Raw genomic sequence first — 72,089 nt, 5'->3', positions numbered from 1 at the left:
AACCCTATGTCTTAAGGACACATACCAGAGAGGCCTGATTTCACAGATATACAAAAGCACGGAACCACAATCAGACCCCACGAAACACCGCTATATGCAAAAATGGTCGGACGAACTAGGTCTCCCAATAGACCTGGAAGAGTGGGAGGATATTTGGGAGCAAGCTCCTAAAACCTCAATTTGTACGACAATAAAAGAAAACTTCTATAAAATTATATTCCAATGATACCTGACCCCGGCTAGACTGAGCCAGGTCTACCCCGGCACACCGGACCAGTGCTGGAGGGGATGTGGTCAAAAGGGAGACATGGCCCACATTTGGTGGTCATGTCCGGAGATCCAGAGGTTCTGGACCAAGATCCAGACACTTATCTACAAGATCACTGGAATCCCTCTCCCCCTGGACCCTCTGACCATGGTGCTGAGCAAACCCATTGACGACCTCCCCCCACCAATGTCCCGGCTGATCAGGGCCATGCTGACAACGGCCAGATGCTCTATAGTGGCAGTCTGGAAACAGATTAAGGCCCCCTCGAGAACCACAGTAGTGAGAAGGGTTAATGAGGTCATGACTATGGAGAAGCTTACGGCCATGCTCCAAAAGAAAATGCCCCAGTTCTGGAACACATGGGACCCTTGGATCGAGAGATAAACCCCCCAAAAATTCAAAGCACCTAGGTCTACTAGCCCCCCCAAACAATCGGAGAGCAACACGGGGACACCTCTGGGCAAGCCCACATACCCCCCCTTCCCCTTTACCCCTCCCTCCCATGTTTGTCTCCTCCACGCCCCCCCCTCTCCCCTTTACTCTTTCTCCTACTGAAAATGGTCCCTCTCTGAAAGTAATGTGCCGAAATGTTGTGGGCCCACGACACTACTGTATGTAAACTTATCTATGACTGTGACCAATAAAAAAATTGTTACAAAAAATATAATCAAACTCACCCTTGTGTATACCAATTGCAAACATGCAAAATCAAACAGATGGTGTTGGTGATACGCAAGCCAATCCATGAAGCGCACCGCCATCTTGTAGCATCATCTGTACTGTTGCACACACGCAGGCACTGTGACTCATCTTTGCTTGCATCCGCGCCAACCTGCGGCACTATCACATGACGTCACACCTCGGTGTACTGCACAGTACAAACTACACAAATGCTGCACTGTGTCTGCCCATTATGACTGTAGGCAAAATATTTGCGTCTACAGACCTGTAAAATCATGACCCCATACATCACGGTCCATCAAAGAACCTGGGGAAATAAAGATTAAAAATAATGAGGCATGTGTACGAGATATATGCGTGTCACCAAACATCACCAACATGTAAACATCTAAGACCACCCACTGTAACGTGAAAATAGTGATGGGAGTATAACCAAGACAAAGCCATGGAGACAAAATGTATACAAATCAACTGTACGTCCAATTATAGTCAAAAAGACTAAATTAAGGTCAAAGATAGAAAAACTAGAAATATCCAAAAAGTTCATAAAAATCACAAAATATCAGAAAAAATATCACAAAAAGCATCCCTACAGCAAGAGGCGAGGCTGATTTTTGAGTTGAAAACTGTTGCCCCATACGGGCTGAACGAGGATCTCAAACTGGGATGCTTTTTGTGATATTTTTCCTATTTTTTGTGATATTTTGTGATTTTTATGAACTTTTTGGATATTTCTAGTTTTTCTATCTTTGACCTTAATTTAGTCTTTTTGACTATAATTGGACATACAGTTGATTTGTATACATTTTGTCTCCATAGCTTTGTCTTGTTATACTCCCATCACTACTACTTAGATTTTGCAAAGGCTTTTGATACGGTTTCACACAAGAGGTTGGTGTACAAAATAAAGAAAATTGGACTCAGTAATAATATATGCACCTGGATGGAAAGCTGGTTAAAGGACAGACAACAGAGGGTTGTCATAAATGGAACTTTTTCAGGTTGGGCTAAAGTCGTGAGCGGAGTACCTCAGGGATCGGTACTGGGACCCCTGCTTTTTAACTTGTTTATTAATGACCTTGAGGTTGGGATCGAGAGCAAATTCTCCATCTTTGCTGATGATACTAAATTGTGTAAGGTAACAGAATTAGAGCAGGATGTAATTTCTCTTCAGAAGGACTTGGAGACTGGAAACGTGGGCAGGTAAATGGCAGATGAGGTTTAATACAGATTAATGTAAGGTTATGCATTTGAAGAAAAGGCGACTTACAAATTAAATGGAGATATATTGGGGGAATCCTTGATGGAGAAGGATTTAGGAGTGCTTGTAGACAGCAGGCTTAGCAATAGTGCCCAATGTCATGCAGTAGCTGCAAAGGCAAACAAGATCTTATCTTGCATCAAACGGGCAATGGATGGAAGGGAAGTAAACATAATTATGCCCCTTTACAAAGCATTAGTAAGACCACACCTTGAATATGGAGTACAATTTTGGGCACCAATCCTAAGAAAATACATTATGGAACTAGAGAGAGTGCAGAGAAGAGCCACCAAATTAATAAAGGGGATGGACATTCTAACTTATGAGGAGAGGCTAGCTAAATTAGATTTATTTACATTAGAAAAGAGGCGTCTAAGAGGGGATATGATAACTATATACAAATATATTCAGGGACAATACAAGGAGCTTTCAAAAGAACTATTCATCCCATGGGCAGTACAAAGGACTCGGGGCAATCCCTTAAGGTTGGAGAAAAGGAAATTTCACCAGCAACAAAGGAAAGGGTTCTTTACAGTAAGGGCAGTTAAAATGTGGAATTAATTACCCATGGAGACTGTGATGGCAGATACAATAGATTTGTTCAAAAAAAGGTTGGACATCTTATTAGATGGGAAAGGTATACAGGGATATACCAAATAAGTATACATGGGAAGGATGTTGATCCAGGGATTAATCCGATTGCCAATTCTTGGGGTCAGGAAGGAATACATTTTCCCCTTAATGGGGTTTTTTTTTTGCCTTCCTCTGGATCAATAAGTAAGTATAGATATAGGATAAAGTATCTGTTGTCTAAATTTAGCATAGGTTGAACTTGATGGACCTACGTCTTTTTTCAACCTCATCTACTATGTAACTATTTTCACGTTACAGTGGGTGGTCTTAGATGTTTACATGTTGGTGATGTTTGGTGACACGCATATATCTCGTACACATGCCTCATTATTTTTAATCTTTATTTCCCCAGGTTCTTTGATGGACCCTGATGTATGGGGTCATGATTTTACAGGTCTGTAGAGGCAAATGTTTTGCCTACAGTCATAATGGGCAGACACAGTGCAGCATTTGTGTAGTTTGTACTTTGCAGTACACCCAGGTACCTGTGAGTGTCGCTGCCGCACATACACTACTATGTGTTTACATGTATAGGTTATATGAGTCCTCGGTTCACATTGCGCATGCGCGAACACAGCGCATAGTGTGACGTCATGTGATGGCGCCGCAGGTTGGCGCGGATGCAAGCAAAGATGAGTCACAGTGCCTGCGTGTGTGCAACAGTACAGATGATGCTGCAAGATGGCGGTGCGCTCCATGGATTGGCTTGCGTGTCACCAACATCACCTGTTTGAGTTTGCATGTTTGCAATTGGTATACACACGGGTGAGTTTGATTATGCTGATTGGTTTGGGTATATATGTTTGTTCACTGGCACTCTTTCAATGCACATCCCTGAGGAAGGTCACATGTAGCTGACCGAAATGTCGGATGTAGTGCCTTGGTTTTTGTTACCTCAATATATTGTCATTTCAACTTGGCTGTATGCTGTCTCTTCTTTCCGGATGAAGATCTGGTAATACCTGCTGTTTCAATATCGCATATGGGATAAGCATCAGTATTTCATTGTTTACAGAGTGCCTGCTGCCTTGTTTCATTTCTATTACACTTATGAGTGGTGCACCTGCCATATATTTTTGATCTAACTCATACCATAGCCTAGGTTTTGAGTTGTGTTGGTACAAACAGTGGCTATTTTTTATATTTTTGTTGTTTGCTGGTGTTTTGTATATATCCAGCCATGGAGGACTTTGCTGACACTTTGGGAATATTTTCATCTATTTCTGACTCTGCCAGTTTCAGTGAAGCAGAAATAGCAAAGATACGTTTCACAGAATCCTTTGAAGCTGCACTGGGGCCTGAAAGAGCTATCGATGTCTATAATGACCTGATTAAACTAAAGAAAAAGGAGGTTGATTATTACCTGCATGGGGTAACGTTGTCCCACTATCACAAGAAGTTGCTGCCTTGTGGGTTTAGGGTTAAAAATCAGCCAACCATTGGCAGGACAGATCCTGAGTTTGGCAAACGATGGATATCAATTCTTAACAAATGCTCGTTTGATTTGATCATTTTAGTCATAGATCAGTCCAGCAAAGAGATCATAAAGATAAAAAAGGAGATTGATGTTATTAATTCCAAGTATGAGGCGGTTTTGGAAGCGGACACATCCACTAATTGGACAGATAAGCTTCAGACGTCCATTGATTTATATCGCAGTAACCTGGTTAAATATAAGAGAGAAAAATTAAAAACTGTCCAAGCAGATTACAAAGAAAGAAAGGTGTATCGTTGGTTATTAGGTTTGAGTGACCCTGTGACAGGAATAGGTGGCAAGAGACGTGGTTCGTCACGTAGAAAACGGGGTGTCTATAACAAAAGAAGGGATTATAACACCAGTGACACAGATTTATCTGATGCCACCGACAGTATCGCAGCTGAATCTTTTTTAGGTCAAGGCAAGGACGGGCGAACCAAGCCACCCAAGGAGATACCGGAGAAAAAACAGGAGAGGAGGTCTCCAGACAGCGCTATCCAGAGCGTGAAATTGGCAAGCCGAGAGGACCAAAGGAGCCACCAAGGAGACGGTAATTTTTAATCTCTCCAAACATACCCTCACAGCTGCAGAGACCAGTGTTTTGCTTAAGGGCCTAAGCTTTGTCCCCACCTATGCTCAGGATGCTTTTAAGTGGGAGGTTGATCTCTATAAGTTACATCGGCACCTCAAGCTTAAGGACTTTTTCTTTAAACCTGGTTCACCCCCCATCACCAATACGGAAGAAACCAAATTTAGAGGCAAAAGTTATTTTGATCCGCAGGTCTCCAACCACAACATCGCGACCTTCATGAATCTCCTAGGGAGGGAAACTAGAAGTAATATTCGGAATAACAGAACTAGTTTCCGGAACCTCAGTGATGATGAAAGGCGGGCACTGAAGGCCCTACGCAATAATAAGGACATCATCGTGAGAGCTGCGGACAAAGGTGGAGGCATTGTAGTCTTGGACTACAAGGACTACAAATTGGAAGTGGAGCGACAACTGGCAGATGAAAAGAACTACAAGCGCCTATCTAGTGATCCCACATCTACGTACAAAATAGAAGTTGATGCCATCAGACGTTTGGGGGTTTCCAATATGTGGATTTCGGAGGATATTAGTAAGTTCCTCATGCAAGATAACCCACGGACGCCCGTCCTCTACACCATACCAAAGATACACAAGTCTGCTACGCATCCCCCGGGTAGACCCATTATTTCAGCCAGAGCCTCGCTATAACCCACTTTCACAGTATGTGGACTTTTTCTTGCAGCCATTGGTTGCTCACGTCATCATATGTAAAAGATACCAAAGATTTTATAACACACATTAGCTGTTTGAATTTTGTCCCCACGGAATGTTTGCTTGTCAAACTTGATGTGGCAAGTCTCTATACCAATATCCCACATCAAGATGGCCTTGAGGCTGTTCAGAGCAAGCTTCAGCAAGCAGAGGCCTTTATAGGTCCCCCGGTGGAATTCATCTTACTTTTGATGGAAGTGATCCTCAATAAAAACTGCTTCAAATTCGAAAATAACTTTTACCTTCAACTCAGCGGTACGGCCATGGGTTCGAACATGGCGCCATCGTACGCCAACCTGTACATGGACATTTATGAACAGACGCACCTGCTAAATGATACCCCATATGCGCAGTACATTAGGAAATACCTACGCTATATTGATGACATCTTCATCATTTGGAGCGGCAGTGACATTGAACTATTGAACTTTGTTGAATACTTGAACAACATTCCCTCAACTATAAGGTTCACTCTATGTTACAGCAAGGAGGAGATTTCATTTTTGGACACAAGGGTGTACAAAGATCAAGTCACTCTAGCTTCTTGTTTGTACCATAAACCTACCAACAAGAACACTCTTCTGCATGCGTCAAGTCACCATCCAGCACCCCTGAAGAGGGGTTTGCCATACTCGCAATTATTAAGAGTTAAACGCATTATCAGTGACCCTGAGAAATTGGATGATGCTTTAGTCTCCATGGCAGCTCGTTTTTTGGAAAGAGGGTACTGTCCAAAAGACGTTAAAAATGCATTAGAGCGTGTTAAGCTTATGGATCGAGACATTCTTTTTACTCCTCGCTTAATTGATGAACAATCCAACAGATTTAATGTTGTCAGTACATATAGCACAGCATCAAGGAGCATACAGTGCAGTGTGCGACAGAATTGGAGTATCTTGGCGAGCGATGAGAAGATCGGCCAGCTGTTCCAGGACCCTCCACTTTTCTGTTACAGACGTGGACCCAGCATAGGGGACATTATCACACAAACAGACCCTATTGACAAATATGCTCAGCCCAAGACATGGTTAACTAGCAAACCCGGATCATATAAATGCCGGAGCTGCACTAATTGTCAGTATATGCAGATTGGGCAAACATATTGTCATCCGCATAGTGGTGTGTGTATTAAAATTCAACTCACCTTAACTGTGAGTCAAAATGTATAGTTTATTTGACCAGATGCCCATGTGGCCTTACTATATTGGCAAAACAGTTAGGATGCTGAAGGAGCGAATCGCCATCCACAGGTCCACAATTAGGAAAGCGCTCATGGCCATGGATGATCAGGACTTCAAATGTCTGCCAGTCGCTAAACATTTTAGGGACATGGGACACACGCTGGCAACATTCCACTGTATGCCAATTCTTCAAGTACAGGCATCAACACGGGGGGGGGGGGTGACAGAAACAAGCTTTTGCTACAGCAAGAGACGAGGCTGATTTTTGAGTTGAAAACCGTTGCCCCATACGGGCTGAACGAGGATCTCAAACTGGGATGCTTTTTGTGGTATTTTTTCTGATGTTTTGTGATTTTTAGGAACTTTTTGGATATTTCTAGTTTTTCTATCTTTGACCTTAATTTAGTCTTTTTGACTATAATTGGGTGTACAGTTGATTTGTATACATTTTGTCTCCATGGCTTTGTCTTGGTTATACTCCCATCACTATTTTCATGTTACAGTGGGTGGTCTTAGATGTTTATATGTTGGTGATGTTTGGTGACACGCATATATCTCGTACACATGCCTCATTATTTTTAATCTTTATTTCCCTAGGTTCTTTGATGGACCGTGATGTATGGGGTCATGATTTTACAGGTCTGTAGAGGCAAATGTTTTGCCTACAGTCATAATGGGCAGACACAGTGCAGCATTTGTGTACTGTAGTTTGTACTGTGCAGTACACCGAGGTACCTGTGAGTGTCGCTGCCGCGTATACACTACTATGTGTTTACATGTATAGGTTATATGAGTCCTCGGTCTGCATTGCGCATGCGCGAACACGGCGCATAGTGTGACGTCATGTGATGGTGCCGCAGGTTGGAGCGGATGCAAGCAAAGATGAGTCACAGTGCCTCCGTGTGTGCAACAGTACAGATGATGCTGCAAGATGGCGGTGCGCTCCATGGATTGGCTTGCATGTCACCAACACCACATGTTTGATTTTGCATGTTTGCAATTGGTATACACACGGGTGGGTTTGATTATGCTGATTGGTTTGGGTATATATGTTTGTTCACTGGCACTCTTTCAATGCACATCCCTGAGGAAGGTCACATGTAGCTGACCGAAACGTCGGATGTAGTGCCTTGGTTTTTGTTACCTCAATATATTGTCATTTCAACTTGGCTCTGTGCTGTCTCTTCTTTCCGGATGAAGATCTGGTAATACCTGCTGTTTCAATATCGCATATGGGATAAGCATCAGTATTTCATTGTTTACAGAGTGCCTGCTGCCTTGTTTCATTTATATATATATATATATATATATATATATATATATATATATATATATATATATATAAAGATAACAGCAGGCACTTCAAAGGCTCCAAAGAAATAGGAATAGGGGTATTCAGGCGGTCACTGCAAATCGCAGGGGCATAAAAAGTAGATGTCCTCACGCAATTATTAAAAGGTTGTTTATTGAGTGCATTTATACATATAAGCCTATAGGGAACCATGTATAAAATGGTTTTTGAAGCAAAAAGTGGCACTGTGTGCTCATTTGCATGTCATTTCCCAGAATCCCTTGCTGCAGTGGAGGTGCTGTGTGCTGGGTGATAATGGTGAAAGGCGGGGTTGCAGACCTGCCTAAGACATGCAAATGAGCATACAGTACTGTATATTTGCATTTGCTGTATATATATATATATACAGATATATATATACAGTTAGGTCCGGAAATAATTGAACACTGACACAAGTTTCATAAAAATGCAATCATAAAAAACATCTCAAATCCCAATCAACATTCAGTCCCCCCTAAGGGGTGGTGATAGGATCAAAATCATTCACCAAAGAGAAGCACACTGAATCTTTACTCTTAATACGTTACAGCCCAATGGACTGAATGGTGATTGGGATTTGAGATGTTTTTTATGATTGCATTTTTCAAGTTTATTCAGACACTGTATTTTTTATATTATGTAATTTACTATGTTATAATTACTTCTGCTCTCTTTGCCCTCTTTTCTTCCTTTCCCATCCCGTCCACTCCCCACCCCTTTTCCCAATGCCCCCCTCCCCCCTCCCTTTCTTCCCTCTTCCCTCCATTCCTCCCCTTCCTTCTTCCCTTCCCTCCCCATTCCCCTCCTCTTTCCCTTCCCCCTCCTTGTCCCAGTTCTCACTTTCTTTTTTGTTTGTTTTTTATACATTTAGATCTTAATCTACTAGTACAACATAATTATAAAGTACAAAACAGACAGATCATGTTTATATAGACCCAATCTCTTTTTGCAAAATCTATCAATGTTTTTATTTTATTTTTCTTATGTTTACAGCCAATGATTATCATTTAGAGACTGTGTAAAAGTGTTCTTTAACATACAATGAGCAAATGAGAACACTATATGTTTTGTTGCTATATATTACTATGCAACTAGCAAAACAGATATGTCTTTCATTGAATATTCACAGCTGTCACGATTGTAATTAATTCCCCGTTCGCGGGCTTTGTGCTTTAAATATGGGGCTTGCAGGCATCCTCCTTACTCCAAGACGAAGCGCCAGTGTGCGTGAAACACGTAGAGGAGGAGGCTGTGCTGCAGCCTGCTGTTCCCATTGTGTGTTGCCAATAAAGCTTTGATATTCAACTTCGGATTCTGATGTCATTGGGCTGTTCGTTGTCACTATGGATTCACCCCTCTCTCTGCACATATGATCTCCTTGCCGAATGCACGCTGTAGGATCCATTACTGAGGAATCGTTGGACCTAGGACGGATGAGCTGACAGGGGTAAGATTGCCGTTTTGCCCCTGAGCCCCAACCTCTATAGTGGTCTCCACATATCCTCTCAATCTCCTTCCAGCCCTGCACATTTAGTGCGTTCCATTACCCAGCGCAAGCCTCAAGAGCGCATGACAGCTACACATCCAATGACTGCTTGAAGTCTGGAACGCATAGACATCACCAAACGCTGGATTTTCTCCTTTGTGATGCTTTGCCAGGCCTTTACTGCAGCTGTCTTCAGTTGTTGTTTGTTCGTGGGTCTTTCTGTCTTAAGTTTTGTCTTCAGCAAGTGAAATGCATGCTCGATCGGGTTGAGATCAGGTGATTGACTCGGCCATTGCAGAATATTCCACTTCTTTACCTTAAAAAACTCCTGGGTTGCTTTCGCAGTATGTTTTGGGTCATTGTCCATCTGTAAAGTGAAGTGCCGTCCAATCAACTTCGTTGAATTTGGCTGAATCTGAGCAGACAATATATCCCTATACACTTCAGAATTCATCCGGCTGCTTCTGTCTTCTGTCACATAATCAATAAACACTAGTGACCCAGTGCCATTGTAAGCCATACATGCCCATGCCATCACACTGCCTCCACCGTGTTTTACAGATGATATGGTAGGCTTTGGATCATGAGCCGTTCCAAGCCTTCTCCATACTTTTTTCTTCCCATCATTCTGGTACAGGTTAATCTTAATCAGGGTGGGGGAGCCTTTGTTCAGTGGGCTTACTGTAGACACACTGTCGCCCCCTGGCCATTAGCATACCTTATGGTCCAGTAGTTTTCGCGGGCTTTGCTGTAGGCATAAAATAGATAGTAGATTTACAATATTTTATATACATCAAAATATTCAGATCGGTTGGGCCAATCGGGCTAAAACTTGCCAGACCCTCATGCCGGAGGGGACTCTCCATGGTGGCCAAGTTTCAACTTGCTGTGACCCACCGAACCAGAGATACAATACTAGATTTTAAAACGACATGTTTTACAAATTGCATTTCTCCGCCATTGGAGTCAATGGCAAAACCACAATTTAAACAGTTAACCATACTCCGTTCTGTTGATCAGAGAGGGCTGGAAATTGCAATGTAATCATGCCGGAGCTGTGACTGCATGCTGGCCAAATCCCAGCCCTCTAGTCCTTACCGAACCGGAGATAATGGTTCCAGATTTTTTCACTTTCGCACTTCGCGTTTTAAAACCTAGCGACTTTTCTCCGCCATTGTGGTCAATGGCGGCAACTATTGTGGCGGCCGCGACCCTTTCCCGGGGCCATAGCCCATTGGACCCGGTTGGGGTCAAGTAAGGGGGTCCCCCTGAGCTAGGGGCAAAAAGAATTAGACCGTTAGCTGTCCCAAAACCATAGTTATTATTTTAATATGTTTGAACTTGGCCGTGACCGAGTTCCCACGGTAATCGAATGATCAAAGCACTTTCTTTGAGGTAACTATTTTCGGATACTGCGGTTTGGCCGGCAGCCAAATCAGTTCCTGGAGAGCGGACTCGAGGAATCCCCATTGAAATGCATTACGCCTATTCATTTCAATGGGAAAAGCGCCGCTCCTCCTCTCGGGTGCCACCTTCTGGTCTTTCTCGATATCGGGCCCCAAACTTTGAAATCTCCATAGACTTCTATGGAGCTCCAATGGCGACCTATGGGACAGGCTGCAAATGGGGGTTAAAAAGGCGGGAAGGGGAAAAAAGGGCCATAAACATACACACACGGTTAACCCTTTCCCTCCCGACCTGATCCCAGTGTATGTGTTTGGTGCATACACTGTAAGGGTACAAAACACATGTAATCAGTGACATACATTTTGGTATTGATCAGGGGCATAAAAACACACTTGACCTTTATTATGGTTAACCCCTCGCCTCCCACACGAGGGTAGGGGTGGCCAGCTGGGGTGTAAACCCTTTATTAGCGGGCCAGCCACCTCCTCTCGTGACAGATACTCAGAGTGAAGGCAATGCAGTTCACTTGTGTAGTGCGTATAATAATATCCTCCTGTTTCGGAATGCAATGCAGCTATACTCTTTAAACACAATTGCTGTGATCCAGTGAGCAAGGTAATTAGCACGCTTTTAATAGAGGGTACATATGGTAAAGTAAAAACCTCGTTTGGCATCAATCTCCTACATCAGCACTGATCATAAAATATATCCCTGTCAATGTGTTAGGAGATGTGTATGCAATCGCTACTGATCTGGCAATAGTGTAATCAATTACCTCACGTAGAGTGAACACTCCCTATTAAGGCACATAGATCTTGGCACACAAACAGGTAGAGGGATACTCCGTATAGGACTCCAGGCAGAGCTTTCGCTAAAGCACAGCGACCAATAGCATCCTACTAGCCAGTAGCCATCACCCAAATTCACCGATAAAAGGGATACCGGTAGGGAAGTTCCTTAGGTTGAGAAGGAACTGCAGTGATGATCAGGACTTTGAACAACAGGCAATTGACATGAAGAACAGGTTTGTGGCAAGAGGGTACAGCTATAAAACGATAAAAAAAAGGCCTACAAACATGCAAAACACCAACTACGATCTGAATGAATCAACAATCAGCCAGTGAGATTAGACCAACAAGTAGTGAGGTTTGTACTTTTAATAAACAATGGAACATTGCCAAAGAGGTGTTACAGAAACATTGGCACATCTTGAGGGCCGACGATGATATAAAAGATTCAATACTCCCATATCCATCCATAGTGAGCAGACGTGCAAGAAATCTTAAGGACTGCAGCCATTATTCAGGTGGACGACCAATACCGTCGTCTGGAGGGTTCCTTCCACTGTCAAAAATGCAAGGCTTGTCAATACATCAAAGTGTCCAAAGAATTTAACAACTACAATGATTCCAAGCAATACCTAATACGCAAGTTCATTAATTGCAATACCACAGGAGTGATCTACCTGGGTATCTGTTCGTGTGGAAAGAAATATGTGGGTAAAACACGCCGCTAATTTAAAACACGCGTGTTAGAGCATATTGGTTCTATTCGCAACAAATTGGTCACCTCTGTGGTCAAACATGTCAATATGTGCCAATATGAGACCTGAAAGCCATAACATTTATGTGTATAGATCAGTTCTCTACAGGCATCAGACGTGGTGACTGGGACTCTGAACTCCTTAAAAAAGAATCGAGATGGATTTACACTCTAGGCATATTGACTCCATCTGGACTCAATGAAGGGGTCATCTTCAGTCCATTCATTTAATTAATGAACTCGGTTTCAAGTATATGTATGTGGCGGGAGAGGGTTAACCAGGCCAATAATAAAAGTATTATGCCCGGCTGGTTAACCCTAAACCCTGTTGGGAGTGAAGGGGTTAAAATGTATTATCCTCATAATCCCGTTTTCCCCTACACTACCGTTATTGTCCCTGTTTTGCAGCCTGTTGGGACTGAAGGGGTTAAAGTGTATTTTCCCCCTAATATCATGTTTGCCCCTACTTTATTATTTTGTCCCTGTTTTGCAGCTAAAAAGCTACCTGCAGGTAACTGAATGAAGACAAATGTGCTAACTGTATTTGAGACACAAGGGAGAGCTAGCAATCTAATTTTTGGATCCCAGTTAGCTGAAGAAATACTACACACATGCATATTGGTTTTATGTTGTTGACACATTCACAAACCATGTATAATCATAAAGCTGTGTTTCAGTAATGTTTTAAATGTAAGGACAGGAACCTTTTCCCGTCAGCCCAGTAATTAATCCTTTAACATCTAAATATGTAAAGGGTGGATGAGCTGAGGGATTTCTCATCTCCGTACTTCAAAGGGCACCCGGGGCAGTCGGTGCCTCAGTGTCTAGAGAAGTCTGGAGTTGAAAAGCCTCAGAGACCCTAGGTGTAAAGACGGCCAGGATATTGTTAAGTACCAGGAACCAGTCCAACATATGGGTTAGTCACACCTTGTGGCCAGATCCCAGACTTGCTGTCGCCAGTTTAGAGGTTGGGCCTGGTATGCTAAGCAGCCTAGGTGTCTAGGTGTCACCTTAGCACATGCTCATAGCAGACCAGGAAAAGTGTTCCCACAGAAGGGATTGGGTGTGTATGTTAGGTATAGGACCCTTAAGCCTATAAAGATGCCTGCAACCCTGTCCCAGAGAGTTCCATCTCAAGATTTCATCTGATTCATCCAACATTCCAAGTGAAGTCATCAGGTTCCAGCGTCAGCGGTTCCGGAGTATGAGGGGTTAATTTAATCGCAACCAAGGATCATTCCCCTCTTCTGGAATTTGTTTGAGCTAAGGGTTCCCGAACGAACCCTGCAAGGATTGAACAAACTTTTTCCTTTGGGCAGAGATATAGGTGTGGCAACTTGTGCCCCTAGCCAGGAACGGTTACACGGATCAATTTGCGGACCCACTTGCAGGGGTGCCCAGAGACTTTGTTTCGTTCCAAGGACATTTGATTTCATTCCCTTTACCCAGTAAGTGTTTTATTAAGTGTAATTCTGCAAGATTGTGTGTTTGTCTGAAAAGGAAATAAATTACAATTTATTTTCCCCTCCTTGTTGTGCTCAGTCGCAGTTCCCGATATTAATGTGTTAATAAGTTTTGGTCTCCCGTAACAATGTACCCTCACTATCACAGTTACCTGTCCGCCTGTCCACTACATACTGTCTTACAATCACTCCAGTATCCAGTTTGGAACAAGGCTTTCCTGAAGTCAATAGCTATCGGATATGCACTGTAGATAATGACATCATGTTTATCACACTTAATTTTTGATGATAACTACCATCAATCAGGGGAATAGTTAGGATCAACACTTTCTCCATCTCTATTGTCATCATAGTGACTAATCATCACAATAATACTAAAATGAATGACACATTAAAGCTGCAGTTCAGTCTTTTTTTTTTTTTACTTCAATAGTTTCATGTGGGCAATCTCTAATTACCTAAAGAACTGCATAGCTGCCGGTCAATTCGTTCTCCGTCTATTGATCGGCAAAGTTTGGCGACATCTTTAAATATGGGGAATGTAAATCGTTGCTATAGGAACAAGCATGCTTGTTAAAATAGAATACAAGAAAATTGGTCTTTCAAAGTTGTTGTTTTTTAAAACAGAAAATGCTAAAAGTATTTTTTCTTACTACAGAACTGATTTATTAAAAAAAACACACATGCAGGATATTGACTGAACTGCAGCTTTAATATGGTCTATTTCCCCCACACTTGAGACTTTGTACTTGAAATGCCTCATTTTTCAAATGATCACATCTTGCAGCCTTTGCTCTTAAGCAGAAATGCTTTTAAGTAGAAATCTTTAAAGTAGTATGGAAGTTTAAAAAAGGAAGTTGGGACCATTGATCTGCTTCTCATCTCATCTCTTGTCTTTTCTCAGGTAAAAACATCTCAAATTGTCTGTATGTCCTGCAATCATCCTACCCTGCTGTCTATTTAGTTCAATTTAGGTAAAAACATCTCAAATTGTCTGTTTGTCCTGCAATCATCCTACCCTGCTGTCTATTTAGTTCAATTTAGGTAAAAACATCTCAAATTGTCTGTTTGTCCTGCAATCATCCTACCCTGCTGTCTATTTAGTTCAATTTAGGTAAAAACATCTCAAATTGTCTGTTTGTCCTGCAATCATCCTACCCTGCTGTCTATTTAGTTCAATTTAGGTAAAAACATCTCAAATTGTCTGTTTGTCCTGCAATCATCCTACCCTGCTGTCTATTTAGTTCAATTTAGGTAAAAACATCTCAAATTGTCTGTATCTTTAAAGTAGTATGGACGTTTAAAAAAGGAAGTTCAAAAAGAAGTGGAAAAAGTGGACACAGTCTACTGCTTCTGATTCCGGCATTTGATCTACGCTGGAAAGGAGGATATCATTCCAGACTGCACATCTCAACACATTACTATTGGTGTGATGCCGCCTTTACTTTTTATATTTGCTGTAACCTCACTTATTTTCAAATTATGCACTTCCTTCCACCAGCCTCATCATGTCTCTAACTCTATTCATATTTCGCCATCTCTCCTTACTTCCCCACTTCTCAGTTAACATGAACTCCTTTCTTACCTGCACACTCTGTCACCACACAGCTATACCTCCTGCACTAAAACACACCCCTACAAATCATCCTCACACATTCTCTTTCTATCCATGCTTCTCCTCCTTGCTTCTGGGGATATCTCTCCCAATCCTGGTCCCTGCCTTATTTCTACTTGCTCTTGTCCTCGCCTTCCACATGCAACTTCTACTCCTTCTGGTGTCAACCCCTCGAACCTCATACCCATCCCCTGCCACCCTCCCTCCTCTCTCCCTTTCTCCTGTGCCCTCTGGAATGCTCGCTCCCTTTCTAACAAGTTCCTCTCTGTGCATGACTTCTTTCTCACTCCCTGCTCCTATTTGCCATAACTGAAACCTGGCTCACTCAGACTGACTCTGCTCTGGAAGCTGCCCTCTCCTATGGTGGCCTTTCCTTCTCCCACACTCCGCGCCCTGGTGGCAGGGGTGGAGGCGTGGGGCTCCTGCTCTCCTCTCTCTGCCGCTACCGAACAGTTTCTACTCCCCCCTCTCTTGCTTTTCCCTCCTTTGAGGTTCACACAGTCCAGATCTTCTCTCCTCTCCCGGTCCATGTGGCGGTCATCTATCGCCCACCTTCCTCTACTCATCCCCCTTCTGCCTTTCTCTCTCACTTTGAATCCTGGCTCTCTTTCTTTCTCTCCTCAGACTCCCCTGTTCTTCTCCTTGGGGACTTCAATTGCCACATTGATGACCCCTCTCTCCCTTGGGCTTCCCGCTTTCTTTCTCTAACCTCTTCTTTTGGCCTTCAACAGTGGACTGAAGCCAGCACCCACAAGGATGGACACTACCTAGACCTGGTTTTCACTAAAAACTTCTCTCTCTCCGACTTCTCCATCTCCCCTTTTCCTCTCTCTGACCATCACCTCATCTCATTTTCTCTCTCTCGCTTCTCTCCATCTCCATCTCGCCCTCATTTTTGCAGAAACCTGCGCTCTATTAACCTACCAGCTCTTGATTCCACTTTACGCTCCTCCCTCTCCTCTCTCAGTTCTGCTTCAGACCCTGACAACCTGGTCAGGAACTACAACTCTGCCTTATCTTCCTCTCTTGATCTTCATGTCCCGCTTTCTCTCTGCCGTCCTCGCCCTTCTAACCCCAGACCCTGGCTAAACTCCGACACACGCATGCTGCGTTCCTCCACTCGTTCCTCTGAACGCCTCTGGAGGAAATCTCATACGCTCGCAGACTTCATTCACTACAAATTTATGCTATCCTGTTTCAACTCTGCCCTCTCTCAGGCTAAACAAACCTACTTTTCATCACTAATCAACACACACAAGTCTAACCCATGCCGTCTCTTTTCTGTTTTTGACTCTCTACTCAGACCACCCTCAGCTGCCTCCTCTTCTTCCTCTATCTCACCTCAGGACTTTGCCGACTTTTTTAAGGAAAAGGTGGCGTCCATACGGCAGAACATCCCATCTGTTGCCTCCTCCCATCCCACAATGCTTCCCAACTCTCCCCCTGCCTTTCTTGACTATTTTTCCGCTATCTCGGAGGAAGATGTGTCACTGCTGATCTCCTCTTCTCCCTCTACCACTTGCCCTCTTGATCCCATTCCTTCCCATCTCCTAAAACCTCTTGCTCCTTCTATAATCCCTATGCTCACACAGATCTTTAACTCTTCCCTCTACTCTGGTACCTTTCCATCATCATTCAAGCATGCAACTGTCATACCATTAATCAAAAACAGCAAGCTTGACCCTACCTGTCCTTCTAACTATCGACCTGTCTCCCTCCTGCCTTTTGCCTCCAAACTCCTTGAACGTCTTGTATTCTCTCGATTGCTACACTTTCTCAACACCTATTCTGTCCTAGACCCTCTACAATCTGGCTTCCGCATTGCTCACTCTACTGAAACAGCCCTCACTAAATTAACTGACGACCTCCACGCTGCCAAAGACAGAGGTCATTACACTCTGCTCATATTACTCAACCTCTCTGCAGCATTCGACACCGTGGACCACCCTCTTCTCCTTCACATTCTCCATACTCTTGGTATTCGGAACAAAGCTCTATCCTGGATCTCCTCTTACCTCTCCCATCGTACCTTCAGTGTCTCTTTTGCTAACACCTCCTCCTCCTTTATTGATCTCTCTGTGGGGGTACCCCAGGGCTCTGTCCTGGGACCCCTTCTCTTTTCTCTCTACACACTCTCTCTAGGTGACCTAATCACATCATTTGGGTTTAAATATCACCTCTATGCTGACGACACACAAATTTACCTTTCAACCCCTGACCTTACACCTGCTATACAGACCAAAGTTTCTGAATGCCTCTCTGGAATATCATCCTGGATGGCCATCCGCCGACTGAAACTTAACATGGCAAAAACAGAGCTCCTTATACTTCCTCCCAAACCTGGCCCTACTACCTCCTTCCACATTGATATTGGAAATACGATCATTCACCCAGTAGCCCACGCACGCTGCCTAGGGGTTACACTTGATTCCTCACTCTCATTCTCCTCTCATATTCAAAACGTTTCTAAAACTTGTCGCTTTTTCCTCCGCAATATCACAAAGATACGCCCTTTCCTCTGTTACTCAACTGCTAAAACTCTGACTCAGGCCCTCATTCTCTCATGTCTCAATTACTGCAACCTCCTGCTGTCCGGACTTCCTACCTCTCACCTGTCTCCCCTACAATCTATCCTAAACGCTGCTGCCAGAATCACTCTACTCTTTCCTAAATCTGTCTCTGCATCTCCCCTCCTGAAATCCCTCTCCTGGCTTCCGATTAAATCACGTATCTCACACTCAATTCTCCTGCTCACTTTTAAAGCTTTATATTCTTCTGCCCCTCCTTACATCTCAGCCCTAATTTCTCGCTATGCACCATCCCGACTCTTGCGTTCTTCTCAAGGATGTCTTCTTTCTACCCCCTTTGTATCTAAAGCTCTCTCCCGCCTTAAACCTTTCTCACTTTCTGCCCCACACCTCTGGAATGCCCTTCCCCTCAATACCCGATTAGCCCCCTCGCTATCCACCTTTAAGACTCACCTTAAGACACATCTGCTTAAAGAAGCATTTGAGTAGCACTGGATAATCATGGACACATGACACATAAAGCTTGGCCCCCTGCAGACGCACTTACTAGTATTCCCTCCTACTGTCTCTGTACGTTCTCCCTACCTACCAATTAGATTGTAAGCTCCTCGGAGCAGGGACTCCTTCCTTAATGTTACTTTTACAGTATGTCTGAAGCACTTATTCCCATGATCTGTTATTTATATTATTTGTTATTTATATGATATGTATTACTACTGTGAAGCGCTATGTACATTTATGGCGCTATATAAATAAAGACATACAATACAATACAATACAATACATAGATACTCAAACTCCTATGTTCAGCAAGAAGGCATATAACCTTTTATATGAAATAGTAGCAGAGTCTGGTAATATAAACGTTCTGTATCTGACTATTTTTCTACACTCCATCAGTGAGACAATTCAGTCTGTTAAGATCCAGCATGCTGGAGGTTAACCATTACAGTGAGATTCCACAGTGACTATATAAACTACCACCAAGCCTATGGGACCTCCCCCTATGTGTTACGGGCCCTGAAGAAGCAGTGCTACGTGAAACGCATGCATTGGACACACACTGTATGCACACGCAGGAGGCTGACATTTTGACCGCAACACTTGCTATAACTGCTACTTTGTTGCGGAGTCCTGCACCTCCAATTACTGATATTAATCTCACATGCTCTATCACATTGTAGCATATTGTATTTACATGTATATAGATTATCATATAATGTTACATAGTTCAATACATATTTGCAATACCCATTTTTTTTATTTTTTCAAACTTATAACTGGTCTTGATCTAATATCTCGACGATTTAACTCAAAACCTTGTATCATACAGAAGCATGCTTGTGACTGCCATTCTTTCTTTTAGTTATCATATCTGTTTAGACTAGGCTCTTCGTTTTTACTCTGTTCTGTCATGTTGTTATGCTATGTTGTGATGCAGGACGTTCTCCTTATTTTCTATTTCCTTTATCCGGTTTTCCGTCCGGTTTAGTTTACCATCTTATATTGGGTGTCATCTGAATGTACTCTGTTCTAGCTGGGGAAAAGAGTTTATAATCATCTCCCATTTTCGATCAAATTTGTCATAATGGTTATCTCTTACTTGTTCGGTAGATATTCTTTCTATTGTGATCAGTTTGACCAAGTGGGATTTTATAAGTTCTATGCTAGGTGCTTGTGTATCCACCCACTTGATCATAATGGCTTTTCTGGCTACCAGGAGAATCATCTCTGTTGGGAGAATGGCCCCCCCTATTTTGGTTGATCTTGATTGTCCAAGATTCGGTATTAGCAAATATCATGGGGAGGGGGTGTCTTACCCAGTTAATTTTCGTAACTTCTTTAATATATTGTAGGACCTGTGTCCATAACTCGTTAATTTTTACGCATGTCCAGAGACAGCGTTTAAGGTTAGCTTTAGGGAGGTTGCATTTGGGCCATTTCGTTGTGTCTGCTTCTATATTGGTAATTTGTCTGGTGAAGGGTATATACACTACCGACACACTTTATTGCAGCACGGCTAGCACCGCAAGCCGGGGGATGCCCCGGCGTGCTAGCCGCACTCCCTCAGCGTGCCGCGCATCACCGATGCGCGGTCACGCGTCATCGGGTGCCTGCGCCCCCTGCACGCGCGTCCAGGGCTCCCCGAGGGAGCCCTGGTGTCCCACGATGTGGGGGACGGCGGCAGGGGGTTCCAGGGGACCCGGCGGACCCGGCAGCGGGAGGGAGAGCGCCCCGATCGGAGGGCGCTCCTCCGCTGCTTCGGCGCGTGCCCGGCACCCTCCGGCGCGCGCCAGGTTACTGCTGCGGCCGAGAACGGGCAAATGCTCGAATAAACTCGGCCGCAGCAGTATGCCCTATGTATTATCTTGAATTGCATTTCTCTCCAGTTTTCTGATGTAATTCTTTCACAAATCCTGACATACCCAATCGTTAGATCTTCCTTCATTTGAATTTCTTGAAAGTCTTGTTGCCATGCTTCTAGATTTTTTTTGTTATTTTTCTCCATGTCTTGGTCTCTAATTAATTTATATGGCAGCTAGTGTGTATCTGGTATCTGTGTCTTGACTGAAGTACGTGTCTATTGCATTGTTTTCTAGTATGTGTTTTTTGTAGACTTGGAGTTTTCTTACATAGTTTAATAGTTGGATGTATTGGAATACCTGGTTTTCTGGTATATTATATGTTGAGATTAGCTCCCTATATGACATAAACTCATTCTTCTCCTTATTTATAATTTCTCCTAGGTTTCTTATGCCTTGTTTTCCCCAGCTACTAAAATGGCAATGTTCTTTTCCCTTCGGGAACATCTGATTTCCCTGTATAGGTAGGAATCTGGAAATTGTGTAAGACAATTTAAACTTTTTCCTAATTATTCGCCACGTAACCACTGTGTTCCTAATTAACATGCTGGATTTGATCTCTTGGGGCATTTTATTCCAGTTTGTGTTTAGTAGTTCTGCCAGTGAGAACTCACCCACAAAATGTTTATCTAATTCTGGGGAGGAGTAATAATCTTTCCCTTGTGTCCAATCCCCCACATGGTTTAGCATGCAGGCTAGGTTATAGTCTCGTATATTTGGTATGTTAATTCCGCCCCTTTCCTTGGCCATCTGTATTGTATGTCTTTATTTATATAGCGCCATTAATGTACATAGCGATAAAGGGAAAGGGCAGTGGGAACAGCGCTAATGCTACAAATAAAAATAGTGACACATAGGTGACTAACATATAATGAAACACACTTTAAATGTTAAAGTGGGGGCTGCCAAGAACAAAGGTTCACACAAACCAATATAGACAATAAAAACAAAAAAAACGGCGCCTCCAAAAAGAATGACAAATAGAGCCTGCCCAAATATAAAGTCCAATAAGGCTGAGTGGAAATCCAGAGTAGAATCTTCGATGAAGTCTCATGGAAAGACAAACAAACAAATAAGACAAACACACAAAAAAAGAAAAAGATCATAGTGCAACTAAAACAAATAATCACTGATAAGATAAACGAGAGAATAATTACAAATTTAATGCAAATGAATTAAAATAAATAAAAAGCAACAGACACTTGAATGTTGTGCAAGAGACACTATTGAAGCAATTCAAGTCTATTTGTTATTCTTTTTGGAGGCGCCGGTTTTTTTGTTTTTATTAATGTACATAGCGCTTCACAGTAGTAATCCACGTGGTAATCAAATAAATAACAGATAATATAAATAACAGATCATGGGAATAAGTGCTTAAGACATAAAAGTAACATTAAGGAACGGAGTCCCTGCTCCGAGGAGCTTACCGTCTAATTGGTAGGTAGGGAGAACGTACAGAGACCGTAGGAGGGAGTTCTGGTAAGTGCGTCTGCAGGGGGCTAAGCTTTATATCATGTGTCCAGTATAATCCACAGTGCTATTCATATGCTTGTTTAAGCAAATGTGTCTTAAGGTGGGTCTTAAAGGTGGATAGAGTGGGTGCTAGTCGGGTATTGAGGGGAAGGGCATTCCAGAGGTGCAGGGCAGTCAGTGAAAAGGGTTCAAGGCGGGAGAGGGCTTTAGATACATCTGTAGTTTTATCAGTGCTATGCTCGGTTTTTTTACTTGCCAAAGGAATTTACTCATCCCCTTATTCAGTTCATTAACATTGCTGTTTGATTAGCAGTGGGAGTGTTTGAAGGGGATACAGTAGCCTTGCAAATGATATAATTATGACACATGCCCTGCCAAAGAATGACAGTGGAAATGTCATCCTGGATCTCATTGTCACGGTAACTTATGACAAGATATAACAAACACCAAATATCTGGGTTGAACTGAACGAGGCTTAGATATAATAATATATTTTTATTCCTTAAATGGTGAACACAGCAATATAGTACAATTAACAGGCAAGAAGGTAACACTTACTTAGGTTTGGGGGATGGAGAAGTATCAGCTAGCAATTCTCCAGCAATCCGGTGACATTCCAGGTGAAATCAGAAGAACTAAAACTGTAGGGTTGACACAGTTTATATACCTTTGTAACCCTATTTTTAACATTGAATACAGACTATTGGTGAACAATTATCTGTATTCAATCCCTAACGTGGAAACACAGTTTAACCCACGCCCCCCCAGCTGGTTAGCCCATGCGTACTGGGACTCTGAGGGTCTTATTTCTGTAGCCCCATAATTAAATCAGGGGCGACGACCAGTCTACCAGATGAAGTATCTGGCAGGATCTTCATTGTTTGTAGGTGTAGATATAGCACTTACAAACCACTCCAGTTTGATGCTTCTCCGCCCTCAGGTAAACAGTTAGAGTGGCAGAGTCTTTTGATCAGTATTTGGTTCCTAGACTTTGGGTCACCCCCTGACCATTTGCATTCCTTTGTGTGAAGGAATCTGCGCGGGTTTTTATCCCCGCCTTGGAATACAATATTAAAGTTAAAAAACAGACATATTAAAATATCCGGTTCCGTTAGGTCCAGTGGGTCCAAACTTTCCAGATCTTAATGCCGGAACTGGGACATCATATGATCCAAGTTTCAGCCTGCTGCGACCTTCAGAACCGGAGATACATAAATACCACTTAAACCGTTTCATACTTTAACACAAAATTCTCCGCTGTAAAATAAATCCCAGTTTGTCACTAAATCCCCATTGTGGTGCAGACACTGACATTATAATGAAACATGGGAACAGGGGAACATACAGTTTCCTGACATGACAAGGTGTAAGCCACATTCCTGGACCGTAGTCCAGTTAACCCCTTGCCTCCCTGGTGAGGTCAGGGGGTGGCCATATGGGGTGCAATCCCTTTAAAACCGGGCCAACCCCCCTCTCCCTCTACACCTCCCCTTCTTAATGGGTGACCTGTGGCCCACTGGCCCTAACAGGGAGTGGGGCACTGCTGGCATCCTTAACGAACTCAGTCTCAGAGGGATAGTCCTGACGTGACAGTCCATCAGCATTGCTGTTTTCACTACCCTTTTTGTGCTGAATAGTAAACTCAAACTCTTGTAAGGCCAATCTCCACCTTAGCAACTTGGCATTCTCCCCTGATGGCCTCTGCAGCCAACTCAGGGGGTTGTGGTCTGTGAGGACCGTGAAAGCCCTTACATACACATAGGGCTGGAGTTTTTTGAGTGCCCACACAATGGCCAAGCACTCTTTCTCAATGGTGGCATAGGCCACCTCTCTGGGGAGTAGTTTTCAGCTGAGGTACACCACAGGGTGCTCTCTACCGTCGTCCCCCACTTTGCTGAATACAGCCCCAATGCCATAGTCCGAGGCATCAGTCTGTATAAGGAAATGTTTGGTATAGTCCGGGGCAGCCAGTATGGGGGCCCCAGCAAGCGCAGTTTTCAGTGCCTGGAAAGCAGTTTCACAGGCAGGAGTCCAGGTGAAAAGCACAGGCAGTTGCTTATTAGTCAAATCAGTCAGGGGTTTGGCCACGGCGCTGTACTGTGGGACAAACTTCCTATAGTACCCTGCCGTGCCCAAAAATGCCAGGACCTGTTTCTTGGTTTTTGGAACAGGCCACTGAACTATGGCTTCTACCTTGGCTGGCTCTGGTTTGAGGTGCCCTCCACCCACCCTGTGCCCTAAGTACAGGACCTCTGCCATCCCTACCATACACTTAGTGGGTTTCAAGGTAAGCCCAGCCTCCCTGATCCTATCCAGCACCGCAGCTACATGTCCTAAGTGGGAGTCCCAGGAATTACGGAAGATAGCAATGTCATCTAAGTAAGCCCTGGCATAGCTCTGCATCCCTTCCAGTAACCTATTGACCAGGCGTTGGAAGGTAGCCGGGCCATTCCTCATCCCAAATGGCATCACCAAAAACTCATAGAGGCCACTTGGAGTGATGAATGCTGACTTCTCCCTAGCCTCCAGGGTCAGGGGGATTTGCCAATAGCCTTTGCTCAAATCCATAGTGGTCAGATACTTTGCCCCCGCGAGTTCATCCAGTAACTCATCCATGCGGGGCATGGGGTAGGCATCTGACACTGTTCCAGCGTTGAGCAAGCGGTAGTACACAAAACCAGGTGGTCTTGTCCTTCTTAGGGACTAGGTCTACCGGGCTTGCCCAAGGGCTCTGGGACGGAGTAATTACCTCTAGGGTCAGCATCTCCTCTATCTCCCTCTCCATACTGGTCTTGACCTCTGCTGACACTCTATAAGCGTGCTTATGCAGAGGCTGCAGGTCCCATGTGTGCACTGGGTGTTTTGTGAGATGTGTGGTCCCTGGCATGTCAGTGAAGAGGGTGCTAAACTTAGCTAGCATGTCCCTGGCTTCTCCCTTCTGCCTAGCACTCAACTGTGCCCCTATCTCCACCTGCTCCACAGTGTTTCCCTGCCTAGCCTCCCCTAGGCGATCAGACAGAGCATTGCTCGCCGGATCCTCCAGCAGTGGGCTACAAATGGCCGTTACTGCTCCCATACTCAGTGCTCTGTATTTTTCAGCATATTGACGTGATATGTCTTATGTCTCTCGGGTTCTACCTGTACAACGTAGTTGTACTCATTCACCTTTCGGATGACCGGGTACGGTCCCGACCAGGCAGCCATCAACTTGTTCTCCCGAATGGGTTTGAGAACAAGCACCTGCTGTCCTGGGATGAATTCCCTGCTACGGGCATTCCGGTCATACCATTGCTTTTGCTTGGTATGAGCGGCCCTGAGGTGGTCCTGGGCCACCCCCATTAGCATCTCTAACCAGTCTCAGAGATCTACTACATACTGGATCACTGAAGCATCAGTAGCAGTAGCTTCCCCTTCCCATCCCTCACGGAATAGGTCCAGAAGTCCACGTACCCTGCGGCCATATAGTAGCTCGAAGGGGGAGAAGCCTGTAGATTCCTGCGGTACCTCTCGGTAGGCAAACAGCAAGTGCTGTAAATGAATCTCCCAGTCTCTCCCCTCCGCCTCTATATAGGTCCGAAGCATCGGCTTCAGGGTACTGTTAAACCTCTCACATAATCCGTTTGGCTGGGGATGGTAAGGGGTAGTGCGCCGGTGCTGTACACCACAGGCATCCCAGAGACAATGTAACAGTTCACTCATGAACTGCGACCCCTGATCGGTTAGGATCTCACTAGGGAAACCTACCCTAGAAAAAATGTTCAGCAAAGTTGCTGCCACTGTCTTGGCATCTATGGTGCCAAGCGCTACCGCCTCAGGGTACCGGGTGGCAAAATCCACCACCGTGAGGATGTAGCGCTTCCCTGACCTGCTAGGAATCATAAGGAGTCCTACAAGATCCATCGCTACTTCTGGAAGGGTTCCCCTATTATCAGTAGGGGTTTCGGTGGTGCCTTCACACGGTCGCCCGCATTAACCACTCGCTGGCAGGCATCACAAGAGCGGCAGAAATTGCCCACATCTCGAGATGCCCCCGGCCAGTAGTAACGCTGTAATAACCGGGCTCGCGTTCTGTTGACCCCCTGATGTCCCGCTAACGGAATAGAGTGAGCTACCCGTAACAGTTGCTGTCGGTACCCCTGGGGCACTACTAGCTAGTCCCCTTTTACAGTACCCTTGCTGGTACCCGCTATTTACATAACATTGAACATAATAACTTTTACAGTTTTAAAACCAAACAAGATGCATCTTACCATGGTGCTTGGGAGATACCCCCAACCTATGTACAAACCTAAACAAATATTTTTCACTTTTCAACAGGGTGAGGGGTGGAGGAGGGGTGGGTGTGGAGGTAGCAGGGTGAGTGGAGGGGGGTGGGTGTAGAGGTGGCAGGGGGGTTGGGGGGCATTAAGGGGGGGGGGGTGGGAACATTTTATACCTTCTGTAGCTATAAACAGTTAATCTATTTGTTAATACTGCGCTCCACACACACCTCCATAGGTCTCCCTACCAGAGGGGGCCCTCGGCGCGGACCGAGCAGAGAGAGAACATGAGCCCTTCCACCAGGTCCCCCGGGGGTAGGTTCAGGGCACCTTAGTCTTAGCCAGCAAATTTCTACATACTTGGAGGGACAGGGGAAGTGGGGGGGGCGAGGACAGTGGGGGGCGAGGAAGTGGGGGGGGCAAGGAGGATGGGGTTCAGGGCAACTTAGTCTCAGCCAGCAAATTGCTAAATACCTGGAGGGACGGGGGAAGTGAGGAAGTGGGGGGGAAGGGCGGTAGGGAGAGTGGGGGACGCAAGGAGAGGGGGGTGGGGGGAGAGGGGGTGAGGAGGGGGTGTAAGGAGGAGGGGAGGTGAGGAGGTGGGTAAGGATGTGGGGGGGTAAGGAGGGGGACGAGAAGGGGGGGTAAGGAGGAGGGGGCGAGGAGGGGGGGCGAGGAGGGGGGATAAGGAGGGGGCGAGGAGGTGGGGGCGAGGAGGGCATAAGGAGGAGGGATAAGGAGGGGGGCGAGGAGGAGAGGGGTAAGGAGGAGGGGGCGAGGAGGAGGGGGGGGGCGAGGAAGGGGGGTAAGGATGTGGGGGGGTGAGGAGGGGTAAGGATGTGGGGGGTAAGGAGTAGGAGTAAGGAGGGGGGGTTAAGGATGTGGGAGGGGGCGAGGAGGGCAGGGTAAGGATGTGGGGGGTAAGGAGGAGGGGGGCGAGAAGGGGGGGTAAGGATGAGGGGGCGAGGAGGGGGAATAAGGAGGGGGGGCGAGAAGGAGGGGGGCGAGGAGGAGGGGGGTAAGGAGGGGGGGCGAGAAGGGGGGGCAAGGAGGAGGGGGGCAAGGAGGGGGTAAGGAGGGGGGTAAGGAGGAGGGGAGGGGTGAGGAGGGAGGAGGGGAGGGGTGAGGAGGGAGGAGGAAGAGGGGGGAGAGAGGGGGGAGAGGAGAAGAGGCAAAAGGCAAGGGAGCAATTTTAACATGCAATGGCTGCACTGCATTAACACACATCAACCGCAGCATCTCCACCCCCACGGTCCACCAACAATCTAACTCTGCAATTTCTGTACTGCACTTAACATGCACCATCTATATTCACCACCCCACCCCCTGCCGATCCACCCCATCCTGACCCACCGACAGTCCCCCGTATTCAACCCCCCCCCCGCGCGCCCGACGTGGGAGGGGGAGCGAAGGCAGGCACATGTCTCTCTGGGCAGCATTTCAGTCCAGGGGCTCCGCTATCCCCGCCCGCACGGCTCCTTCCATCACGGCGGTTCCTCCCCGATAGTCCCAGGAAGGAGGTGTCCGATAGCTCTCGGGGAGAGCGGTCCTCTGACTGCCTCGGGGAGGGAGCGGGGGGGGGGGAGTGGATCCCCGGTAGCCTTCACGGGGAGAGGGAGCGGATTTCCGGCGGCCTCCAGGGGGGGGAGTGGATCCCCGGCAATCTCCAGGGGGGGAGCTGATCCCCGGCACCCTCCAATGAGTGGATCCCCGGTGGATCTCTGGCAGCCTCCAGGGGTGGAGCGGATTCCCTGCAGTCTCCAGGGGGAGAAAGCGGATCCGGGGGGGGGGAGAGTAGATTCCTGGCAGCCTCGGGTTTCTTGGTGATTTTGCTGCTTCAGTAGCTATTCCCACATATTCCTCTGCTTTTTCATGGGAGGTGAAAAACTTGATGCCTGATTCGGTAAAGATCTTCAGGATAGCAGGGTATGTTAGGGCAAATTTTCTTTTTTGGTTATGCAATGCTGTGCACACTTGGCCGAATTCTCTTCTTTTTTGGGATATTATGACTGAAAAGTCTTGGACTATTAATATTTTCTTCCCTTCATACTGTAGCTGTTCGGTTTCTTTGAAAGCCCTGATAATATTGTTTTTGTCATTAAAATCCAGGAAGCAGGCTATAATGGGTCTTGGCTTAGAATTCTGTTCTCTGAGTTGCCCTATTCTGTGGGCTCTCTCCACTTTAATTAGTTCACTTTTTCTTATTATGCCCAGTTTTTCCAGCAGCCATTTTTGACAAAAGTTCAGCAGTTGGTTTTGTTTAAGGGACTCAGGGACCCCTATAATTCGAATGTTATTTCTCCTGGAGCGATTCTCTAGATCATCCATTTTCTCTACCAAGGCTTTTTTTTGTTGTTGCAAGTCTGATAATTTTTCCTGCATTGAGCTCAGAGCGTCTTCCACTGCATTTACTCTGATTTCTGTTTCTTCTTCAACTCTGGATGCATGCGAGGTGAGTTCCCCCCTGTGCTCATTAATAGCATGTTGTATTTTCTCAGAGTTTAGGTTTAGCTTGGGCAATAATTCGTTAGCCACTGCTTTTGCTATTATATCATAATCCAAGCTTTGCTGTGTGTGGGGAGGGCTGCTAGCTTCAGAGTTTTCTTCTCTCAGATTTGTTTCTTCTCCCTCATGGCCAGCGGCCATTTTGTGAGAATCTTCTCTCATCTGTTTTTTACAATCTGACTTTTTGTAGGCATTGCTCTGTTTTTAGCAAGATATTTCTCCATGGACTGGAGGTCGGATGTATCCCCCCTCTCCCCCCGAGGTGGTTGTCTTTTTAGGTAATTTTTTAAAGTTTTTTTGCTGATATTTCGAATTTCCCTTGGGAGCCAGCAGGAGCTTCACTGAAGTGTGTCTTACTTCCTTGGCACCATACCGGAAGTCTAGGAACCCACTTTTATTCACAAACCTCTTTTATAGCTATCCGAAAGCACACCCTCTCTAACGGATACATGCACATCTCCCAACACACCGGCATTGATATAGTTTCATACTTTTTGTGGGCCTTTCGTGTAAGTGTAACTGTCCACTTGGGCCTTGCGCCTTCTTGCATTTGTCGCAGTTGTGTAGTGGTCTGTATCTGGGTTGTCACTCTCCTGTGTGGTGTCTGAGCTGTCACTCATGCGTGGTGTCTGGTGAGGGTCTGAGTTCTGCCATGCTGCAGGTGTATGCAGGCCTCTAGCCAGTGCATGTGGCGTGCGGTCTGTTACCTGCATCAGCAATGGATGACTGTCTCAGATGGTGCTGGTCGGTGTCCTGCAGCAGTCAGCATAACGATAGCTGTACTTACAGGTGTCCGTAGCTCCGACTTGTGTCCTGGCGGATGTCCGGTGGCGTGGTCTTTGGCAGCCCAAGCCATGGGGACGTGGCACAGGGGTAGATGTGATGGTGCTCCTCACTGTGTAGCCGTGCAGAGGGTGGACTCAGGTGGGATAGGAGAGTGATAGCGCTGGGTATAATGCACTGACCTGTGTGGCAGTGCTGCTGCTCTGTGTAGCTGTGTAAAGCTATTTGCTTGTTTAGCTGTTTAAAAGCGGCTGCTTTGTGTAGCTGTATAAAGGCTGCTGCTCGGTGTAGCTGTATAAAGCTGTTTGCTTTGTAGCTGTTTGAAAGCTGTAGTGCAGTATCTGATCTTCCAGAAAGGCTGTAGTATGCAGCTTGTCTCCCAGCAGTATGGCTGTTTAAACAGAAGCTTTCTGTGCTAATCCCAAAGCACAAGGTTTCCCCTTTCACTATTCTGGAACCAGCATCACATGTAGGATGTGAATGAGTCCCGATAGCTTAACTCGTCCCCTTTTGAAAGCACACAAAGTCCTTCTATTTTCTTCAACTTTATTGGGGGAGTTACAGAAATACAAGGTACTTGTTAATTATGTTATTGGCAGAATTCTCTTTTCAGGAGAATGACCTATAGCTGTGAAGGTGTTCTGCAATGAGATAGTGCTTCTCTGAGACAAAGGTACCTTGTTATGGGGGAAAGGTAAAAAAAGGATTGGCTTTGCAGAGGGAGTGAATGGAAGTGCGTACTCACTTAGGCTGCAAGTAAGGAAAGGAAGTACACTTTTCCTGTCAGATAGGAACAGTCCGAGGACCAATCTCACTACAAGAAAGGGCAGGGGAACAGGGCAGCAGGGCTGAACCAACCTCATCTAGGAGGATTGGGAGGTTGCCAGGGCAACCAACTAATGGCTGTGTAAAGAGGGGATATGTTGAAATAATGTTGCAGTTTACACAGGCATTGGCTGTTTCAGAGCAGAGAAAAGCATGCAACTGAACTAGGGAGAGCTGGTAGCCAAAGAGCTGCAAGGGTACACAGAAAATAAACAATCCTGTTCCAGGACAATGCACCAAAAAACGACTCACTTTTCATTGTGATTTAGCGTAATGTAGATACACGTGTGCACTTATATGTGAGCGTCTTAGTCGCTGGTTATCCCTAAACATGCCTGGCTATAGAGAAAGGTCCCTGCCCTGTGTGCGTTCTCGTGTGTGTGCCTAGGCTGGAAAAGTGACTAAATCCCTTCCCACATTTATGCGGTCTCTCACCTTTTTGTGTCCTCGTGTGTTTTCAGGCTGGATCGCTTCCCACATAAATGTGGTCTCTCGCCTGTGTGTATCCTCTTGTGTGTGTGTGTGTTCAGGCTCGATACATCATTAAATCCCTTCCCACATTCCCCACATACATGCTGTCTCTCCCCAGTGTGTGTCCTCTTGTGTGTGTTCAGGTTGGATAACTGACTAAATCCCTTCCCACATTCCCCACATACATGCGGTCTCTCCCCTGTGTGTGTCCTCTTGTGGGTGTTCAGGATGGATACACCATTAAATCCCTTCCCACATTCCCCACATACATGCGGTCTCTCCCCAGTGTGTGTCCTTGTGTGTGTGTTCAGGTTGGATAACCGACTAAATCCCTTCCCACATTCCCCACATACATGCGGTCTCTCCCCTGTGTGTGTCCTCATGTGTGTGTTCAGGCTGGATGACATAATAAATCCCTTCCCACATTCCCCACATACATGCGGTCTCTCCCCTGTGTGTGTCCTCTTGTGTATGACCAGGCTGTATAACTGACTAAATCCCTTTCCACATTCCCCACATACATACGGTTTCTCCCCTGTGTGCATCCTTTTGTGTTTGTTCAGGCTGTATAACTGACTAAATCCCTTTCCACATTCCCCACATACATATGGTTTCTCCCCTGTGTGCATCCTCTTGTGTTTGTCCAGGCTGTATAACTGACTAAATCCCTTCCCACATTCCCCACATACATGCGGTCTCTCTCCTGTGTGTGTCCTCTTGTGTGTGACCAGGTTGGATAAACTACTAAATCCCTTCCCACATTCCCCACATACATGTGGTCTCTCTCCTGTGTGTGTCCTCTTGTGTGTGACCAGGCTGGATAAACTACTAAATCCCTTCCCACATTCCCCACATACATGCGGTCTTTCCCCTGTGTGCGTCCTCGTGTGTGTAATCAGGCTGGATAAGACAATAAATCCCTTCCCACATTCCCCACATACATGCGGTCTCTCCCCTGTGTGTGTCCTCATGTGTGTCCTCAGGCTGGATAAGTCACTTAATCCCTTCCCACATTCCCCACATACATGCGGTCTCTCCCCTGTGTGTGTCCTCATGTGTGAGTTCAGGCTGGATAACACACTAAATCCCTTCCCACATTCCCCACATATATGCGGTCTCTCCCCTGTGTGTGTCCTCATGTGTTTGTCCAGGTTGTATAACTGACTAAATCCCTTCCCACATTCCCCACATACATGCGTTCTCTCCTGCGGTCTCTCCCCTGTGTGTGTCCTCTTGTGTCTATTCAGGTGGGATAACTGACTAAATCCCTTCCCACATTCCCCACATATATGTGGTCTCTCCCCTGTGTGTGTTCTCATGTGCGTGTTCAGGCTGGATAAGTCACTAAATCCCTTCCCACATTCCCCACATACATGCGGGCTCTCCCCTGTGTGTGTCCTCTTGTGTCTGATCAGGTGGAATAACCGACTAAATCCCTTCCCACATTCCCCACATACATGCGGTCTCTCCCCTGTGTGTGTCCTCTTCTGTAGGTTCTGGTCTGATAACCAAGTCAGACTCTTCCCACTTTCTCCAAGATCTTTTCCTGTGGCAGCTGCTAATATATATCTTTTGGAATGAGAAGCAGTTACATTGTTGATTAATTGCCTTGACTGGTTGAAAGATGCATTTTCTGTCATATTTATTGGAATGTTGCAAGATTGTTCTGTCCTCATCTTTTCCATATACTCATTTGGGTGTTTGAACTTCAGATATTTGAGGAGGTAATCCTGACTGCTAAAAGCAACCTCGCAGTGTTGGCATGGATGGATTATTGGAGCTTGTCTTTGTACTAGACGAAACAAAAAAGTCACTGTTACACAAACTGTCTTACAAAAGGTCATGAAGGAGAGGCAAGTTCAGGATGAAAGTAAACTGTAGATGTACATTGTAAAATGAAGGATTTAGCACAACATGTGCAGCATTAGGGCCGGGAGAGCAGATGTAGTGGATCATACATTTAAAGTGGATCATAATATTTAATCTCAGTAGCTGCAAAACACCAATTAAAGTGGCAGAAATCTTTTCAAGTCCTTTGATATTAAGTGTGACGGTGAGGGGGTAACCAGGCTCACTAATAAAGGTTAAGCCCGTCTGGTTGCCCCTGAACCATGTTTTGGAGTCCTGGAATGTCAGCTCTTGGACCCAGCTGTTGTATATGTATTAACATGCTTGAATATAAATTATACGACAAAGAATTTTTGCGTTTATACCTTTCCAGATGTGCTAGCACGTGGAGATTGCTAGGCTATGAGTTTCAAGGTGGGTTTTGCAGAGAAACTTGTCAGAATGTGTCTAGGTAAAGGGGTTCCAGAGTTACTGAAGAGCCCAGAAATGAACCCGGGAACCAGGTCGGATTTCCGGATACATTAAAGCACATTGCTCCGGTAAAACATACCGTTGAAAATGTTGTTACGACTCACCGCTGGGTACCCTTGCTGCAGCACAGACCAGAAAGGTAAATGGGGCATAGGCGATCAAGGTATCCCAGAACATTCAAGGGGTCCCTAGTATAAGGAGGGACGCCTAGTTAAATGCCCAGGGTACCCTGATCTCAGTATAGGGGTTCAGGGGGTACTCTAGTTAACGATAAAACTGTGAGGTTTTATTAAAATGTAAAGTCATGTTTTGCAGAGTGTTAGGCATATGGCTAGTGGGAAGAAAAAGGAAAGGTTCTCATTCTATCCCTAACACCAAAAAGACTTTTACACTTTACCTGGCTAAAAGCCACAGATACTGCCAGAGGTGTGAAAGCCATCTGGGAAGGATGGCTCTCTGAAGTGCCCGGGTCCTGGGATGAATACAACCCATTTCGGCAAGTAGTCACCTTCCTAGATGTGGAGGCACCGAGCCACGGGGGTGGCTTCTGAATGACAAGTGGCAAACCTGCGCATGCCCATGTCTCATTCAGAAGAACCCGCTGCCCGGCTTTGGAAGACTGGCAGCCGTCTGATTGGCTGGTTGTAAAGTTCCCACGCTCGGATTGGCTGTAGTATTTTATGAATGAACTCAAATTCATCAGGAGACGTCAAACTATGAACACCTTAAACACACCCTTTGAGAATTTTGATCATAGAGACCATACTTTTTTGCTACTATGAATAGTTTACTCCAAGAGAATGAAAGACCCCCTGGTGAAGGTCCATTTAACGACTTACGTGGCAAATCCAAGTTTAGTCCACCTTTGGAAACATGTACAAATATAGACATGTTTACTAAACTTGTGACACAAGACATTATGAATCTCTCTCCCAAACAGACCAACTACAACCTTAAATATAATGAATACAATTATTCCTTTAATACTAATACTTACCTTAGTTCAAATGTACGATATAAGTGTCCTCTTCCATCTGTGGACGTAGTTCTTCATGGTGTCTGTGACAGGGTGAAGTCAACCCCTATCAGTTATGCCTGGGAGACATATGTCTGAGTGCTTCACCCAGCACTCATAAGGGTTAACTCAGGTGGAAGCTAGGTAATCAGTATGTAAGCTGACACCCGAGAAGCAGCAAGGTATAAGATGATGTTGTTACTGGGAGTAGCTGCCTGCCTTAGACCGGAGCACACTGCTATGTGAGCTGTTAGCCAGAGGGATATCACTAAAGTCACTACTTCAACCAAAGTAAGGATTGTTCATTTGTTTTCCTGACTGCTTAAAGGACACTTATGGTTTGGTTATGGTTTAGCCAGCCAGCCAGCCTGCTAGATAGGCCTGGTGTGTTAGTCAGTTTCTCCCAATGTGGAGCAGGATTTGTTTTGTTTAAAGGGACATTGTACCCGCATGTTATGTTGCTGTGGAGAAATAAAGCCACGGAACGTTTTCATTTATCCTGAAACTACACGTGTGGACTGTTCCCTGACCTCGGCTACAGGCCGTCCTGCCACTGTTGGTGTGAGAAGTGGGATGTCGGACAGCCCCTGTATCTGAAGGGCCACACAAAAAAAAAATGGAGAATTTTTTTCCTCAGTTCCTTGAGCAACAACAGCTCCAGCTAGCAGAGAAACAAGCTGAGCAACAGGCCCAGCAAATAGAATGGCAGGCCAAGCAAGCAGAGCGACAAGCCCAGCAAGATGAGCAACAAGCCCGGCGGGAGGAAAAGCTACTCCAACTGCTGGTCGAAGGCCCAGCCCCAGGCAGACCAGCGATTCCAAATAACCCACCGGTGATGCTGCCTAAAATGAAGCCAACCGACGACCCAGAGGCATTTCTCCTCACTTTTGAAAGGGTAGCCACGGCCCACGGCTGGACAGTTGATCGCTGGGTAACGACTCTGGCTCCACTCCTCATAGGAGAAGCTCAGGCAGCCTACCAGGCCCTTCCAGCAGACGAGGCCATGGACTATCAGCAACTAAAGGCTGCTATTCTGGATCGCCTAGGCCTCACTCCAGAGACTTACCGACAGCGGTTCCGGACAGTCAAATATACAAACCGAGACAGACCCCGGGTCGTAGCCCACCGCTTAGTAGACTTATGTACCAGGTGGATACAACCGGAGAAGCATACCAAGGCAGAGATCCTTGAACAGTTTGTGCTCGAGCAGTTCATACAGATACTGCCCCCCTCCTCCCGCTCCTGGGTAAAAAGACACGCTGCATTTTCCCTGGATTCAGCGGTCCGCTTGGTGGAAATCTTCCTTGGCGACGACACCCAACAGGATAGCTGGGAACGGTCTGTGCAAGCACCAGTTGCTTCCGGTGATGCTAGAGGCAAGAGAGCAGACAATCGAGGGGTCTACAACACGCCAGCTCGGGAGATCCAGTCAACCCGATCGGAAGACCCTTTCCCATCTCGGAGGGTTCCTGGTACAAACTCCCGCAGAGACGCCCGTCCCGGGTCCGAGGCCATTGGATCACTTAAGGGAGGCCACCACCCACAGTATTCCCCGAGAACCTGGACTCCTGTCCCCCATCCAGTGGAGAGGATAACCTCACCAACCAGAAGGGAGGATCCCATCCAACAGCGGAGAGGTCCAAACACTGAGTCCCGTCAAGAGCTTCCGCTGACGACAGAGTTTGCGGACTCAGGAGATGATGAGATGGACTGTTCATATGGCAGAACCACTGCTACAGCTTGTCTCTGAGGGGACCACAATCCGTGGTTAGTCCCAGCATCTCTGGAGGGGAAAATAGTAAAAGCCATGCTGGACTCGGGATCTGGAAAAACCCTGATCCTAGAGGGCCTAATTCCAAGCAACAGACTATCCTATGACTGTCCTTGGAATATCGAATGTATCCATGGGGATACAAAGAGATACCCGACGGCGAACGTTCTACTGCGTATCCAGGATAAAGAGGCTAGCCTACTAGTGGGAGTTGCTCCCTGGCTACCTGCTCCTGTTCTACTTGGCCGAGACTGGCCCTACTTCGAAACATTGTTGGCCCCTACTCCTACGGAGCCTACTTCTCTGGTAACGGAGAAGCCCTGAGACTTGTTTCCTTTTTCCCCAGAGATTTTCCCCCGTAGACACCACGTCCCAAAGACACGTAAACAGAGACGTGCGGAAAAAGAGGACTGGTTAAGAAAGGCTGGGACTCTTGGTAACATTAGTCAGACCAAAGGACTGCAGGTCATGGCCGGGATGACCAGGGTGGGGAACAGAAAGATACGGGAATTTTGCCAGACCTGGATCTTCCTGACTTCCGTCAGAGGCAGAGGGAAGACCCAGCTCTGGCTAGACAATATGAGAAGGTGGTACAGGTCAACAACAAGATAATGGATGAACAAGGTGTAAGAGTGTTTCCACATTTTGAACTGTTGAATGACATCCTATATCGTGTGAATAAGGTTACACAAACAGGGGAGGTCATTCGGCAGATGCTAGTCCCCAAAGGGTTGATAAAAACAGTGTTCACCCTAGCCCATACTCTCCCATGGGGTGGTCATTTGGGCAGAGATATGACCACGGACCACATCTCGTCCCGGTTTTACTGGCCAGGCATACATGGTGACATAAAAACAAAATTAAAAACCGGGCGCTTCTAAACTACAGTATGATAATACTTAATCAATATAATATAAGTGATAGTGATGTATAATTTGTAATTGGTATCACAAAATGTGATAAGTGACCTCCACCAACACAAAGTGAATGATAAATGTAATGTGAAATACAAAATAAAAAAGCAGCTCTACACCCTTTATGAGGACTGTCCAGGTCCAGGTAGATCTTGTGTAGTTTTCCAATTGGGAGGAGCGCTGTGATACTCGTGAACATAAATGAAAGAAAAAAATATATGATAGTGCAGATGGTACAACAATAAAAGTGGTCAAAAAATAGTCTCTGCAATAGTTGTACTCACAAATGACAAGGTCAAAATAGACGTATCAGAGATCCATCTCTCTCTGATAGGAGCCCTTTAATGGATGCCCTCTCAAAGTGGTATATTGGTAGAAATACAGGAAGCTTGTAGTGTATTGTAGATCATATGGATGATCGGATTATCTCCCAAGGATTATAGAGAGAAAAGAGAGAACGCACAATAGTATAGAAAGATCTAAATTGTATTAATAGCAGTGAAAAATATATATAACGCACTCACATTTCAAATGTAAATTACGTTAGAGGGAGAGGACAGCTGTAGTCAGTTGGAGAGTGCCGGTGCCTCCAGGAGCGACGGAACACTTCCGCGTGCGTCACGTGTGCCCGCGTCACATCCTGTGACGTCTCAGGTAAGGGCGGAAGGGGCTGCCTGGTGTGTCCGTCTCCGTAGATTGCCAGCACCCGTCTCCAGTATTCTCCCCAGCTCAGTCACCTCCCACAGCTAATCGATTCAACGCGTTTCGCTGTGGCTTCTTCAGGAATCGGAATGATGAACCCCACAAGACATCCCTTATATATATAGTCCATAGTGAAATACAAATGGCCAATCAGGGGATCCAATGCAACGAATGCCAATCAATATGTAGCTTATATAGCAATGGCAAAGGAGGTGTCTTTCAGTATTGTAGTACATTTACAAATATATGCAGGCTATAAGTTCTAATACAATCAAAACAATCCTAATAAAATTTATTCATAATAATAATATATAAACAAAAAATGTGAATACACAAAACAGTTAATATTAATGTTAAAAAGCGACGCAAAAGGAGGTAGATGTCTAAAGGGATGAGGAAGATAGACATAATTAGATACATATACGTTGTAAAATACATGTATACTTAAAGCTGTCTTAAAAAAACTCTATAATAAAAACACTATATTAAGAAGGCACCAATGTCTATATCAACATTTAGACCCTTTGGATTGAGGGTCTGCATTTTATGAATCCAAAAAGTCTCCCTTTTTGCTAGTACATTTAATCTATTGCCCCCTCTCCAGTGTACCGGGACATGTTCTATACCTTTAAAGGTTAGAGACTTTGGATTGGATTGGTGACATGTACTAAAATGCTTAGAGACATTGTGCGTTAAAATACCCTTCCTAATATTTAAAAGATGCTCTAAAATCCGTACTTTAAGAGGCCTTGAGGTACGTCCTATGTATTGGAGACCACAAGGACACTCTAAAACATAAATAACAAAATCAGTCTTGCAATTAATATACCCCTCAATTTTAAAGATTTCACCAGTAATATTAGATTTAAAACTGAATTTATCTTTATCTTTGTGTATACATGCTTTGCATGTATAACAACCAAAAAAACCTTTTGGTTTATCCAGCCATGTAGTAGTATCTTCAGATTTCTTTCTGAAAAACGTGGTTGGTGCCAGCTTGCTCTTAAGATTGGGAGCTTTTCTAAAAATGACAACACGTTCATCAGGTAGATGTTCCTTTAAAACTATGTCATTTTGTAAAATATGCCAGTGTTTTCCTATTATATTTCTAATTTGTGAAGCTTCTCTATTATACTGCGTGAGAAAAGCCATATTAAAATTTACATGGTGACATCATGAAACTATGTGAGACATGTCCTGAATGCCAGTTAACTAGCCGGACAGAAGCCGGCTCCCTTGGTCCCTCTGCCCTTGGTAGCCGTCCCATTCGAGAGAATTGGGGTAGATCTGGTCGGACCTTTAGAACCCTCTGCGAAGGGACATAAATTTATACTTGTTGTAGATTATGCCACCAGATATCCTGAGGCCTTCCCTCTGAGATCAGCTACTGCTAAACAGGTTGCTCACAGGCTGTTAGAACTGTTCTCTAGGGTAGGACTTTCCCAAGTAATGTTAACTGACCAGGGAACAAATTTCATGGCAAAGTTAATGCAGGATGTCCTGAAGTTATTGGAGGTAAAATCGGTCCGGACCTCAGTCTACCATCCTCAGACTGATGGATTGGTAGAGAGGTTTAACCATACTTTAAAAACCATGCTTAGGAAGTTTGTGGACACTGAAAAGCAAGCTTGGGATGAACTTCTCCCTTTCCTGTTTGCGGTACGAGAAGTTCCCCAATCATCCACAGGCTTCTCCCCGTTTGAGCTCCTATATGGACGCCAACCTCGGGGTATTCTCGACCTACTGAAGGAATCCTGGGAGGAGGAGCCCTCCCCCTCCAAGAATACCCTTCAGTATGTCATAGACCTTAGAAACCGCCTAGACATGATAGGTCGGTTTGCTAAGGAAAACCTCAAATCTGCTCAAGAACGTCAAGAGAGGCAGTATAACCAAAATGCTCGCTTGAGGGTCTTCCAACCTGGGGACCAAGTGATGCTACTACTACCGACATCAGAGAGTAAACTCCTTGCGAAGTGGCAGGGTCCTTTCCAAGTTCTCCGCCGCACCGGGGAGGTGAACTATGAGATCTCTCAACCAGGGTCCAGGAAGGGTAAACAAATCTACCATGTGAACCTCCTGAAACCCTGTAAAACGATGAGATCGCTGTTCATCCACCCTCGGGAAGGAGAGACGGATTTGGGTCCACAGCTTCCAAATGGGTAGTACGTACAATGACCATCAGGTTCCCATGGGAGGGCAGTTAACAATGGAACAAAGGTCAGACCTACTAGAATTATGTGACCAGTTCCCAGATGTTTTTTCGGAGCTGCCAGGGCAGACTGATTTAGTGTCCCATAGGATTGAGACAGAACCTGGCGTAAAAGTACGGTCCCGTCCCTATAGATTGCCAGAGGGCCGAAAAGACCTGGTAGAGAGGGAGATAATAGACATGTTGGAATTGGGTGTGATCGAGGAGTCCCACAGCGAATGGTGTAGCCCTATAGTGTTGGTCCCTAAACCAGATGGGAAGGTGAGGTTTTGCGTGGATCTACGAAAGGTAAATGCTGTATCCAGATTCGATGCATACCCAATGCCTAGGGTGGATGAATTGCTTGACTCTCTTGGTAAAGCAGAGTATATCTCCACCCTAGATCTCACGAAAGGATATTGGCAGATACCTCTAGCGGAAGAATCCAAATGCAAAACTGCCTTCGCCACCCCTCTTGGTTAATACCAATTCGTTACTATGCCATTTGGGTTACATGGGGCTCCAGCCACGTTCCAAAGGTTAATGGAAAAGGTACTACGACCCCATAGAAAATATGCTGCGGCCTACTTGGATGACATTGTCATCTATAGCAGACACTGGCAGTCTCATATAAAAAGGTTAAGGGCAGTCCTAACGTCTGAGAAGCAGGGCTCACTGCAAATCCGAAAAAATGTGCCCTGGGTAAATCCACTACAAAATACTTGGGCTATGCCGTTGGGGGAGGGATAGTAAGGCCACTAGCTAGCAAGGTAGCCGCCATAAAGGAAGTCCCCACCCCACAGACAAAGACACAGGTCCGCTCCCTTTTGGGGTTAGCAGGTTATTACAGGCGGTTTATCCCCAATTTTTCAGAAATATCTGCACCCCTAACAGATCTGACAAAAAAGAGTGCCCCGACCCAAGTTAAATGGTCTTGGGAGTGCCAAGACACCTTTGACATGCTAAAAAAGTGCCTGTCAGAGGGCCCCGCTCTTCGGAGCCCAGATTTTAAAGAGCCCTTCATCATCCAGACGGATGCCTCAGAGGTAGGACTGGGAGCAGTGCTGTCCCAGCAATTTGATGGTGTTGAACACCCCATACTGTTCATCAGCTGGAAACTGTTCCCAAGGGAAGTGAGGTATTCCGTTATTGAGAAGGAGTGCCTCGCTGTAAAATGGGCAATTGAGGCCTTGAGACATTATGTCGCCGGAGTACACTTCACCCTGGTCACTGACCATGCGCCCTTGAAGTGGTTAAACACCATGAAGGACACAAACTCAAGGTTGACCAGGTGGTATATGGCCCTCCAACCCTTCTCTTTTGATATTCAGCATAGACCTGGAAAGGACCATGGAAATGCTGATTTTTTTGTCAAGAGAAGGAGTGGAGGGTCGGGCTTCAGCCGTGTGGGACACTAGCCACACACAAACAGGGGAGGTATGTGACAGGGTGAAGTCAAACCCTATCAGTTATGCCTGGGAGACATATGTCTGAGTGCTTCACCCAGCACTCATAAGGGTTAACTCAGGTGGAAGCTGGGTAATCAGGATGTAAGCTGACACCTGAGAAGCAGCAAGGTATAAGATGATGTTGTTACTGGCAGTAGCTGCCTGCCTTAGACCGGAGCACACTGCTATGTGAGCTGTTAGCCAGAGGGATATCACCAAACTCACTACTTCAACCAAAGTAAGGATTGTTCATTTGTTTTCCTGACTGGTTAAAGGACACTTATGGTTTGGTTATGGTTTAGCCAGCCAGCCTGCTAGATAGGCCTGGTGTGTTAGTCAGTTTCTCCCAATGTGGAGCAGGATTTGTTTTGTTTAAAGGGACAGTGTACCCGCATGTTATGTTGCTGTGGAGAAATAAAGCCACAGAACGTTTTCATTTATCCTGAAACTACACGTGTGGACTGTTCCCTGACCTCGGCTACAGGCCGTCCTGCCACAGTGTCGTTTAAGTGGCTAGTGTTATTATGATTTCCATTTATATAAACACAACTGCCTCTTCTTGTATCAGTTTATACTAATCAACACAACAGGGATTCATTCCTTCAATGTCAATACCTACCTGAGTTCATATGTATGATTTAAGTGCCCTCTTCCATCTGTGGACGTAGCTCTTCATGGGGTCACTCAAGTGGCTAGCGCTCTTAAGATCTCCACATATATAAATACAACTGTCTCATGTCATGTCAGTTTATATTTATTATCCCTGCCTATTTGCACGAATTAAATGCTTTCTCTGTTTTATGGATTTAATATTCAATATCTTTATTGTCTAGATCACACATTTTCTGTAGTCCATAACACACTATATCACCCGGTTTGACATCACTGGGTGATGTCAAGTACAAATGTGATATATATTTCATATATCAGATAGAGATAGATGTGTATTTAGTCTAAGAGACCTCTATGAATCAGCTTGGGTCCCTATGGAATACACTCTACCTCACCCTTTCCCCATTTCATTCATAGCATCTCCTCTGCCAAATTTGCATATCCAGAGTCTTCATAACTCATTCTTCCTCCCTGTATATGTATCTAATTGCCGCAGTCTGTTCATACCCACCTAGAGGCACGATCAGATACTTACATATCACTGGTTAACAGTGCGGCCCCTCCTTGGCAACAGACTTTAAAAACATGGCATCCACATTCACGTTGTGACTCCTCCCCCTGAAGAAGCGTGCCTGAAGCACGTGAAACGTATGGTGACGTCAGACGCATGACGTACACCAGGAAGAGACGGTCTGTTTGTATGGGTTTTGAAGATAAGGTAACATAGCACTGGGCATAGATATATATTTGTTTTCTCTCCCTGACCATACCTACTTGGATATTAAGGTAATCACGCTACTGTGCCATGCTTATGTGATGCGTGGTTAATGCAGCCAACTTGTCATGCCTGCCTTTTGAGGAATATCACCTTCCCTGGTCATTTGAGACTTTTTGGCATTTGTACATATATCCATGGTGACCTATAGATACGTTGAATGAGATACTGAGATATATACTCATGTGGAGAGAAACGTTTCTATGTCCTCTATATGCGCTATTGTGGGTGGTTATAATCGCTATTTAGACAACTCATCATCGATGTAAAACCTAACAGCATATCTGTATACACATCTTTGTCCACCCTCTATATCTTCTATACCTTATATATATATATATATATATATATACAGGATACCTTTCCTTATGAGCATAGGTTGTATTTATACACCAGCTCACCCCATATCCAGCCGTCTCTCCATTTGGGGATTTTAATATCCTTTGTCTTTATGTTCCCTATTTTTGTCTGTTTTGTCTATTATTGATTTAATACAATTTTATTATTTTTGATTTTAATACTGTTTTTGAGCTGTTTCAATGGATCTCTTGGATCTCTTTCTTTGGTCCTACTAATTATACAATATCCATTTACTAACGACGCCTATAACTGGATGTTTGTAACTTTAGAGTGCAGATTTAGAGTGCTTATAATGACCCCCGGTGGCCACCTGTTCAAGTTTCAGATTGCTAATACAGTAGGGCCCGCTTTTCAGCGCTCCGCTTTACGGCGTCCCGCTCATACAGCGCTTCCCAATGTATACCCATATTCATTAGGTTTGGCGCTTGTTCTGTTTTTCCGGCGATTTTCGGCATGATGCGCTCAGCAGCTAAGTATCCGGCTGTCACAAAGCAACAGTTTTAGTGCGTACGCAACTCCTTGTCAGGTGCAATTTTTGTCAGCTAAACAGCCGGTTTACAGCTCTGCATCTCTGTTTTCAAAGGTACAATACAGTACAATAGGGCCCCACTTTACGGCAGCGGCCTGGAATGGAACCTGTTGTATGAGCGGGGCCCTGCTGTATTAGAAAGTAAGGAAAAATATTACCACACACAGGGAACCCCTGTGTCCCCTTGTTCATAAGGTGTAAACGTCCAGGGGTCCACCATCCGCAGCTCAAACACCCTAGCTGCATCATTTTTTGAGGTAACTTGATGTCCTGAGGATCTGTGTTTTTGGGCAGCTGCCAGACGGGAGGTGTAGGGTTTTAGAAGAAACCCCTCTACAGAGTTAAACCCCTATGGGTTTTTACTCACACTGGTCCGTGTGAGTATTGACATTAGTTCACTCTATTTTCACGACTTGGAGACTTTCTGTCTCCTGTAGGCCACCATACATAGAGGATTTCATTCCAGCAATATCTGCTGATCTTATTATACTTATATATTTTTATATTTTATAGTTGTTTGTCTGATTCGCGCTCACCTTGTTTTCTCTATTTCCTTTAAATAATACTTCTAAACCTGGATGCTGATATATCCGGAGAAAAGGCAGCAACCCAGCAAACAGATAAGACTTTCTTATTGGACTGTTAGCTATATCTGTATATATCTATATGCAGTGTTCGACAAACCTATTTCCCCACTCGCACCTGGCGAGTGGAAATTGGCTCGTGGCCAGTAGATTTCCCCTGCTGTGCAAAAAAAAAATCCCCTGCACCAAAAAAAAAAAAATCTCTCTAGCTCTGTGGTTCCCAATCTGTGCGCCGCGTGGCTGGCCTACAGGGACGCCGCGAGTGTGTGTGGATTCCCCCTCGCAGCCCATCCGTCCTGTGCTGGAGACCAGCCCACCGCACTACACTGGCAGGTAGAAGAGAAGCTGCAGCACGGAGAGGAATCTCCCCCCCCCTCCTTCCTGTACCGGCAGCCGCAGGGACAGAGGAGAAGCTGCAGCAGGGAGAGGAATCTCCCCCCCCCCCCCCCTCCTTCCTGTACCGGCAGCCAGGGACAGAGGATAAGCTGCAGCAGGAAGAGGAAGCCACCCCCACCCCTCGCCTCACTCCGGTGCCTGCTGGAGAGGAAGAGGAAGCTTCCCCCCCCCCCCTCAGCTGCAGGGAGAGAGAGAAGCCAGCCGGCTCCAGCCACTGCCATGAAGGTAAGGGAGACCTCGGCTGCAGGGATCCCCTCCCTCACCGCTCCACCCAGGAACCATAGTCCCCACTGCCTTCTGAGACCCCCCTCCCTGGCATCCCACATACCACCACGCCCAGGGTGCCCAGGTACCGATCACACCCCCCCCCCCCACGGCTGCTCAGCACCCTTTCAACTCCACTCCTTTGCTGCAGTTCCCCTGCACTTTACGCCCCTCATGCGTGTATATATGAGTGTGTGTATATATGAGAGTGTGTCTGTGTATGGGAGAGAAAGTGAGTGTCTGCAGGACACCAGAAGTACCACCCCCAATCAGTCACCTCCCCCACCCAGTCACCCACCCCCACTCCACCCAGTCACCCCACCCCACCCCCAGTCACCCCACCCAGTCACCCCCCCCCCCCCATTCAGTGGCTGGAGCCGGCTGGCTTCTCTCTCTCCCTGATTTGTTGACCACTGTATATATATATACTGACTTGGGCTGATGAATAGCTTGGGTAGCCCCCCAGTTAAAGAGGGCTGGAATATAAGTATACATATACGCCAAAGTGGAGCAGGTTTTGTTTGGCTCACTATTTTTCATATGTTTGCTGTGTTTAAAGCAACAGGCACAATAAAGCCGTATTTTAATTTCACCTTAAAATAGTGTCCATTGCGGACCTCTGTACAGGTCCTCTTACAAGGGGTGTCTTTACTCCTTCTCCCCTTGGTCAGTCCCGTCCTTCTCTATTGGAACCACTGGAATCCCCGATGGGTGTAGATATTGGGACCCCTTCATCTCGGAGTGTGCCCCCACAATCAATTGCGAGGCCAGAGAGAGTGTTAGATTAAAATATGAAAATGTAATAATGCAATAAACAATCCACACACGTCATAAAGTCCTAGGCCACGACCATGTAGTCCGGGCCTGCTGCGACGCTACAATGTCCCTGCTCCTGCGTCCCGTACACAGCTCCAGGGCACAACTGATTCTCAATCCGGACGGACTGCTACGGTAGCCTCCCTAGAACAGAAAGCTGAGCAACGCGTTTTGCCTGTTCGGCTTCGTAAGACTCAAAGATGTTGCTTAAAAATTAGTCCATAGTATAAATAGGCACTCGTTGTCCATGGCCACGAGGTTGTAGATAAAAGTTAAAATTAGTAGCACCCCAATTGTAAGGATGAGTGGTGTAAGCTTTGCCAAGCATCCCAGCTGCCGTCCGTGATGTCATCATGGTATTCAAATCAGTGGTCACATAATGTCCTCAGTATTTAAAAGAGTAATGCAATAAAACTGTGCCGTTGTAGTCCATACTGATACACACCTTGGTACCTATTAACCATATGGGATGTTCATATAGCCCCCTCATATTTAGTGGTGGATGAAAAACCTTTCACCTATATTCCAAAACATTCCTCTCTTTGGAATGATTAATCCATTAACCCCTTCCATCTAGCACACTTCCACTGTGATGTTTCCCTCAATTCTCTCTCAGATAACACTCGGATAAACTTATAACAGTTAGCTGTTATTTGGCACAAACATAAAATCATTAAACATCTGATTTGCTCATCACCTTCACAGATTAGAAAAATCTATGAGTACACACTGTCTTGTCTGTACTTTAACTCAGCTGTTTAACTCCTTATCACAACCTTGTCGCGGTATGTATACGAGTCGATCAACGCCTTCAAGAGAGGAAGGCCAAACGTTCTCGCTCCCGACCAGATCCCCCGTTATTCATTCTATTTCCCCAGATCCACATGACTGGGACATTTCAAAGCATAGGAGATACCGGCACCTCATAAAGGGGCCTGTATCTCGGGAAGCAGGGGGTCCCCAGACATAAAACCAACGCGGTTGAGCTCCGGAGACCCCCTGCACATCTACACTATCAATGAAATGTGTATTAAAAAACATACATTTCGGGCGAGATTTTCGCTGGCAGAGGCGGCTCTCTCAGAGCAGCTCTCTGCAGCAGAAATGTATCGCTGGGTTAGGCCTTTTCACAGGGTCGATCCTATCGCTGGCAGCAAATCGCTCGTTTTGGGAATTTTGCTATGGACGGTAATGAAGGCTTGCTGAATACAGTGATAGCTACGCTAAAAAAAACGGCGATTTAAATGTACTGGCGATATTTTTTATCGACCTTTACAGAATAAAGCCTATAGTGTCTTGTCTGTACTTTAACTAAGCCGTTTAACTCCTTATCACATTCCACATTCAGAACCATTATTCAAACAATTATTAAAGCAAATATGAATCAATTTGGGGCAAGATAAATTACTTCATGTCCTAATCCATAAGGATTTGCATATATTTGTTATGCTTTAGGAAGCCAGTAGTCTAATGAAAATCATCAGTTTTACACAAATATTTTCACAGTCTTGGGCGAACAACTGCTGCTACTATAAAAACAATAATATTGCAAATGAAGATCAGTTGCTTATATACTCTTATGTTTAACCCCTAACGTAATTCTGTCACGTGTCTTCATACTAGATTCATTAATAGTAATGCTGTGTTCTGACAGTTCTTTAGCTAATCCGTTCCTTACAGCCTAATGCAATTCTATTCAAGCCATTACTGAAAATCAGAAATTGAAATTAGTAGGGAAATTCAGATAATAAAATACACCCCAGTGATAAACTCGAAACTCCAGCACACAGATTATACTAAAAAACTCCAATGTCACCAGCCATACATATGCCTGGCAGACCTATGTTTAGGTTTGCAGTGCAGCAGTGACGAGGTTAAGTTTCAGCTGAGAGGGCTGCTTAGTCTGATCCCAGCTGCCTCATCAAGGGGCTTTAAAAACACCAGGCTACACACACATGCAGCTGTCTGAAGCATGGATATAGGACTGAAACGCTGAAGTAGATTACTGCTATAAGGTCTGTCTTCAAGATACATGTTTGATGAACTGTCTGGGTTTTTGTATGCTGAAAAGAAGCTGTTTTGTTTTTGTATGCTGAAAAGAAGCTGTTTTGTTTTTGTGTGCTGCATTTTTTATGGCTCAATAAATAAGCCTTATCAAGAAACCCCACGTGTGGTTGCATGTACCCTGCAACAAATATATTAAACCTGACTGTTGTTCTCTATCCTTACACAACCCCCTCCCCCCACCACCCATATATTGAGAGGGAGATCTTTGGTTATGCACCCCACTAGTTACATACATCAAGGTGTTACAAATTCCTCATTTGGGGACAAAAAATCCTTGCATAATCTATTCCCATTTACCAACACTTTTTAGAAAATTCCACACAGTGGTAAATAAAGGAAAACAGGCGGTTGCAGCTAGAAAGAGGGAATGTCTCTGGGAGGTAGGAACCACTAGTGATATACTAAAATAATTGAAGGTATGGCTCCCTCAGGTAAAAGCCCCAAGGTCAATGTTTTCGATGGATTCAACGTTTTCAATTTGTAGATCCAGTACGTCTCTTTTTGACAACTTTTTCAGCCTGTCTCCTCCCCTCCAGCTCTGTGGTACTACTTCTATCACCCTATATATTAACCCCAGAGGACTCCCACCATGGAACAAACTGAAATGTCTATACACATTGTGTGTCTGAAGATTTTTCCTTATGTTGCCCGTGTGCTCCAGTATGCAGACCCTCAATGGTCTTGAGGAACATCCCACATACTGGAGCCCACATGGGCATTCCAGCAAATGGACCACAAATGTACTCCGACAGCTGATATAGTGATAAATTTTAAAAATGATCTATTAAGGTTTGGGGGTGTTGATTTTATGGGGTGTTAGATTGCATGAAATTTGATCCAGCTGCACAGCTGGTACCAAGGGGTTACATAGTTACATAGTTACATAGTAGATAAGTTTGAAAAAAGACCCAAGTCCATCAAGTTCAACCCATGCCAAACCCTGACAACAGATACTCCATCCTATATCTATACTTACTTATTGATCCAGAGGAAGGCAAACAAAAAACTCCATTAAAGGGAAAAATTAATTCCTTCCTCACTCCAAGAATTGGCAATCGGATAAATCCCTGGATCAACATCATTCTCATGTATACTTATTTAAAATATCCCTGAATACCTTTCCCATCTAAAAAGATGTCCAACCTTTTTTTGAACAAATCTATTGTATCTGCCATCACAGTCTCCATGGGTAATGAATTTCACATTTTAACTGTCCTTACGGTAAAGAACCCTTTCCTTTGTTGCTGGTGAAATTTCCTTTCCTCCAACCTTAAGGGATGGCCCTGAGTCCTTTGTACTGCCATTGGGATGAATAGTTATTTTGAAAGCTCCTTGTATTGTCCCCGAATATATTTGTATATAGTTATCATATCCCCTCTTAGACGCCTCTTTTCTAATGTAAATAACTCTAATTTAGCTAGCCTCTCCTCATAAGTTAGAATGTCCATCCCCTTTATTAATATGACACACACACACACACACACTTTCACTATTAAGACACACTTACTTTCACTGCAATCCCCCATGTCGGCTGAGAACTGGGACAGGAGGAGGAGGGGCTGTCTGTGTGCAGGGAAGGCCCCGTCCCACTGCAGGCAGACCATACAGAGACAGCAGCAGTGAGCTTGTGAGCTGCTTGGCTGCCCGTGAACAGCTCTGCCCGCCCCCAAGCTTCCCCGCACGCAAAACAAAACAGAAAACAGCGCACAACGCTCATCGTGAATTATGTATAAACAATTTATATATTAAAAATTATTCAAGGTTCTGCGTACATCAGATAGAAGAAAAACGGGCGTTGTGCGCTGTTTTCTGTTTTGTTTTGTGTAGAGTATCAGGGTCTTGGACCACCCTAATTACAGCACCAGACGCTCCTTACATTTCATTGGTAACAGATTTATTTATACGCACTTGGGTATTTAGTGGTAATATAATCACTATTTTTTCACAATTGTTGGTTCATTTTAGTTGCGCATTGTATCGTTTTATTTTTTTGTTCCCCACACGCAGCCTGCGCTCATCCTAAATAATTTTGCACCACCCCCTAGGGGGGCACCTCCCAGTTTGCGCACCGCTGTGCTAGGTGATAATGGTGAAAAGCAGGGTTGCAGAACTGTCTAAGAGATGTGAAAGTGCTCACAAGTGATCTTTTAATTTGCTATATGATGGAGGTTTCTTGTCGCCTTTTTTAAACGGTGTTAACAGGGTCAGGTAATGTTTTCATTTAAATAAAGTATTAACCCCTTTGATGCCTGTGGTATACCTTGGTAACCACAGGCATGAAACAGGTTAATGTTATTTTGATCATAGGTTTCCGTAATAAGAGACATTACAGAAGCCTATGATAGAAATATTAACCCAATGCGGTATGTAACACATTATTAACGGCCGCATTAATTCCCATATCGCGAGATTGCCCCAAATATCGCACCCAGTATATTATTACCACACTCTTGATATATACCACATTAAAGGGAGCCCTACTGTACTGTATTCTACCTTTGAAAACAGAGATGCAGAGCTGTAAACAGACTGTTTCGCTGACAAATGGCATCCGGCAAGGAGTTGCGCACGCGCTAAAACTGTTGCTTGGTGACAGCCGGATACTCAGCTGCTGAGCGCGTCATGCCGAAAATCGCCGGAAAAACGGAACACGCGCTGAACCTAATGAATATGGATATACATTGGGAAATGCCGTCAAGCGGAGCCCTACTGTATATTATCCCCTTTGTGGTCAGCTAGTCATGGAAACCGATGACTAGTTGACCCGTGGACTATAAGGGGTTAATATGTACTGTAATGTATTCTAATAACTATTTTATCATCTATTCCATGATGGGTTAGCTTATCTTGCCCATGTATATAATGGGCAGTATATTGGCCATTATATACATAGGAAAGACAGGGCTAACGCCAGCCTGGAGTAGGTGATAAAATATTTGCGGTATTTCTGCCGTTCATCCCGTTCCGATAAATATCAGAACTTGATGTATGGCAGTTTTTACTTGAAAATGCGGTATTATAACTGTTTTGTATCAGTTCCGATGCTTTTAACGGGTCCGATAAAAAGTGCTTTATTTTTGGAGCTGCAACGCTGATTCATTGCACGATAATAATAATAATAATAATAATAAGGCACTTTTATATGGGCGGTAATACAGCATTTTTTGTTACCGCAGCTTGATGTATCCGGCTCTTTGACTCAAGTCAGGTTTAGTGATATTAAGTTGTAGTTGACCCGTAATGGTGTATGCAAATCTATCAATATTTGCAATTTAACATCAGTAATAAGACAATAGAGATGTAAAAACCACACAACACATATTCCTGATTACCTGGTGCTGGCGCGTTACTTTTCCACAGCGTAACCCCACTTCATACCAAGCTCTTTCCCATATTCATCTCCAGACCAGGAGCTCTGTGTGGGGGGGGGGGGGGGGGAGGTCTGTGCAGGTTCTGTAGTAGATTCTCTGTGGTCCTGCAACTCCACAAAGTTCTGTTCTTCCTCGTTTCTCGCACAATTTACAAACCTAAAATTGGGACAGTTAGTGAGGTCTCAAAGTAATGTCTATTTTATAAAGGAAGAGCTGAAAAAAGATACAAGTTGTTAATAATGTGACTTGTCTTTTCTTTCTTCTCTACAGTTTTTGGAGGTGGACAGAAGTTAATGGAGAGCAATGTATATACGATGCCTCACTTGTATGAAAGGAATAGGAGCCACTGGCCACACTTGTAATTAAAATGTCCCCGTCAAGATGACATGGGTGCCACTAAGGTGAGTTTTCTTCTGGTGGGACTAAACAGAAACAGAAAGTGGGGTTGCTGAAACAAGGTGACCTCTTTTAAGCTATGGTGAAACCAGGAAATTATAGGTGTTGCAGTTGTTCCATTTGTAATAGCCTTTGCACTGGAGATACATTCTGTCATCCACATACAGGTGCTGATATAAAACCTGACACAGGATAACATGCAGAACCAAACATGTAGTTTACTTCATAAAGTGCCCCTGTGGCCTGTTATATATATATATATATATATATATATATATATATATATATATATAAATAGCATGGCCTTGATGTCTCTAATTTAGAGAAGGAGGGCATCATACTATTAAAGATGGAGAATAAAAGGTGAGAGCGCACATGAAGTACTAGGCTTTGTCCATAGTGAAAGCGAGCATGAGCGCTACAGCGCTACTTGCCCCGCGCGAGCTTTCCTCTCCTGCGACATGTGGACTGTAGGTTTTTGGAAAGCGAGCAAGGAGGTGGGCGCGGTCATGACGTGGGGGCGTGTCAAGGAAGTGTCATGCATGAGAACACGCCTTTAGCAAATAATAAAATGTATAATGCCATGCAATTTACAGAAGTATTCGGTGTGTATATATATATATATATATATATATATATAAAATAAAAAAAATAGATGATACCGTTCTGTGGCTAACGAAATGCTTTTATTTGTGCGAGCTTTCGAGATACACTGATCTCTTCTTCCGGCGATGTTACAATGAATGAAGCAAGCAAAAGGTATACTTAAAAACAGTGTCTCTTGGAATGTTAGCTGTGCAGTCCAAGAGACACTGTTTTTAAGTATACCTTTTGCTTGCTTCATTCATTGTAACATCGCCGGAAGAAGAGATCAGTGTATCTCGAAAGCTCGCACAAATAAAAGCATTTCGTTAGCCACATAACGGTATCATCTATTTATTTTTTGATTATTGAAGCTCGGCTAACACGGTACTGATACCTCTACATGTGTGTGTGTGTGTGTGTGTGTGTGTGTGTGTGTGTGTGTGTGTGTGTATGTATATATATATATATATATATATATATATACATATATATATATATATATATATATACATACATAGATATATATACATACATAGATATATATACATATACACACACACACACATATATATACATATAGAGGAGTCCCTGCCCCGAGGAGCTTACAGTCTAATTGGTAGGTAGGGAGAACGTACAGAAACAGTAGGAGGGAGTTCTGGTAAGTGCGTCTGCAGAGGGCCAAGCTTTATGTATCATGTGTTCAGAATATCCACAGTGCTATTCATATGCTTCTTTAAGCAAATGTGTCTTAAGGTGGGTCTTAAAGGCGGATAGAGAGGGTGCTAGTCGGGTATTGAGGGGAAGGGCATTCCAGAGGTGTGAGGCAGTCAGTGAAAACGGTTTAAGGCGGGAGAGGGCTTTAGATACAAAGGGGGTAGAAAGAAGACATCCTTGAGAAGAACGCAAGCTATACACACACACACACACACACACACACACACATATCTATATATATATACATATATATACATACATACATACATACACACACACACACACACACACACACACACACACACACACACACACACACACACACACACACACACACACACACACACTATGTCATGCATGAAAAAAATCCTGTGCGGTTTCTTACATCCCCGATCACACATGAATATAAACAAACAGGGTGATAATAGAATCACCCAAAATAACCTTATTTTCTGCACTCAGTCCAATATTATACAGTCTTATATAGTAGTCCAATAAGTGTGTAGGTAACTGGAAATCAAATACAAATGACCTATAGTAACTGCTCCCATCGCTGTAGGACGGATACCAGTAAAAGCCAAAAAATGCCCAAAAATAAGAACATTTTATTAATTGGTAAACATCGATGCATGGAACAATTACAGTGTAAATATATACAGTGCTAGGGGTAAATGCGTCCCCAATACAAGTAGTAGTGTGGTGGGTGCTAATTAGTTAATAAATCCACATATATCTATACTGTGGGTAGAAATAAATGCATGAGTAGCAATCCCTGGATTAAAGTAAAGACCTATTATCCGTCAGGTCATGAAAGGGTTGAAATGTTAAAAGGCACTTGGAGAAACGAATGTTAACCCTGGCGATGGAATGCATACCAGTACACTAATCGTGCATAGATGCTCTTAATGTCCTCCTTGACTTCTTCCCTTGGGAAAGCGCGTACCCGCCGCGCAAAACGGCTGTCGGGTGTGACATCACCACGTTGACGTCTTGGAGGAAGTGGATGGATCAAGCACTCCAGGAACGGGTTGTATGGGGATTCACTTTTACTGATGCTCTTTGATTCTTTCTGCCCGCTGTCACACATATACCTCTGTGATGTATTTCTATGGCATGTGCATCTGTCACCATGACTTTTGATTGTACTACACGGCACACAAACTAAGAGCACTATCTTGAGTAGCACTTTGTATGAACTTTGTACTATTGCTTACCTCCACGCTATGTGATAGATATATACAGTATGTCATCTGACTCACAATACAGGTGGAGATTGTTTTTGGTGCTGCTATATGTCTGGTGTCTGTGTGAAGCATTTAAGTACTAGCTTGTGTGTATGGCATTAAGAGCATCTATGCACGATTAAATACTGCTGTAGTGTTATACTGGTATGCAATAAGACTAAAATAACAAAAGACAATAATATTAATATCCCATTTATCCCCCCCCTCACCCTCCCCCCTGCTCCCTCACACAGAGCCCCCCTGCTCCCTCACACATAGCCCCCCCTGCTCACTCACACATAGCCCCCCCTGCTCACTCACACATAGCCCCCCCTGCTCACTCACACATAGCCCCTCCTGCTCCCTCACAAATAGCACCCGCTGCTCCCTCACACTCTACCCCAGAGTCAAAAGTAGAGGGTATGATGGACCACCCTGTAAAAACACCAAAGGGGGAGCCCATCCTAAGGCCAAGGAAATTAACTCCCGCAGGGAAGGGCAGGAGTTTTGAGATCATTAGCCAAGAGGAGCCCGGGGAGTTGGGGCTCAGTGTGGTGTCCTCTGGCACCGCGGAGTCGGTGGACTCCTTGACCCCAGTTATCCCTGCCCATGAATTAGCTGAGTTCCTGGAAAGTACCCTCTACAGGCAGAGAAGCATGAAGGTGCAGTTGGCCCTCGAGAGGTGGAAGGATGCCTCACTCATTCTCCACACTCATGGAATATATGAGGGCCAACCACAGGACCAAAAACTCCGGGACGCTTAACCATGTTCGTGCCCGGAAGTTTTACCATTTGTTGCGAGTCCACATGGCTACTCAGGATTCAGCACCCTGAGCGCCTGTGGGAAGCACAAGAAAAACTCCTGATTACCAATGGCTTTGAGCATCGGTACGCTTAATGTAAATGGCTGTAGGGATGGGTTTCGCAGGTTCCAGGTACTCTCCTTTTTACAGAAGGGAGGGTATTCTGTGAGTTTCCTGCAAGAAACCCATACCACTGCAGAGGCCAAAGCCAGCTGGCATGGCGATGCAGGGTCTTCTTCAGCCACCTCACTTCGTCATCTAGTGGGGTGGTGACCCTGTTCTCGGAGCCCTTTCTGCCAGAGCTACTGCTTGCCATAGCTGTTGCTCCAGGCCATCTGTTGCATTTCAGGGTCCATCACGAGGACTGCACGTTCAATTTCTTGAACATGTATGCTCCAGCCAACAGACCCTTGAGAATGCAGTTCTTCGTCAGACTCTCTGAATACCTGGAGATAGTCGACGCGGACAAGTACGTGGTGCTCGGGGGTGATTTCAACTGCACCCTTGAGGCTCTGAACCGGAATGGTGGAGAGCCACACCTGTACTCTGCGTCAACCCTGCGGGAGATCATCGCTTGCAACTCCTTGGTAGACGTCTGGCAAGAACAACATCCCGGGGCATCCTGTTTACGCGCCCCAGTTCTAAGGTGGAGTTTCTAAAGTTTTTGGATCTAAATTTATTTAACATCACATCCACACCCCCACCCGTTCTTTCGGTGTCACTCACGGCTTGAGCCCCCCCCATATCCCCACAGTGTTCCCCCATCTCCCTCACACCGAGCCCCCCCCCAACATCTCCCTCACTCCGAGCCCCCCCATCTCCCTCACACCGAGCCCCCGCCATCTCCCTCACACCGAGCCCCCCCATCTCCCTCACACCGAGCCCCCCCATCTCCCTCACACCGAGCCCATCCCATCTCCCTAACACCGAGCCCCCCATCACCCTCACACCGAGCCCCCCATCTCCCTCACACCGAGCCCCCTCATCTCCCTCACACCGAGCCCCCCCCATTTCCCTCACACCGAGCCCCCCATCTCCCTCACACCAAGCCCCCCCCATCTCCCTCACACCGAGCCCCCCATCTCCCTCATACCGAGCCCCCCCCATCTCCCTCACACCGAGCCCCCCCAACTCCCTCACACCGAGCCCCCCCAACTCCCTCACACCGAGCCCCCCCATCTCCCTCACACCTCCCTCACACCGAGCCCCCCCCCATGTCCCTCACACCGAGCCCCTCAACCATCTCCCTCACACCGAGCCCCCCCCCAACTCCCTCAAACGAGCCCCCCCCCTCCACTCCCTCACACGAGCCCCCCCAACTCCCTCCCACCAAGCCCACCCCCATCTCCCTCCCACCGAGCCCCCCCCACAGCTCCCCCCCATCTCCCTCACACAAAGTCCCCCCCCATATCCCTCACACCGGGCCTCCCCCCCATCTCCCTCACACCGAGCCCCCCCCCATCTCCCTCACACCGAGCCCCCCCCGTCTCCCTCACACCGAGCCCCCCCATCTCCCTCACACCGAGCCCCCCCATCTCCCTCACACTGAGCCCCCCTCCCATCTCCCACACAACGAGCCCCCCCCATATCTCCCCCCATCTCCCTCACACCGAGCTCCGCCACCCATCTTCCTCACACCGAGCCCCCCCCATATCTCCCCCCCCATCTCCCTCACACCGAGCCCCCCCATCTCCCACACACCGAGCCACCCCCATCTCCCACACACCGAGCCCTCCCCCCAAACTCACTCACACCGAGACCCACCCAAACTCCCTCACACCGAGACCCCCCCAACTCCCTCACACCGAGACCCCCCCCAACTCCCTCACACCGAGCCCCCCCCCCATCTCCCTCACACCGATCCCCCCCCATCTCCCTCACACCGATCCCCCCCCATCTTCCTCACACGAGCCCCCCATCTCCCTCACACCGAGCTCCCCCATCTCCCTCACACCGAGCCCCCCCATCTCCCTCACACCGAACCCCCCCATCTCCCTCACACCGAGCCCAACCCCATGTCCCTCACACTGCGCCCCCCCATATCTCCCCCCCATCTCCCTCACACCGAGCCCACCCCCCATATCCCTCACACCGGGTCTCCACCCCATCTCCCTCACACCGAGCCCCCCCCCATTCTCCCTCACTCACACCGAGCCCCCCCATCTCCCTCACACCGAGCCCCCCTCATCTCCCTCACACCAAGCCCCCCCATCTCCCTCACACCAAGCCCCCCCCATCTCCCTCACACCGAGCCCTCCCCACAACTCCCTCACACCGAGCCCCCCCTTATCTCCCCCCCATCTCACTCACACCGAGCCCGCTCCCATATCCCCCCCATCTCCCTCACACCGGGCCTCCCCCAATCTCCCTCACACCGGGCCTCCCCCATCTCCCTCACACCGGGCCTCCCCCCCATCTCCCTCACACCGAGCCCCCCCAACTCCCTCACACAGGGCCTCCCCAACATCTCCCTCACACTGGGCCTCCCCCCATCTCCCTTACACCGGGCCTCCCCCCATCTCCCTCACACCGAGCCTCCCCCCCATCTCCCTCACACCGGGTCACCCCCCCCATCTCCCTCACACCAGGCCTCCCCCCCATCTCCCTCACACCGGGCCTCCCCCCCATCTCCCTCACACCGGGCCTCCCCCCCATCTCCCTCACACAAGGCCTCCCCCCATCTCCCTCACACCGGGCCTCCCCCCCATCTCCCTCACACCGGCCTCCACACCATCTCCCTCACACCGGGCCTCCCCCCCATCTCCCTCACACCGGGCCTCCCCCCATCTCCCTCACACCGGGCCTCCACCCCACCTCCCTCACACCGCCCCCCCATCTCCCTCACACCAAGCCCCCCCCCCAATTCCCTCACACCGAGCCCCCCCATCACCCTCACACCGAGCCCCCCCACATCTCCCTCACACCGAGCCACCCCCGCATCTCCCTCACACCGAGCTCCCCCACATCTCCCTCACACCGAGCCCCCCCCATCTCTCACACCGAGCCTCTCCCATATCCCCCCATCTCCCTCGCACCAGGCCTCCCCCATCTCCCTTTCACCGGGCCCCCCCCCCAATTCCCTCACACCGAGCCCCCCCCCAATTCCCTCACACCGAGCCCCCCATCTCCCTCACACCGAACCCCCCCATCTCCTTCACACCGAGCCCCCCCATCTCACTCACACCGGGCCCCCCCCAATTCCCCCCCATCTCCCTTACACCGAGCCCCCCCATCTCCCTCACACCGAGCACCCTCATCTCCCTCACACCGAGCCCTCCCCACAACTCCCTCACACCGAGCCCCCCATATCTCCCCCCCATCTCCCTCACACCGAGCCCCTCCCATCTACCTCACACCGGGCCTCCCCCCATCTCCCTCACACCGAGTCCCCCCTATCTCCCTCACACCGACCCCCCCCCCATCTCCCTCACACCGAGACCCCCCATCTCCCTCACACCGGGCTTCCCCCCCCATCTCCCTCACACCGGGCCTCCCCCCCCATCTCCCTTACACCGGGCCTCCCCCCCCATCTCCCTCACACCGGGCCTCCCCCCATCTCCCTTACACCGAGCCCCCCCCATCTCCCTCACACCGAGCCCCCCCCCTCCCTCACACCAAGCCCCCCCCATCTCCCTCACACCGAACCCCCATCTCCCTCACACCGAACCCACCATCTCCCTCACAACGAGCCCCCCCATCTCCTCACACCGAACCCCCCCCATCTCCCTCACACCGAGCCCCCCCATCTCCCTCACACCGGGCCCCTCCCCAATTCCCTCACACCGAGCCCCCCCCCATCTCCCTCACACCGAGCCCCCCCCCATCTCCCTCACACCGAACCCCCCCATCCCCCTCACACCGAACCCCCCCATCTCCCTCACACCGAACCCCCCCATCTCCCTCACACCGAACCCCCCCATCTCCCTCACACCGAGCACCCTCATCTCACTTACACCGAGCCCTCTCTACAACTCCCTCACACCTCCCCCCCCATACCTCCCCCCCATCTCCCTCACACCGAGCCCGCTCCCATATCCCCCCCCCATCTCCCTCACACCGTCCTCCCCCCCATCTCCCTCACACCGGGCCTCCCCCCCATCTCCCTCACACCAGGCCTCCCCCCCATCTCCCTCACACCGAGTCCCCCCTATCTCCCTCACACCGACCCCCCCCCCCATCTCCCTCACACCGAGACCCCCCATCTCCCTCACACCGGGCTTCCCCCCCCATCTCCCTCACACCGGGCCTCCCCCCCCATCTCCCTTACACCGGATCTCCCCCCCATCTCCCTCACACCGGGCCTCCCCCCCCCATCTCCCTTACACCGGGTCTCCCCCCCATCTCCCTCACACCGAGCCTCCCCCCCATCTCCCTCACACCGGGCCTCCCCCCCCATCTCCCTCACACCGGGCCTCCCCCCCATCTCCCTCACACCGAGCCCCCCCCATCTCTCACACCGAGCCCCTCCCATATCCCCCCCATCTCCCTCGCACCGGGCCTCCCCCATCTCCCTTTCACCGGCCCCCCCCCCAATTCCCTCACACCGAGCCCCCCCCCAATTCCCTCACACCGAGCCCCCCATCTCCCTCACACCGAACCCCCCCCCATCTCCTTCACACCGAGCCCCCCCATCTCACTCACACCGGGCCCCCCCCAATTCCCTCACACCGAGCCCCCCCCAATTCCCTCACACCGAGCCCCCCCCATCTCCCTCACACCGAACCCCCCCCCCATCTCCCTCACACCGAGCCCCCCCATCTTCCTCACACCGAGCACCCTCATCTCCCTCACACCGAGCCCTCCCCACAACTCCCTCACACCGAGCCCCCCCATATCTCCCCCCCATCTCCCTCACACCGAGCCCCTCCCATCTACCTCACACCGGGCCCCCCCATCCCCCTCACACCGAACCCCCCCATCTCCCTCACACCGAACCCCCCCATCTCCCTCACACCGAGCACCCTCATCTCACTTACACCGAGCCCTCTCTACAACTCCCTCACACCTCCCCCCCATCTCCCTCACACCGAGCCCGCTCCCATATCCCCCCCCATCTCCCTCACACCGGGCCTCCCCCCCATCTCCCTCACACCGGGCCTCCCCCCCATCTCCCTCACACCAGGCCTCCCCCCCATCTCCCTCACACCGGGCCTCCCCCCCATCTCCCTCACACCGAGCCCCCCCCATCTCCCTCACACCGAGCCCCCCCCCCATCTCCCTCACACAGAGCCCCCCCTCCCTCACACCAAGCCCCCCCATCTCCCTCACACCAAGCCCCCCCATCTTCCTCATACCGGGCCTCCCCCCCCATCTCCCTCACACCGGGCCTCCCCCCCATCTCCCTCACACCGGGCCTCCCCCCCATCTCCCTCACACCGCGCCCCCCATCTCCCTCACACCGCACCCCCCCATCTCCCTCACACCGCGCCCCCCCCATCTCCCTCACACCGCGCCCCCCCCATCTCCCTCACGCCGCGCCCCCCCCATCTCCCTCACGCCGAGCCCCCCATCTCCTTCAAGCCGAGCCCCCCCATCTCCTTCACGCCGAGCCCCCCCATCTCCCTCACGCCGAGCAACCACCATCTCCCTAACACTGCGGACCCCCCATCTCCCTCACACCGAGACCCCCCCATCTCCCTCACACCAAGCCCCCCCCCATTTCCCTCACACCGAGCCCCCCCATCTCCCTCACACCGAGCCCCCTCCCCATCTCCCTCACACCGAGCCCCCTCCCCATCTCCCTCACACCGAGCCCCCCCATCTCACTCACACCGAGCCCGCTCCCATATCCCCCCCCATCTCCCTCACACCGAGCCCGCTCCCATATCCCCCCCCCCCATCTCCCTCACACCGGGCCTCCCCCCATCTCCCTCACACCGGGCCTCCCCTCCATCTCCCTCACACCGGGCCCCCCCCATCTCCCTCACGCCGGGCCTCCCCCCCATCTCCCTCACACCGGGCCTCTCCCCCATCTCCCTCACGCCGGGCCTCTCCCCCCATCTCCCTCACACCGGGCCTCCCCCCCCCATCTCCCTCACACCGGGCCTCCCCCCCATCTCCCTCACGCCGGGCCTTCCCCCCATCTCCCTCACGCCGGGCCTCCCCCCCATCTCCCTCACGCCGGGCCTCTCCTCCCCATCTCCCTCACGCCGGGCCTCTCCCGCCCATCTCCCTCACACCGGGTCTCCCCCCCATCTCCCTCACGCCGAGCCCCTCCCCCCATCTCCCTCACGCCGAGCCTCCCCACCCATCTCCCCATCTCCCTCACACCGAGCCCCCCCCATCTCCCTCACACCGAGCCGCCCCCATCTCCCTCACACCGAGCCCCCCCCATCTCCCTCACACCGAGCCCCCCCCATCTCCCTCACACCAAGCCCCCCCCATCTCCCTCACACCGAGCCCCCCATCTCCCCCACACCGAGCCCCCCCCATTCTCCCTCACACCGGACCTCCCCCCATCTCCCTCACACCGAGCCCCCCCATATCTCCCCCTATCTCACTCACACCGAGCCCCCCCCATCTCCCTCACACCGAGCCCCCCCATCTCCCTCACACCGAGCCCCCCCCCATCTCCCTCACACCAAGCCCCCCCATCTCCCTCACACCGAGCCCCCCCATATCTCCCCCCATCTCACTCACACCGAGCCCGCTCCCATATCCCCCCCCCATCTCCCTCACACCGAGACTCCCCCCAATCTCCCTCACACCGGGCCTCTCCCCCATCTCCCTCACACCGGGCCACCCCCCCCATCTCCCTCACACCGGGCCTCCCCCCCATCTCCCTCACGCCGGGCCTTCCCCCCATCTCCCTCACGCCGGGCCTCCCCCCCATCTCCCTCACGCCGGGCCTCTCCCCCCCATCTCCCTCACGCCGGGCCTCTCCCGCCCATCTCCCTCACACCGGGTCTCCCCCCCATCTCCCTCACGCCGAGCCCCTCCCCCCCATCTCCCTCACGCAGAGCCCCTCCCTCCCATCTCCCTCACGCCGAGCCCCTCCCCCCCATCTCCCTCACGCCGGGCCTCTCCCGCCCATCTCCCTCACACCGGGCCTCTCCCGCCCATCTCCCTCACACCGCCCCCCCCCCCATCTCCCTCACACCGAGCCGCCCCATCTCCCTCACACCGAGCCCCCCCCATCTCCCTCACACCGAGCCCCCCCATCTCCCTCACACCGAGCCCCCCATCTCCCTCACACCGAGCCCCCCCATCTCCCTCACACCAAGCCCCCCCATTCTCCCTCACACCAGACCTCCCCCCATCTCCCTCACACCGAGCCCCCCCCCATCTCCCTCACACCGAGCCCCCCCATCTCCCTCACACCGAGCCCCCCCCATCTCCCTCACACCAAGCCCCCCATCTCCCTTACATCGAGCTCCCCCATCTCACTCACACCGAGCCCGCTCCCATATCCCCCCCCATCTCCCTCACACCGAGCCTCCCCCCAATCTCCCTCACACCGGGCCTCACCCCCATCTCCCTCACACCGGTCCTCCCCCCCCCCATCTCCCTCACACCGGGCCTCCCCCCATCTCCCTCACACGAGCCCCCCCCCCACCCATCTCCCTCACGCCGAGCCCCTCCCCCCCATCTCCCTCACGCCGAGCCCCTCCCCCCCATCTCCCTCACGCCGAGCACCTCCCCCCCATCTCCCTCACGCCGAGCCCCTCCCCCCCATCTCCCTCACGCCGAGCCTCTCACCCCCCCATCTCCCTCACGCCGAGCCCCTTCCCCCCATCTTCCTCACGCCGAGTCCCTTCCCCCCATCTCCCTCACGCCGAGCCCCTCCCCCCATCTCCGGCACACCTCCCCCCTCCCCCCATCTCCCTCACGCCGAGCCCCTCTACCCCCATCTCCCTCACGCCGAGCCCCTCCACCCCCATCTCCCTCACGCAGAGCCCCTCCCCCCCACCGCCCTCACACCGAGCCCCTCCCCCCCATCTCCCTCACACCGAGCCCCTCCCCCCCATCGCCCTCACACCGAGCTCCTCCCCCCATCGCCCTCACACCGAGCTCCTCCCCCCCATCGCCCTCACACCGAGCTCCTCCCCCCCATCGCCCTCACACCGAGCCCCTCCCCCCATCTCCCTCACACCGAGCCCCTCCCCCCCATCTCCCTCACACCGAGCCCCTCCCCCCCATCTCCCTCACACCTCCCCCCTCCCCCCATCTCCCTCACACCGAGCCCCTCCCCCCCATCTCCCTCACACCGAGCCCCTCCCCCCCAATCTCCCTCACACCGAGCCCCTCCCCCCCATCTCCTTCACACCGAGCCCCTCCCCCCCATCTCCCTCACACCGAGCCCCTCCCCCCCCTTCTCCCTCACACTGAGCCCCTCCCCCATCTCCCTCACATCGAGCCCCTCCCCCCATCTCCCTCACACCGAGCCCCTCCCCCCCATCTCCCTCACACCAAGCCCCCCCCATCTCCCTCATACCGAGACCCCCCCATCTCCCTCACACCGAGCCCCCCCATCTCCCTCACACCGAGACCCCCCCATCTCCCTCACACCGAGCCCCCCCCATCTCCCTCACACCGAGCCCCCCCCATCACCCTCACACCGAGCGCCCCCATATCTCCCTCACACCGAGCGCCCCCATCTCCCTCACACCGAGCCCCCCCATCTCCCTCACACCGAGCCCCCCCCCATATCCCTCACACCGAGCCCCCCCATCTCCCTCACACGAGCCCCCCCATCTCCCTCACACCGAGCCCCCACATCTTCCTCACACCGAGCCCCCCCATCTCCCTAACACCGAGCCCCCCCCATCTTCCTCACACCGAGCCCCCCCATCTCCCTCACACCGAGCCCCCCCATCTTCCTCACACCGAGCCCCTCCCCCCCCCATCTCCCTCACGCCGAGCCCCTCCCCCCCATCTCCCTCACGCCGAGCCCCTCCCCCGATCTCCCTCACACCAAGCCCCTCCCCCCCATCTCCCTCACGCCAAGCCCCTCCCCCCCATCTCCCTCACACCGAGCCCCCCCATCTCCCTCACACCGAGCCCCCCCATCTCCCTCACACCGCGCTCCCCACCCCATCTCCCTCACGCCGAGCCCCTCCCCCCCATCTCCCTCACGCCGAGCCCCTCCCCCGATCTCCCTCACGCCAAGCCCCTCCCCCCATCTCCCTCACGCCAAGCCCCTCCCCCATCTCCCTCACACCGAGCCCCCCCATCTCCCTCACACCGAGCCCCCCCATCTCCCTCACACCGAGCCCCCCCATCTTCCTCACACCGCGCCCCCCCATCTCCCTCACGCCGAGCCCCTCATCTCCCTCACACCGAGCCCCCCCATCTCCCTCACACCGAGCCCCCCCATCTTCCTCACACCGAGCCCCTCCCCCCCCATCTCCCTCACGCCGAGCCCCTCCCCCCCATCTCCCTCACGCCGAGCCCCTCCCCCGATCTCCCTCACGCCAAGCCCCTCCCCCCATCTCCCTCACACCGAGCCCCCCCATCTCCCTCACACCGAGCCCCCCCATCTCCCTCACACCGCGCTCCCCACCCCATCTCCCTCACGCCGAGCCCCTCCCCCCCATCTCCCTCACGCCGAGCCCCTCCCCCGATCTCCCTCACGCCAAGCCCCTCCCCCCATCTCCCTCACGCCAAGCCCCTCCCCCATCTCCCTCACACCGAGCCCCCCCATCTCCCTCACACCGAGCCCCCCCATCTCCCTCACACCGCGCTCCCCCCCCATCTCCCTCACACCGCGCCCCCCCATCTCCCTCACACCGAGCCCCCCATCTCCCTCACACCGAGCCCCCCCCATCTCCCTCACACCGAGCCCACCCCATATCTCCCTCACACCGAGCCCCCCCCCATATCTCCCTCACACCGAGCCCCCCCCATCTCCCTCACACCGAGCCCGCCCCATATCTCCCTCACACCGAGCCCCCCCCATATCTCCCTCACACCGAGCGCCCCATATCTCCCTCACACCGAGCCCCCCCCATATCTCCCTCACACCGAGCCCCCCCCATATCTCCCTCACACCGAGCCCCCCCCATATCTCCCTCACACCGAGCCCCCCCCATATCTCCCTCACACCGAGCCCCCCCCATATCTCCCTCACACCGAGCCCCCCCCCCCATATCTCCCTCACACCGAGCCCCCCCATATCTCCCTCACACCGAGCCCGCCCCATATCTCCCTCACACCGAGCCCGCCCCATATCTCCCTCACACCGAGCCCCCCCCATATCTCCCCCCCATATCTCCCCCCCCCCCCATATATCTCCCCCCATCTCCCTCACACAGAGCCCCCCCCCCTCCGGCTCCCTACAGATCGCATATTGCATCAAGTGCCTCTCCACGCGCCGTGTGTCTGCAGTGCGGGCGCGTTGTCTGAGGCAGCGGGGCCTTAGCCATAAAAGTAACATTGTAGAAGAGAAGTCCCTGCTCCGAAGAGCTCACAATCTAATTGGTGGAGAGAACTTACTAAGACAGTAGGAGGGCATTCAGGTAAGTGCGTCTGTAGGGGGGCCACGCTTTATGTATCGTGTATAGTATTAGCCACGGTGCTACTCATATGCTTCTTTAAGCAAATGTGTCTTAAGGTTTGTCTTGAAGGTGGATAGAGAGGGTGCTAGTCGGGTATTGAGGGGAAGAGCATTCCAGAGGTGTGGGGCAGTCAGTGAGAAAGATTTAAGGTAGGACAGGGCTTTAGATGCAAAGGGGGTAGAGAGAAGACATCCTTGAACAGAAGACAAGAGTCGGGATGGTGCATAGCGAGAAGTGGAGTCGGGATGGTGCATAGCGAGAAGTGGAGTCGGATGGTGCATAGCGAGAAGTGGAGTCGGATGGTGCATAGCGAGAAGTGGAGTCGGGTTGGTGCATAGCGAGAAGTGGAGTCGGGTTGGTGCATAGCGAGAAGTGGAGTCGGGATGGTGCATAGCGAGAAGTGGAGTCGGATGGTGCATAGCGAGAAGTGGAGTCGGGATGGTGCATAGCGAGAAGTGGAGTCGGGATGGTGCATAGCGAGAAGTGGAGTCGGATGGTGCATAGCGAGAACTGGAGTCGGGATGGTGCAAAGCGAGAAGTGGAGTCGGGATGGTGCATAGCGAGAAGTGGAGTCGGGATGGTGCATAGCGAGAAGTGGAGTCGGATGGTGCATAGCGAGAAGTGGAGTCGGGATGGTGCATAGCGAGAAGTGGAGTCGTGATGGTGCATAGCGAGAAGTGGAGTCGGGATGGTGCATAGCGAGAAGTGGAGTCGGGATGGTGCATAGCGAGAAGTGGAGTCGGATGGTGCATAGCGAGAAGTGGAGTCGGGATGGTGCATAGCGAGAAGTGGAGTCGGGATGGTGCATAGCGAGAAGTGGAGTCGGGATGGTGCATAGCGAGAAGTGGAGTCGGGATGGTGCATAGCGAGAAGTGGAGTCGGATGGTGCATAGCGAGAAGTGAAGTCGGGATGGTGCATAGCGAGAAGTGGAGTCGGGATGGTGCATAGCGAGAAGTGGAGTCGGATGGTGCATAGCGAGAAGTGGAGTCGGGATGGTGCATAGCGAGAAGTGGAGTCGGGATGGTGCATAGCGAGAAGTGGAGTCGGATGGTGCATAGCGAGAAGTGGAGTCGGGATTGTGCATAGCGAGAAGTGGAGTCGGGTTGGTGCATAACGAGAAGTGGAGTCGGATGGTGCATAGCGAGAAGTGGAGTCGGGATGGTGCATAACGAGAAGTGGAGTCGGATGGTGCATAGCGAGAAGTGGAGTCGTGATGGTGCATAGCGAGAAGTGGAGTCGTGATGGTGCATAGCGAGAAGTGGAGTCGGGATGGTGCATAGCGAGAAGTGGAGTCGGGTTGGTGCATAGCGAGAAGTGGAGTCGGGATGGTGCATAGCGAGAAGTGGAGTCGGATGGTGCATAGCGAGAAGTGGAGTCGGATGGTGCATAGCGAGAAGTGGAGTCGGATGGTGCATAGCGAGAAGTGGAGTCGGGATAGTGCATAGCGAGAAGTGGAGTCGGGTTGGTGCATAGCGAGAAGTGGAGTCGGGATGGTGCATAGCGAGAAGTGGAGTCGGATGGTGCATAGCGAGAAGTGGAGTCGGATGGTGCATAGCGAGAAGTGGAGTCGGATGGTGCATAGCGAGAAGTGGAGTCGGGATGGTGCATAGCGAGAAGTGGAGTCGGGATGGTGCATAGCGAGGAGTGGAGTCGGGATGATGCATAGCGAGAAGTGGAGTCGGGATGGTGCATAGCGAGAAGTGGAGTCGGGATGGTGCATAGCGAGAAGTGGAGTCGGGATGGTGCATAGCGAGAAGTGGAGTCGGGATGGTGCATAGCGAGAAGTGGAGTCGGGATGGTGCATAGGGAGAAGTGGAGTCGGGATGGTGCATAGCGAGAAGTGGAGTCGGGATGGTGCATAGCGAGAAGTGGAGTCGGGATGGTGCATAGCGAGAAGTGGAGTCGGGATGGTGCATAGCGAGAAGTGGAGTCGGATGGTGCATAGCGAGAAGTGGAGTCGGGATGGTGCATAGCGAGAAGTGGAGTCGGGATGGTGCATAGCGAGAAGTGGAGTCGGGATGGTGCATAGCGAGGAGTGGAGTCGGGATGGTGCATAGCGAGAAGTGGAGTCGGGATGGTGCATAGCGAGGAGTGTTTCATAAACGGTTATTTTGGGATCCTGTGTGTTTGTTTTTATCTTGTGTTTAACAAACTGTTATTTTTTTGGATATTACGAGGGCTCCTTAGGGGACAACTTTTTTTATTTCTTGTTATCATATTATTCTGTTCCAGAGCATCACCAGCCCCCATTACTGGGAGCACATTACTGGGAGCACATTGCTGGGGGTTTTTGAGGTACCATTTACTTCACGGTGTGATATACATACAGTATATATCTGTGTGTCCCCAGTACTTTGATCTAAGGGAACCAGACCGGGATTTGGCAGCAGACCCCTCCCCCCTCTGTGTGTTATCTAACCTCTTGTACTGTATCTGTCATTATTAGGAGCTGGGGGGCCGGTGATAAAGGGGCGTGTCCGAAGCTGCGTCACCCGTTACCCACAATCCCGTGTTTCACAACGGGGGGGGGGGTGGCAGCTATACAGGCGGCGGCGCGCGGACACTCACCGCAGAGGGGGGATCCTGCCTGACTCTCCCGGCCCCTCCCAGCTGCTGCATGTGTGGGAGACGCTGCTGCTGCTCTCTGCCCGGCTGAGAAGGGATTGCTTCCTGCTGCCCATGCGCCTCCGGTCTAGATCGACCACATGACCAGCAGCACCCAATCACAGCAATGATAATAATAACCAGCAGCAAAGGGGTTAATTTTAAAGGGGAAGCGACACCATGAGACTGTCCCTGCCGGGGGCGTGTCTTAGTGAGTGTCCTTGCCGGGGGGCGTGGCTTAGAAGGACGTCACGTGATGAGGACAAGCAAAGCCAGATGTTCATAGCAAATGTCAGGAAATGTTTTATATAATTATTAATTATCTTTATCCCATGTGTCATTAAAAAGAAATTGCTGGGTGTGGAAAGGTGCAATGTTACAGTAACCACACACCTGAGGTGTATTGCAGATGCCGTTTATAAGACAAGTGATAGAGGGGGGGGAGGGCTTTGCCCTCGGGACGTGGCTCCCCCCCCCCCCCTCCCCCGAAAGTTACTTTTATAACATAAGATGGCGGCAGAATGTAGGTTCCCTTTGTGCAAATAGCTGACATGTGATGTTTAATTCGGCGATTAACAAACCCATTACAAACTGTGCGTAACCTTTACCATCAAGGTGTCTGCCATTAACATAAATAATACCCGCTACCGCTATACGCGCTGCTCGGCCTTAATCACAGGGGCGGTTCTGTGTCACCCTGCGGGGGGGGGTCCCATTCTCTCCCGGTAATACAGGTATAAATGATTGTAAGCTCTGTGGGGTATATGCCATAGCTGTTGGGGTGTTTAATACATTTATTGTGGTGGGGGCTACTCACAAGCTCCCCACTGGAGTGGGAGGCTACACTCTGGCCCCCAATGGGGTGAGGGGCTGCACATGGGTCCCCACTAGGAGGGGTCGCTACCCTTGGGCCCCCGCTGGAGTTGGGGGCCACAGATGGGGCCCCACTGGGGTGGAGGGGCGACACTTGCTACAGCTTTTGTAGAGACATGTGCCTTCATGTATTATTATAATCACAGAATTAGGTTATTAATGGGCTCTAGTATTGGTAGTTATATTGGATTGAAGATGTGCATCTTGTTCATTCTTATGCATTGCTGGCACCAAAGGGTTTTGTTATATTGGGCATATTAAGCTTTCAATTGGTTTATAAAACTCATCATGAATGCAACAGTAGTTTAAACCCTGTGTTCTATCACAGGTATAGGATTAGGTGACATGTAACAGTTGCAGCATGTTTTCGCTTTTTGATTTGGAAGCTACACTCATTCATAATTCCACAGCATTGCTTTTGGTCTAGTGTTAAGCTATATTGTGTAACGGCTTTCATATATCTCATAAGCAAGGCTCTAAAAGTCTCTTTCCCGAGTGTGGTCCTGTGAACCTCATTGTGGTCACACCCTGGGATCACTGTAATCTGACGTATAAACGTCATATTTAACATGCCTGGAATAACATGACTATGAAAGACGTGCCCGCAGTAAGAGTATGAGTGCAACATAGAGTATGTCTGACTCCCGGCTGAGGGTGTGAAGTTCTGTCCTCCGAATGATGCAAGAGGGTCCTCAGTATGGGGTAAGTCTGCTGCAACACGGCTCAGCTAAGGGGGCAGGGGACGAAACGGAAACTTCTCTACGAAACAGATGGTAATGTGAGTGACTGTACTGTGATACACAATGTTTCATCGACATTTAATACAAATTCCATTTAGCTTTACTGTACTATTTATAGTACCAGAGGAAATTACTGCCAGGGGTGCCAACATAGAGATGAATAGTATATTTTATCCTGTGTCTTCATGGTCGGTCCTGCTCACCGTATGTGCACATTGTGACGGTAGAGGTAGCCAGCAGTCACGCCTTTCGGGATGAAGAACGCGCCGGCCACTTTTCAGCACCTGGTCAACCTGTTGCTGGTTGTTCGCCGGCTCCATGAAAAGTATGGCTGCCACAAGAGACCAGGCATTTACACCTTTTTTTTTTTTTACCAGGATCATACATTGAGCAAAACAGGTAAATGAAATAAATTGTACATTTATTCACAGGAAAAGGCAATGTTGCACAAACTACATGTAACGGGTTTTCTGGACTGGCCTGACCCCCCCCAATCTCATATTGGCCCCTGTGGTCTAACCAGTCCCCATTACAGTGTGATAGTGTCTTGTGGTGCACCTGTCGGCAACAGGACTCCTGAGTCTCCCGCATGATGGTGTGTGGGGATTGCCAACCCAGACAGGCAGCTGAGGTAGTGTGCTTGAGTCCTACCTAGATCCAGTGCAGCGCCTCCACCTCATCAGGATCCCAGCGTCCGCTTGAGGATGAGTCTGATGAGGAACTCCTCTGTGGTGCTCCTCTCTGTGCAATAATTCCACACATGCACACGAGAGTGATGTTAATCAGGACCATTCTTTATTGTACGGTGGGCCAGCTGCCCTCCACAATGGGGTGTAATCAGCCCTCCATTGTTCACCTACTTCCCTTGGAAAGGTGTGTCCTCCTAATGTAGGGATTCCCTCTCCCTGCAGGGATATCTATTCTGTGCCAGGTCCCTGGTCACAGTCTCCTTCTTCAGCTACTATAACATAACCACTCTCATCTAATTAGCAACAACTTCAGAACTCAGACTAGAACTAGAACTAACTTTTGGCTCAGTGCTGTGCCTTATGTATCCTCTGGGGGCTGAGACATCACCAACCAGGGAGTCAGAGCCTGTGACCACTCCCATCCATACATAGGGCACCTCACCAGGGTGTGAGGGCAAACCTCCATAATTACTGCTGGCATGCCCATAACTTACCAGGCCTTACTGTCAGCAGGAGAGATGACTGCAACCATTTTACAGCATGGTAACATTCTCCCCCTGGTGAATCCCACCGTCCCCGGCTGGGACCTAAATTTGAACACCTTCCGCCAGGAAGCACTGTAAAATGGAACATTATTAGACATCACACAGGTTCATAACAACATAATGAAAACAGCCACATCACGCCAAGCACGCCCCGACCAGCAGCCACGAGCCCGTGTAATGCCCTAGTACCGCCTAATAATAGTGTCTCGGGTCCGGCTTCTTCACCTCTCGACCCCCCATGTCCAGAACGGACACGTGGTAGCTACGCTGCGATCCCCTCTCGGGCCTGTAGACTACCCTGTGCTTATACACGCTCCTCCCAATGCTCCAAACCCTTATAAGGTGCTCTATTCTCTCTTCCGCCTTGCTACCAGTAATGGCACCCCCTTTGTTAACCATATACTCCTCAATAGTTTCCCGTAGCCACCTATCCCTATTCTCCTCTATCTCCTCCATGAGGGGTTCAGGGACATAGGGGTACTCCAACCCATGAGAGTATTTGTACTTTGCAATGATCGCCCTTTCCGCCCTACTACTCCTGGTTAGGTTGGCGCTCCCTGCTTTCCCTGGTAACACCCATGATAGGGGCTCGTCCGGATCTACGGGGTCGTTTAATATACCGGGGCCCATGGGTTCAATTTCGTTTCGGTCGATCATGAGCCACCAATATTGCATTTCTTTCTTCCGCTCTGCGGGCGTGAACTCTCCCCTAGCCCACCAGTAATCTACCACGTCATCTTTGCGTAGCAGAAACCGCGTGCGGTCCATCCAACCCACATACCCCTCGAATAAGGGGGCCCACCATCGGGTCTCCTTGGGTTTTTCGTTCCACTCCTGAGAGTCCCCCTCGTCGGTACCTCCCCAGGAGCACACCCCGGAAGTCCCTGCAGAACGGGGCCTGGACCACCTCTCGTGTTTCGGGGCCTCACCAGAGGGTATATCCTCCTCCTCCGGCACCCACCGGGACTTAGTTACCCGTCCCAACTGTCCTCCCCGGGATCCCTCCCCGGAATCGAAACTACTGGTTCTGTCCCCAGTCCGGTTCTCTCCAACCCCCAAAGACCGGTCCGACACCCCCAAACTAGAGGATGATCCCCGGGGCCAGGTGACTGGGACAGGGGCCTTAGCTAGGGCGTGGGGTTGGGCGTAAGGGTAGGCAGTCGGAAGCCGCGGGGTTCCGACCCTTTCGCCTTCCTGGGATTGTCCTGTACCACTGGACAGTGATATCGCCGGTGGCGTCTCACCTTTCTCCGGCTTCCGCGTACTCCGGTCCTTCTTGGTCGATCGGGAATCACCACCCGATCGCTGAGATGCGTGCCTCCTGGTTCCGCCGCTCCGACCGGAAACGCCGTCGTCACTGGAACCGGAAGCGTCGCCATCTTGGGATGGACCCCCATGCGGGATCTCTTCTACCACGATCAGGTCCGGAAGTTCC

At 49.0% G+C, this 72,089-nt stretch overlaps 1 protein-coding gene across 2 annotated transcripts; it reads right to left on the bottom strand.

Annotated features, from left to right (window-relative positions):
* Positions 1 to 30,087: 30,087 nt before the first annotated feature.
* On the bottom strand, positions 30,088 to 67,942 carry LOC142466883 (uncharacterized). 2 transcript variants are annotated; one of them, XM_075572458.1, is made up of 3 exons: positions 67,772 to 67,941; positions 50,947 to 51,141; positions 30,088 to 32,646 (listed from the first exon to the last, which is right to left on the bottom strand). In XM_075572458.1, exon 3 carries the CDS (start codon positions 32,537 to 32,539, stop codon positions 30,815 to 30,817), a length of 1,725 nt encoding a protein of 574 aa, XP_075428573.1. In that variant the 5' UTR covers positions 32,540 to 32,646; positions 50,947 to 51,141; positions 67,772 to 67,941; the 3' UTR covers positions 30,088 to 30,814. The 2 variants fall into 2 exon arrangements, with proteins under 2 accessions (XP_075428573.1, XP_075428574.1); XM_075572459.1 differs by lacking the exon at positions 50,947 to 51,141 and having other exon boundaries at positions 67,772 to 67,942.
* Between the last annotated feature and the right edge of the window lie 4,147 nt (positions 67,943 to 72,089).

Source organism: Ascaphus truei, chromosome 15 (assembly GCF_040206685.1).
Source record: "Ascaphus truei isolate aAscTru1 chromosome 15, aAscTru1.hap1, whole genome shotgun sequence".
Taxonomy (NCBI): domain Eukaryota; kingdom Metazoa; phylum Chordata; class Amphibia; order Anura; family Ascaphidae; genus Ascaphus; species Ascaphus truei.
The sequence above is the reverse complement of the archived record's forward strand: the minus strand, read 5'-3'. Positions and strand labels throughout refer to the sequence as shown.

Excerpts from the sequence above, each read along its gene's own strand:
- LOC142466883 (XM_075572459.1), bottom strand. The coding sequence starts at position 32,539 with ATGGAAAAGATGAGGACAGAACAATCTTGCAACATTCCAATAAATATG.